Source organism: Aquarana catesbeiana, linkage group LG01 (genome assembly GCF_042186555.1).
Source record: "Aquarana catesbeiana isolate 2022-GZ linkage group LG01, ASM4218655v1, whole genome shotgun sequence".
NCBI lineage: Eukaryota > Metazoa > Chordata > Amphibia > Anura > Ranidae > Aquarana > Aquarana catesbeiana.
Genome location: NC_133324.1, coordinates 23,655,552 through 23,727,640, shown reverse-complemented (window position 1 = coordinate 23,727,640; position 72,089 = coordinate 23,655,552).

The window sequence follows — 72,089 nt, the reverse complement described above, 5'->3', positions numbered from 1 at the left end:
CTGTAATGGGTGCCATAGGATTCTGGTGAGTAGTACGTGTGGCAGGTAATGGTGGTGGAAGAGCTACTCCTTGCTGTTGGCTAAGAATTAAAAGATTCACATGCACATTTTTTGATTATTCACTTTGATTGAACACTTAATTAGATATTTTGTACACGTTATGCATAGTTTTACACTATATGTATATGATTGTGTTTGCTGACATTGGTTGATGCACTTTGAGCACTTGCACTTCATTTTTTGAGAGAGCGGGGTTCTAAATAATTAACTTTTTAATTAATTATTTCTTTTTACCCTGACTGGGTATCTCCATCAAGAAGCTGCTTCCCAAGCTCTGATACAGGAGACCAGTGAATCTGACTATAGTTACCCCAAGAACTAGGCAGCACCAGTTTTGGAGTAAACCAGAAGAAGAACTGTGTATTTTAAAACGTACACAGAACATATTCACCACAGGACGACATCCCCCCTCCTGATCATATTAAACTAACAATACAAACTGCACACAGGAATATAATTACAACAACCGACATATATAATACTATAATACTATAAACACTACATTAATTAACCACCTGGATGACTCAGAGGTCTCATTCCAGGTCAGACTTGCCAACTACCTGTAAATACACATTATTACAGGTATAAACACATCCCTCAATAGGTTGCTAGCAGACAGACAATAGGTGTGTTAATTAGCACAAATAACAATGGGTAAAAGACCCTTAAGAAGCACACTAGACCTACTTGGAATAAACACATTATAGCAGGCAACCCCAGACTGGTGGCTTGCTGATGACATCAACATCTGCTATGAGTCACACAGTGTGGAGCAGTTCTTGGTGGAAATGTGGCATCTAGGCCCTTAACATGGACCTCGGGTCTAGAGTCCCGGAGTCTGTGTGTCTTGAGGAGACATGGACTTGAGTCCAAAGTAACATTACTCCAAGGGTCCCCAGGCATATACCTCACAAGGAGTAGTGTTCCCTTAAAAGCCAGGGCTCATAGTCAGTAGGCATGAGGCTAGCCTACAGACCCCTTTAAAAGCCTCTGTCCCGGGTGAGTCTGTCACATGTCACCCGATGGCACTGCCCCTTCTGCGGTCAAGTGACGTCCCCATCAACATGAGGACAAGGTGCTTTGGGGTGGGGGGTGCAGAGCCCCTCTGTCCCAAAACACCCACCCCCCCATGTTGAGGGCGTGTGGCCTGGTGTGGTTGTGGAAGGGCCTGGTATGGACTGGGGGGGGGGCTCTACGCCATTTGTTTTTAAAATTTTTCTATTGCCGGGCAAGTGCTGGCATTGTTTTTTTTACATTTATCTGTCAGTAGGGAAGCCCACTGACAGATGATAACTCATGGTTGTTAAGGACATGGATGGCCGACATCCCGACCAGCTGCTTACCAAACAGCTATTTCTCCACACAGAATTTGGATTGGTCAATCGTTTTTTCACCGATCCAAATTCTAATCCTTTTGAAAAGTTGGAATTTGTTAGAAAATTAATAAATTAAATGAATTTTAATGAAAAAGAAACCAAACTAAACAAATTCTGAATCCAAACTAAACAAATTCCATAACGGAACTAAATTAGTAACATAACAAATCCATCCGAAACAAAATAAAACAACTTTTTCCATTCTGCACATGTCTAATACTCAGAGCTGACTCAAGAACTGAGTCATATGTGGTCTTTGACCACTCAGTTTTAGTGTAGAGCAGGCATGGGACAGCTTCAGCATTGGATTGATGTTGCAGTCACATAGATGAGTAGGATTCAGGGATATTCCTACAGGGGTCACAATTGAGACCTGGCCCCATGCTCCAGGGGCCCATACGACCCACCTGTACAGGAGAAGCCGGTGGGGTGGCAGCATAAAGAGGAACCAATGCCCTCCATTCTCCTCCTGCAGCTGCTGAAAGTTTTCCTCCCTCACCCTCCCACCCACAGGCATTCAGTGGCTGCTGGAGGAAAATGAAGGGATAGGTTCCTCTATTTGCAGCCAACCCCGCCTCTCCTCCTAACCAGGTCCAGTTGCCTCTAGACCCCTGTGTGCTCTCCTGGCTACCCCCTCAAACAACACTGCCCCCCCACCATGCTGCCAGCTTCCCCCCTCTCCCTCCAGCTTCTGTGGGGGCTGTCTGGATGGAGAGCATGTCATTTACGACCCTTTCTTCTGGGAATAGACAGAGTCAGTGATCAGTACCAATCACTGACTCTGTCCATTCATAACTAAAGCATAGTAAACTGTGTTTACTATGCTTCAGTTTGTGAATGGCCAGGAAGCTCTATACAGAGCTCCCCCTGTCCATTCATTCTATGTAGCTGAAGCTGCAGAGATGGAGGTTGAGGGCTGTATCCTCAGTCACCTTTCTCTGTCTCAAAGGAGGAACCTCAGAGATCTGTTTTGACCCCTGATACCTCACCAAAGCCCCCCAAAGAAGCTCCTAAAAAATTGTAAAAAAAAAAAAAAAATTAAATTGTAAAATAAATAAATAAATAAAATGTATAAATGGTAAAATAAATGGTAAAAAAAAATAAATAAAAAAGTAAAATAATAAAAACAACTAACACCAGTGACAGTTGTTGGGTCCTGGCATTTCGACCACAGCAGGAAGGGGGCCCGCTGCAGAACATGTAAATGAGTCCCGCTGCAGGACAGTAATAAAGGGTCCCATGATAGGAGCAAAAAGGCTCTGAGATCAGCGGGAAGGGCCCCTGCCGGGGGTCAGGGGAGCCCTTCATGGTTTCTTTGCATTGGGGCCCTGAAGGTTCTTGTAATGCCTCTGGTATGATTGTTTATTTTTTTTTTAATCCCACACTTCTCGTTTAACCACTTGTCTACTAGGGTTGCCACTTTTTCTTCAAGCCAAACCCGAACACTTTAGCAGCGCACAGTTAATTTTTTCTGTATACACTATAAGATTGTAACAGACCTAGGACACCTTTGGGTGCTCCAAAGAGAATAGTAATGCGGCACATAGTGCCCCCTCACCCTCCTGTCAAGCCCTGTTCCGAGCCACATTCCTGTCTGAATAATGTGTCCAGATTTCAGGTGGACAGAAACAGGGACACATGATTCAAAACCCAGACTGTCTGGGTGAATCTCAGACAGTTGGCACCCTATTGCCTACTGAGCATTTTTACCCTCTTCCTGACCAGGCCAATTTTCAGCTTTCAGTGCTGTCACACTTTAAATGACAATTGCGCAGTCATGCAACACTGTACCCCCAACAACATTTTTTTTCACAGAAAGAGAGCTTTCTTTTGGTGGTATTTATTGTTTGCTAAATAAAGAAATAAAGACTGAAAATGTTGAAAAAAAATCTATTTTCATAATTTGTTATAAAATTTTGCAAACAGGTAATTTTTCTCCTTCACTGATGTCCACTGATGAGGCTGCACTGATGGACACTGATAGGCAGCACTTATGGGCACCGATGAGGTGGCACTGGTGGGCACAGATGAGGAAGCACTAGTCGGCTCTGATGAGCCTGCATTGATAGGCGGCACTGATAGGTGGCATTTATGGAAACTGATAGGCGGAACTGATAGGCAGCACTGATGGGCACTGAAGGGCGGCACTGTTGGGCACTGGTAGGCAGCACTGATAAGTGACACTGATAACGAGGCACCGATGGGCACTGATTAGAAGCACTGGAGGGCACAGATTGGCAGCACTGGTGGGCACAGATTGTCAGCACTTGTGAGCACTGTTGGAACTGCACTGATAATCAGGACACTTGTAATCAGTGCCCTGATTATCAGTCTAGATGTCCCTTTTAGAGAAGCCGGTTATCGTCTCTCTTCTCCTCTCCTCATGTTGTCAGCATGAGGAAAGGAGTGACAATAACCAGCTTCTATTTACATTGAAATTCAAATGTATCACCACAAGATGGCATTGTGGATACAGATAGGTATAAGTGTGCCAACGCCCTAAATATATTGCAAAATTTATTCAAAAGAAGAAAACATGGACTTAAGAGGCACATCTGTAGTGTTGAAGTATAAAATTAACTTTTATTTATCTTTAAAATTCACATTATTGACATAACATGTTAAAAACAAAACACAGTGTTTGGTCTAAACGACGCTCGCACCACCTAACACAACCAGCTATTACCACAGTGGAACAGATCGATCAATAATAATTCAAATGAGGTGATGTCAAATAGAAGGAGCAGCTGGTTGGTGGAAGAGACGAAGGTAGTGAGGAAAACTCTACATGTTACGCGCCCTTAAGTGCTTCTTTAGGAGCTTGCAGTCTAATATATACATGAAAACAATAGAAATAATTAAAAAACAAAGACAGCCAAATAATATATCAGAACTGAGAATATAACAATCATTTATTAATAGTGTAAACAATAACTAACATGTCAAGGAATCTGCCCCACCCACCCCAACAAAAAAAAACATTGGGAAGCAACCAACCCAGAAGGCATGTGATCATAAGTGGACAAAACCCAATTACAGGAGCGTACAAAACTGTACAAGTGTGATCTCTTAAGGCAGGTAACAGCTAGTATAAAACAGGGAAAAGAAAAATACTAATGCCCCGTACACACGGTCGGATTTTCCGATGGAAAATGTCCGATCGGAGCGTGTTGTCGGAAATTCCGACCGTGTGTGAGCTCCATCGGACATTTTCCATTGGATTTTCCGACACACAAAGTTGGAGAGCAGGAGATAAAATTTTCCGACAACAAAATCTGTTGTCGGAAATTCCGATCGTGTGTACACAAATCCGACGGACAAAGTGCCACGCATGCTCAGAATAAATAAAGAGATGAAAGCTATTGGCCACTGCCCCGTTTATAGTCCTGACGTACGTGTTTTACGTCATCGCGTTTAGAACGATCGGATTTTCCGACAACTTTGTGTGACCGTGTGTATGCAAGACAAGTTTGAGCCAACATCCGTCGGAAAAAATCGTAGGATTTTGTTGTCGGAATGTCCGAACAAAGTCCGACCGTGTGTACGCCCTATTACAGTGCATAATATATGAAACAGTATACGCAGGCAAACCTGGCAGGATCATCCACCAATCAACAGTTTCTCATACCTTAAGCAATAAAAAGCTCTTTAAGGAAGTGCACAAATATGTATATGTCTATACGTATAGAAGAACAAGGCACAAGAGAAGCACCCTATCTGTAAGAAACAGCCAAAGATGGTGTATAGAGTTCAAAAGGTGCTTACAGAAAGATCCCTATAAATTGTGTGGGACTGGGTAATAACCGCATCCTCAATAGGGATGAGCCGAACACCCCCCTGTTCGGTTCACACCAGAACATGCGAACAGGAAAAAAGTTCGTCCGAACACGCGAACACCGTTAAAGTCTATGGGACACGAACATGAATAATCAAAAGTGCTAATTTTAAAGGCTTATATGCAAGTTATTGTAATAAAAAGTGTTTGGGGACCTGGGTCCTGCCCCAGGGGACATGGATCAATGCAAAAAAAGTTTTAAAAATGGCCGTTTTTTTAGGAGCAGTGATTTTAATAATGCTTAAAGTCAAACAATAAAAGTGTAATATCCCTTTAAATTTCGTAGCTGGGGGGTGTCTATAGTATGCCTGTAAAGGGGCGCATGTTTCACGCGTTTAGAACAGTCTGACAGCAAAATGACATTTCGAAGGAAAAAACCCATTTAAAATTACTCGCGGCTATTGCATTGCCGACAACACACATAGAAGTTCATTGATAAAAACGGCATGGGAATTTCCCACAGGGGAACCCCGGCCAAAATTAAAAAAAAAAAAAAATGACGTGGGGTTCCCCCTAAAAAAAAAAAAAATAATGTATGGAACTTAGGGGGAAACCCACGTCATTTTTTTTTAAATTTTGGCCGGGGTTCCCCTTAATATCCATACCAGACCTGAAGGGCCTGGTATGGAATTTAGGGGGACTCCCACGTCATTTTTTTTTTTTTAATTTTGGTTCGGGGTTCCCCTGTGGGAAATTCCCATGCCGTTTTTATCAATGAACTTCTATGTGTGTTGTCGGCAATGCAATAGCCGCGAGTAATTTTAAATGGGTTTTTTCCTTCGAAATGTCATATCAATACCAGACCTGAAGGGCCTGGTATGGAATTTAGGGGGACTCCCACGTCATTTTTTTTTTAAATTTTGGTTCGGGGTTCCCCTTTGGGGAATTCCCATGCCGTTTTTATCAATGAACTTCTATGTGTAATGTCGGCAATGCAATAGCCGCGAGTAGTTTTAAATGGGTTTTTTCCTTCGAAATGTCATTTTGCTGTCAGACTGTTCTAAACACGGGAAACATGCGCCCCTTTACAGGCATACTATAGACACCCCCCAGCTACGAAATTTGAAGGGATATTACACTTTTATTGTTTGACTTTAAGCATTATTAAAATCACTGCTCCTGAAAAAATAGCCGTTTTTAAAACTTTTTTAAAACTTTTTTTTGCATTGATCCATGTCCCCTGGGGCAGGACCCGGGTCCCCAAACAGTTTTTATGACAATAACTTGCATATAAGCCTGTAAAATGTTCGGCGAACTTGCGAACAGCCAATGTTCGAGTCGAACATGAGTTCGACTCGAACTCGAAGCTCATCCCTAATCCTCAACAGCCAAACTAGGGAACTTTGAACCAAGCACTAGTACCATACACATGGAAAGGGGAAGCCCAATATGGCTATCCCTATGTAAAGTCCACTTGAAGTGTAGGGGGCCAGTAGAGCTCCAACAGTGTTGAGGCTAAAAGGAAACAAACAGAGGAGTTTTATCAGTAACTTAATGAGAACTCTCAAGACAGATTAACAAAACCTTGTTTAGAATAAGGAACGCGCCTTGTATCCAAAAGCGTAGATAGGGCATAAGCAGTGCATAACTTACCCAGAGCTGGTAAATGTAATGAAGACCCACCGTCCATATCTCTCCAGACAGAGTGAATCTGTCTCCGTCTGAGAGGTGCTGTGGCCGGAAGTGCGTCATCCCCGAAGCCGGAAGTGACGTCACCCGGAAGTGCGCCATCCTGAACCCGGACGTGACATAACTCGGACCGACCCCACTTATGTCCCAGACTCCCTGCGGATGCAGAAGGGGAGGGGCACTGATACAAAAGCAAATTGGAGCAATTCAGGCAGAACGAGTCCCTCATAAGCCGCAGTGAGGCAGCAACATGTGCTGCCATACATACGGCACTGGGCGGCCCTACATTTGGGAGATAACATCCATCACACTAACCACAGACAGCCAAGCAGACCACCAGAAAAGCAAGTATAGCTTAATGACTTTAATTATTTATATTTATTATAGAGTAAAAGAGCATGCAGCAATTAGACTCTAAGATGTCAATTTGCTTCTATTTCTAAATGATTACAGCTGATCATTTACATCCATGATCAGCTGTGATTGGACACAGCTGATCACATGCTAAAGAGCCACTGATGGGCTCTTCACCTCAGTCTGGGAACAGCAGTATCCTCTAGACACTGTGATCACAGAGTGTGCCGTCCGCGTCCCACAGGGGCGTGCAGCGGGCGTGATCATGGTAGGATGTCATATGATGGCCTCCCAGAACTAACCGTCTATGGTGTAGCTGTCATTTGGCTATAGACGCGGTCAGCAAGTGGTTAAAGTATAGCTAAAGGCAAAACTTTTTTGTTTTGTTTTGGAGTGGAGAGGGATAATACACTTGTCAGTCTTGTATTGCTATCTGTGCCCCTGTTAGGGAGATTCACTCTCTCTATTTGTCATGTTTACCATTATCATTGAAAGTGAACGTAAAAGAAAATCCCAAATTTTGAGTTATCCCCTGAAAAGTAATAAAGATGAAAACTTGCAATGGGGGCACTAGTTTTGGTGATCTGGAGGTCACCAAGAAATCCCCTTAATTTGCAGGGATTTTTCTCTCACTTCCTGTTTGGCTATGGGACAGGAAGTGAAGGTACATTTCCGCAATGGCACACAGATGGCAAAAAAGACAGGGGTTATAACCCTCCCTTGCTCTATCCAAAATAAAAAAAAAAGTTTTGCCTATAGTTTAAATTCCTGCAGTCTCTCCTGGTATGTTTTTTATCTCATACCTTAAACCGTTTCTTATCAATTTATTTTTCTAAATGAGGTCTCTAGAACTGGACACTTTTAATTTAGTATTTTAAATAGGGTATACTGAAAGATCTATATAGAGGAATCATGACCTTATACCTCCTGCTGGTGATCCCTCTAGTGATATAAAGGTCTATATAGAGGAATCAGGACCTCCTTCTTTCTGCTGGTGACCCCTCTAGTGATATAATGATCTATATAGAGGAATCAGGACCTCCTTCCTCCTGCTGGTAATCCCTCTAGGGATATAAGAATCTATATAGGGTAATCAGGACCTCCTTCCTCCTGCTGGTGACCCTTCCAGGTATATAAAGTTCCATACAGAGAAATCAGGACCTCTATCGTTCTGCTGGTGACTCCTCTAGTGATATATAGATCTGCATAGAGGAATCAGGACCTCCATCCTCCTGCTGGTGACCCCTCTAGTGATATAAAGGTCTATATAGAGGAGTCAGGACCTCCTGCACCCCGCTGGTGACCCCTCTAGTGATATAAAGTTCTATATAGAGAAATCAGGACCTCTATCAATCTGCTGGTGACTCTTCTAGCGATAAATAGATCTGTATAGAGGAACCAGGACCTCCTTCCTCCTGCTGGTGACCCCTCTAGGGATATAAAGATTTATATCTAGGAACCAGGACCTCCTTCTCCTGCTGGTGATCCATCCAATGGTAACTAATAATCTGTATAGGGGAATAAGGATGTCTTTCCCCCTGCTGTGGATGCCTCTAGTGATACACCCTAGAATGTATTCACTTTCCCCACTGGCTGGGGACACTGTAAATCTTGTTTCTTATGATTTTGTTTACCTAACTTTTTTATTTTACATTTAGAAACATTGAATTGCCAATTCCACCGCTTTCACCAATCTTCCAGCAACGCCAAATCATGTTCATTGTTAAAGACTAGGGATGAGCCCGATGTTCGAGTCGAACGTAAGTGTACGCAGCAAATTCGAAAGCCGCCGGAACACCGTTAAAGTCTATGAGACACTAAAATTAAAAATCAAAAGTGCTCATTTTAAAGGCTTATATGCAAGTTATTGTCATAAAATGTGTTTGGGGACCCGGGTCCTGCCCCAGGGGACATGTATTGATGCAATTTTTTTTTTAAACAGCTGTTTTTTAATGCTTAAAGTGAAACAATAAAGATTAAATATTCCTTTAAATATCGTGCATTGGGGGTGTTTATAGTATGCCTGTAAAGTGGCACATTTTTCTCGTGTTTAGAACAATACCAAAGATGACATTTCTAAAGGAAAAATTGTCATTAAAAAATTATAGTGGCTGTAATTAATTGTCAGGTCTCGGCAATATAGATAAAACTCATTGAAAAAAAGAGCATGGGTCCCCTTGATCCCAGCCCCCTCTTTATGTGAATGGGTATGGGGTACATTGTACGCCTACCCATTCACCAAAAAAAGTGTAAAAAATTAAAAATCACAATACACAGTTTTTGACAATTCCTGGTGTCAGTCAGTAGAGCAGTAGACAGTGTCAGTAGAGCAGAGGTAGGTGTCAGTAGGACAATGGACGGTCTCAGTAGAGCAGTGAATGATGTCAGTAGAGCAGAGGATGGTGTCAGTAGAGCAGAGGATGATGTCAGTAGAGCAGTGGATGGTGTCAGTAGAGCAGTGGATGGTGTCAGTAGAGCAGAGGATGGTGTCAGTAGAGCAGTGGATGGTGTCAGTAGAGCAGTGGATGGTGTCAGTAGAGCAGTGGATGGTGTCAGTAGAGCAGTGGATGGTGTCAGTAGAGCAGAGGATGGTGTCAGTAGGGCAGAGGACGGTGTCAGTAGAGCAGAGGACGGTCTCAGTAGAGCAGTGAATGATGTCAGTAGAGCAGTGGATGGTGTCAGTAGGGCAGTGGATGGTGTCAGTAGAGCAGAGGATGGTGTCAGTAGAGCAGTGGATGGTGTCAGTAGAGCAGTGGATGGTGTCAGTAGAGCAGTGGATGGTGTCAGTAGAGCAGAGGATGGTGTCAGTAGAGCAGTGGATGGTGTCAGTAGAGCAGTGGATGGTGTCAGTAGAACAGTGGATGGTGTCAGTAGAGCAGAGGATGGTGTCAGTAGGGCAGAGGACGGTGTCAGTAGAGCAGAGGACGGTCTCAGTAGAGCAGTGGATGGTGTCAGTAGAGCAGTGGATGATGTCAGTAGAGCAGAGGATGGTGTCAGTAGAGCAGTGGATGGTGTCAGTAGAGCAGTGGATGGTGCCAGTAGAGCAGTGGATGATGTCAGTAGAGCAGAGGATGGTGTCAGTAGAGCAGTGGATGATGTCAGTAGAGCAGTGGATGGTGCCAGTAGAGCAGTGGGCGGTGATAGTAGAGCAGTGGACGGTGTCAGTAGAGTAGTGGATGGTGTCAGTAGAGCAGTGGATGATGTCAGTAGAATAGTGGATGATGTCAGTAGAATAGTGGATGATGTCAGTAGAGCAGTGGATGGTGTCAGTAGAGTAGTGGATGGTGTCAGTAGAGCAGTGGATGTGTCAGTAGAGCAGAGGTTGGTGTCTGTAGAACAGAGGTTGGTGTTAGTAGAGTAGAGGATGGTGTCAGTAGAGCAGTGGGTGGTGTCAGTAGAGCAGTGGATGGTGCCAGTAGAGCAGTGGGCGGTGATAGTAGAGCAGTGGACGGTGTCAGTAGAGTAGTGGATGATGTCAGTAGAGTAGTGGATGGTGTCAGTAGAGCAGAGGATGGTGTCAGTAGAGCAGAGGATGGTGTCAGTAGGGCAGTGGACGGTGCCAGTAGAGCAGTTGACGGTGACAGTAGAGCAGTGGATGATGTCAGTAGAGCAGTGGATGGTGTCAGTAGGGCAGTGGATGATGTCAGTAGAGTAGTGGATGGTGTCAGTAGAGCAGTGGATGGTGTCAGTAGAACAGAGGTTGGTGTCAGTAGAGTAGTGGATGGTGTCAGTAGAGCAGTGGATGGTGTCAGTAGAGCAGAGGATGGTGTCAGTAGGGCAGTGGACGGTGTCAGTAGGGCAGTGGATGGTGTCAGTAGAGCAGTGGATGATGTCAGTAGAGCAGTGGATGGTGTCAGTAGAGCAGAGGTTGGTGTCTGTAGAACAGAGGTTGGTGTCAGTAGAGTAGTGGATGGTGTCAGTAGAGCAGTGGATGTGTCAGTAGAGTAGTGGATGGTGTCAGTAGAGCAGTGGATGTGTCAGTAGAGCAGAGGTTGGTGTCTGTAGAACAGAGGTTGGTGTCAGTAGAGTAGTGGATGGTGTCAGTAGAGCATTGGATGGTGACAGTAGAGCAGTGGATGATGTCAGTAGAGTAGTGGATGGTGCCAGTAGAGCAGTGGACGGTGATAGTAGAGCAGTGGACACTGTCAGTTGAGCAGTGGATGGTGACAGTAGGGAAATGTCTTTAGGGCAGAGGATGGTGTCAGCAGGGCAGTGGATGGTGTCAGCAGGGCAGAGTTTGGTGTCAATAGAGCAGAGGTTGGTGTCAGTATTGCAGTGGATGTGTCAGTAGAGCAGAGGTTGGTGTCAGTAGAGCAGAGGTTGGTGTCATTAGGGCAGCGGATGGTGTCTGTAGAGCAGTGGACGGTGTCAGTAGAGCAGAGGTTGGTGTCAGTAGCGTAGTGGACGGTGTCAGTAAAGCAGTGGATGGCATCAATAGAAATTTGTATTCTTTTTTAAAATCTTTCTTACACAGCTTAGTAAGTGTACTGTAGTTGTTAGGAGGGGGTGGGAACAGTTTTGGGAGTAGTTAGGGTTAACCCAGAACTCCACCTTAAGAATACGGGGACAGTTTAATGTTCATAGTCATGGGCACAGGTAAACTTCAAGAATTATTTTTGTAAGCACTACATTTTGATCTTTGAATGCTTGACACATCAATCAATGTATCAAAAATAAAATTTTTTATGAAAGTAATTGTGTTTGATGAGACATAACTTGTGTAGAACGTTTCTGTAGTTGAAGATACTTTTCTTGAGTTTCTGTGTGTCTCTCATGTGCTCTTGCCTATGCTGGGAGCCTGTTTAGTGTCCCCCAGGAAGGTATGGATAAAGTTATAATACAATCATTGTATTCTGCTATGAAAACAAACAATCCTATTGCCATTCATTGTAATCAATAATCATCAGTTAGCTGGGAGGGGCCCCTTGAGAGTCTCGGCAGGGAGGGGGTGTGAGTAGGTTAAGCAGCTTTGATCTGTCTTTCTATGAAGGTGACACCTCTATAATTATGTATCCAGGTGACAACGTCCTCTGTGTATTCATACAACTACTACTGTGTACTGATAGAATGATCCCGGTGAGGATGGAGGGAGGGGAAGGATGACGGGAGGGGGAGCGCAGTCTGCCAGCTGCTCATACAATTCTATTCTCTGATCTGATTATACAGATGACAGACATCCCTTTGTGATTTTACATGACAAAGTTTACAGAAAATGACATTTCTAATCAAACTGATATCATTATTATTAACCAGTTCACCTCCGGTGCCATTTTCACATTTCAGCTATAATCCTATTAGCTCAGTAATAAGAATAATAAAATGAAGGAAAATGGCCCTTGTTGCTTACAAGTTAAAGTCATTTTTTTTTGCTAGAAAATTACTTAGAGCACCCAAATATTATAATACATATATATATATTTTTTTTAACAGAGACCCTAGAGAATAAAATGGCAGTCATTGCAATATTTTATGTCACACGGTATTGGAAATCCAATTTTTTTGGAAGAAATACACTTTCATGAATTTAAAAAAAAAAAAAAGAAAAGAAAAGAAAATTTTTTTTATAATGTGAAAGATTCTGTTACACTGAGTAAATAGATAACTAACATGTCATGCTTTAACTGCTTGCCGACCAGCCGCCGCAGTTATACTGCGGCAGGTTGGGCTCGGCTGCGCAAATTGCCGTAGGTGTACGTCAGGGCTCATGCACGGCGATCTGTGGATCAGGGAAGCCAATTAGCGGGTCCGGCAGGCTCAATGTCGCCGCCAGCCCCCGCGATCGTTTCCCGCATTGACAGAATGGGGATTTGCCATAGTAAACAAGGCAGATCTCCGTTCTGACAGGGGATCCTATCTTTCTGCTATGCAGGAAGACGGATCTGTGTGTTGTCCCAGGCAGCCCATCCCCTCACACAGTTAGAAACACAGTGGGGGAACACATTTAACTCCTTGATCGCCCCTGATGTTGGTGTCCAATCTGTCCGCCGCAATGTCACAGTCCCGCTAAAAATCACTGCCATTACTAGTATAAAATAAATAAATAATAAAAATGCCATAAATCTATCCCCTATTTTGTAGACGCTATAACTTTTGTGCAAACCAATCAATATACGCTTATTGTTTTTTTTTTACCAAAAATATGTAGCAGAAAACATATTGGTCTAAATTTATGAAGAAGTTCGATTTTTTAATTTTTTTTTATTGGGAATGTTTTATAGCAGAAAGTAAAAAATATTTTTTTTTTTTCAAAATTGTTGGTCTTTTTTTTGTTTTATAGCGAAAAAAATTAAAATAGCAGAAACGATCAAATATCACCAAAGAAAGCTCTATTTGTGGGGATAAAAAAGGACATCAAGTTTATCTGGGTACAGCGTCGCACAACTGCGGAATTGTCAGTTAAAATAACGCAGTGCCATATCGCAAAAAATGTCCTGGTCATTAAGGGGGTAAAACCTTCCGGGGTTGAAGTGGTTAAAATTGCGCACACTCGTGGAATGACAACAAAGGACACTAGTTCTCCATATGCAACGCTTTAAAAATTTCTACAGGTTAAAAGTTTAGAGTTACAGAGGAGATCTTGTACTACAATAATTACTCTCACTCTAACAATCACGGCGATACCTCATATGTGTGGTGTAAACATACCTCATATGTGTGGTGTTTACATTTGCGGGCGCAACTTACATATGTGTTCGCTTCTGCGCGCGAGGGAGGGGGCGCTTTTTACATTTTTTTTCTTATTTATTTATTTATTTTTTTTACACTGTCCCTTTTCTGATCACTTTTATTGCTGTCACAAGGAATGTAAACATCCCTTGTGACAGTAATATGCAGTGACAGGTACTCTTTATGGAGGGATCTGGGGTCTATAGGACCCCCAAATCACTCCTTTGCACTTAAAAGCATTCAAAACTCCAAGTTTGGTAGTTTTGAATACCGTCATTTTTCAAAATGTGGCGCCTTTAAGGCGAAGCTGATTTTGGCTTCGTTCGGGTCTCCGGTCCAGCCGGTGGACATGCCGGCAGACGTCGCTCGGGCCTCCCGGAGATTTTGCCCTTGATCCCAAATTGCAAGATGTGAAGGAGACCTAAAGATGAGCTTCGGTTCAGGCCAAACTCATTCCAGCCCGAACCCATTGGTAGACTGTCACATGATACTGGGCTGCCAACCCAATCAGTTGCTCATCTCCGAAGCAGCATGTAGCAAAGGGAGCCTGATGCTGGTGACATCACTGACCTAAATGGTCACATGGCCATATTTGGTCAATGATAATAGGCTCCATTTACAGAACCAGATTGCATGCAGTGTTTAGGTGTTTTCTAAAATACTGCATGCGATCCTAAAAAGGTCAATTCACTATTGCTTTATGTGGTATTAACCGCATAAAGCAAAAATATTCGGTAAATGATGCATAAAACAAGAGTGAAAGTCAATTTACAAAGGCATGCAGTAAATAAGTAGTGGTCCTGGCATGCGATATTTAAGGAACTGGCATCCTTAACAACCAGTGAACAACCCGGTTGTTAAGGAGCAGGGGCAGCCACTGCATCCTTCAAAACCAATGAGTCATCAGCTGTCAGTGGTGTCCCCCGCTGACAGCTAAAACGTAAAAGAAACAATTAAAAAATCTAGAAAAAATGGCCTGGGGTCTCCCCCTAAAATCCATACCAGGGCCTTAAGGTCTGCTATGGGTTTTGAAGGGAACCCCTATGCCAAAATGTAAAAAAAAATGGCATGGGCTCCCCCCCCAAATAAGTGAGGGAACAAGCAAGCTTTAAATGGTTCTGCCGTATATACTGTAATATATATATATATACATATATATACATATATATATACATATATATATATATATATATACACAGTATCTCACAAAAGTGAGTATACCCCTCACATTTTTGTAAATATTTTCTTCTATCTTTTCATGTGACAACACTGAAGAAATGACACTTGTCTACAATGTAAAGTAGTGAGTGTACAGCTTGTCTAACAGTGTAAATTTGCTGTCCCCTCAAATTAACTCAACACACAGCCATTAATGTCTAAACCGCTGGCAACAGTGAGTACACCCCTAAATGAAAATGTCCAAATTGGGCCCAAAGTGTCAATATTTTGTGTGGTCACCATTATTTTCCAGCGCTGCCTTAACCCTCTTGGGCATGGAGTTCACCAGAGCTTCACAGGTTGCCACTGGAGTCCTCTTCCCCTCCTCCATGATGATGTCACAGAGCTGGTGGATGTTAAAGACCTTGCGCTCCTCCACCTTCCGTTTGAGGATGCCCCACAGATGCTCAATAGAGTTTAGGTCTGGAGACATGCTTGGCAAATCCATCACCTTTACCCTCAGCTTCTTTAGCAAGGCAGTGGTTGTTTTGGAGGTGTGTTTGGGGTCGTTATCATGTTGGAATACTGCCCTGCGGCCCAGTCTCCGAAGGTAGGGGATCATGCTCTGCTTCAGTATGTCACAGCACATGTTGGCATTCATGGTTCCCTCAATGAACTGTAGCTCCCCAGTGCCAGCAGCATTCATGCAGCCCCAGACCATGACACTCCCACCACCATGCTTGACTGTAGACTAGAGACACTTGTCTTTGTACTCCTCACCTAGTTGCCGCCAGACACACTTGACACCAACTGAACCAAATAAGTTTATCTTGGTCTCAGACCACAGGACATGGTTTCAGTAATCCATGTCCTTAGTCTGCTTGTCTTCAGCAAACTGTTTGCAGGCTTTCTTGTGCATCATCTTTAGAAGAGGCTTCTATCTGGGACAACAGCCATGCAGACCAATTTGATGCAGCGTGCGGCGTATAGTCTGACAGGATGACTCCCCACCCCTTCGACCTCTGCAGCACTGCTGGCAGCACTCATACGTCTATTTCCCAAAGACAATCTCTGGATATGATGCTGAGCACGTGCACTCAACTTCTTTGGTCGACCATGGCAAGGCCTGTTCTAAGTGGAACCTGTCCTGTTAAACCGCTGTATGGTCTTGGCCACTGTGCTGCAGCTCAGTTTTAGGGTTTTGGCAATCTTCTTATAGCCTAGGCCATCTTTATGTAGAGCAACAATTCTTTTTTTTTCAGATCCTCAGAGAGTTCTTTGCCATGAGGTGCCATGTTGAACTTCCAGTGACTAGTATAAGAGAGTGAGAGCGATAACACCAAATTTAACACACCTGCTCCCCATTCACACCTGAGACCTTGTAACACTAATGAGTCACATGACACCGGGGAGGGAAAATGGCTAATTGGGCCCCATTTTCACTTAGGGATGTACCCAATTTTGTTGCCAGCGGTTTAGAAATGAATGGCTGTGTGTTGAGTTATTTTGAGGGGACAGCAAATTTACACTGTTATACAAGCTATACACTCACTACTTTACATTGTAGCAAAGTGTCATTTCTTCAAAAGATATAATAAAATATTTACAAAAATGTGAAGGGGTGTACTCACTTTTGTGAGATACTGTATATATATATATATATATATATATATATATATATATATATATATATATATATATATATGTGACAGACCTAGCCGGGAGAGAGACTTTTGGAGGGGACTGTATGCTAGCCTCTTGCCGATTGATCGTGGGCCCTGGCATTTGGGGGAATGGTGTTCTTTGTGAGCTGTATGCCTGGGGACCCTTGAGGTGGTATTACTGTGGATTCGGGTCCTGGTCCCCCAGGACACACAGACTCTGAGGATTGGATTTGCCATATTGGAATAGTGACTGATTCATACCGTTGGGACTCCTACTGTTAAATGCTAATGTCATCAATTCCAGCTACCTGTCTGTTGTCCGCTAAAATGTGTATTGTAAATAAGTCTCTAGTATGGGATCTAAGAGTCATTAGATCCCCATTGTTGTTTGTGTTTAATTAACTCTGCTATTGTGATAATGTTGATTGGATTTTCTGAACTACAAGACGGCCAGTCTGGCCTAAAGGTCATGTCTGAGTCATCTAGGCTGTCTAAAGGGATTAGTTAATTAGCTCATGTTAATTAGGTTAATTAGGTTACAGGTGTATTGTTAGAGTAATATGTATAAAATAGCCTGTATATTGCAATAAAAAAGATTCCTGTTTGAACTTACATACAGCCTGCCTGGTGTTTGTTCTGAACTATCACAACTGGGTTAGAACAGCACATAGCTGAAGTTCCCAGGCAGAAGCCAGACAGGCTTCTGGGTCTACCCGCACGGCTACAGCAATGCAATCTTCCAGCCCGGAGGGCCGCGAGGTAGAACTCACTAACACATACCTCTAGGCCAGGAGGGCCACGAGGCAAAAGACTCCTAGAAACATGGCGTCTGCCCCATAAATACTCTCTCCCAGAATGCAACCCAGAGGACCACCTCCGCCGAGTTGTCTCCGGGACAGAAGAGCACTCATACACTTCAGCCTGTTGCTTTCCAACACTGACCTATGGTGATAACGACACCCACAGGCCCAATGTGGAACTGCACGCAATACAGCCAAGCTGGAACAGAGTCTAATCTAACATTAGATTGAATCTGAACTATGTACAGAACAGATGACCCACTAAATTTACATACAAGCAGTAGATTGAAAAATCTACCAGTGCTACATATATATCTATACTATATTACCAAAAGTATTGGGACACCTGCCTTTACAAGCCAATGAACTTTAATGGCATCCCAGTCTTAGTCCATAGGGTTCAATATTGAGTTGGCCTACCCTTTGCAGCTATAACAGCTTCAACTCTTCTAGCAAGGCTGTCCACAAGGTTTAGGAGTGTGTCTATGGGAATGTTTGATCATTCTTCCAGAAGTGCGTTTGTGAGGTCAGGCGCTGATGTTGGATGAGAAGGCCTGGCTCACATTCTCTGCTCTAATTCATCCCAAAGGTGTTCTATCGGGTTGAGGTCAGGACTCTGTTCAGGTACTGATGTGGACAAGAAGGCCTGACTCGCATTCTCTGCTCCAATTCATCCAAAAAGTGTTCTATCGTTTTGAGGTCAGGACTCTGTGCAGTCCAGTCAAGTTCCTCTACCCCAAAATCGCTCATTCATGTCTTTATGGACCTAGTTTGTGCACTGCTGCGTAGTCATGTTGGAACAGGTATGGGCCATCACCAAACTGTTGGTGATGAAATTGTCCAAAATGTCTTGGTATGCTGACACCTTAAGCATTCCCTTCACTGAAACTAAGGGGCCAAGCCCAACTCCTGAGAAACAACACCACACCATAATCCTCCATCCACCAAATGATTTGGACCAGTGTGCAAGGTCCATAAAGACATGGAGAGCGAGTTTGGGGTGGAGGAACTGGCCTGAACAGAGTCCTGACCTCAACCCGATAGAACACCTTTGGGATGAATTAGAGCAGAGAATGTGAGCCAGGCCTTCTCATCCAACATCAGCACCTGACCTCACAAATGTGCTTCTGAAAGAATGGTCAAACATTCTCATAGATACACTCATAAACCTTGGACAGCCTTCCTAGAAGAGTTTAAACTGTTTTAACTGCAAAGAGTGGCATAAGAGCACCTAGCTTTCCTACCCATTCATATAAACGTTAATAGGGTGCATTTTAACCGCATGCCGACCGCCGCACGAACATTTACGTCGGCAGAATGGCACGGACAGGCAAATGGGCGTACAGGTACGTCCCTTTAAATTTGCCTGCCGCAAGCTCCGTGAGTTGAACGCGGGTCCCGCGGACTCGATGTCCATGGGGATACCCGCGATCGTCTCACGGAGGGGAAGAACGGGGAAATGTTGATGTAAACAAGCATTTCCCCATTCTGCCTAATGATACTGACACTGATCACCGCTCCCTGTAATCGACAGCGGTGATCAGTGTTGTGTCACACGTAGCCCCTCCCCCCCACAATTAGAATCACTCCCTAGGACACACTTAACCCCTGCAGCGACCCCTCCTGGTTAACCCCTTCACTGCCAGTCATATTTACACAGTAATCAATGCATTTTTAATCGCACTGATCGCTGTATAAATGTGAATGGCCCCAAAATAGCGCCAAAAGTGTCCGATCTGTCCGCCATAATGTCGCAGTCATGATAAAAATGGCTGATCGCCGCCATTACTAGTAAAAAAAATTATTAATAAAAATGCCATAAAACTATCCCCTATTTTGTAGACACTATAACTTTTGCACAAACCAATCAATAAACGCTTATTGCGATTTGTTTTACCAAAATATGTAGAAGAATATGTATTGGCTCAAACTAAGGAAAAAAACATGTTTTTTATATATTTTTTGGGGATATTTATTATAGCAAAAGTAGAAAATAATGCATTTTTTTTTTCAAAATTGACGCTCTTTTTTTGTTTATAGCGCAAAAAATAAAAACCGCCGAGGTGATCAAATACCACCAAAAGAAAGCTCTATTTGTGGGGAAAAAAGGACGTCAATTTTGTTTGGGAGCCACGTTGCGTGTGGCTCCCAAAATGGAGGTCCACCAACGTTTACCATCCAACCTGGCAGAACTGGAGAGTATCTGCAAGGAGGAATAGCAGAGGATAGCCAAATCCAGGTGTGAAAAACTTGTTGCATCTTTCCCAAAAAGACTCATGGCTGTATTAGATCAAAAGGGGCTTCTACTAAATACTGAGCAAAGGGTCTGAATACTTAAGACCATGTGATATTTCAGTTTTTCTTTTTTAATAAATCTGCAAAAATGTCAACAATTCTGTGTTTTTCTGTCAATATGGGGTGCTGTGTGTACATTAATGAGGCAAAAAATTAACTGAAATGATTTTAACAAATGGCTGCAATATAACAGAGTGAAAAATGTAAGTGGGTCTGAATACTTTCCGTCCCTACTGTATATACACTGTATCCTGTGTAGCTAGATCTCAGGCCATTCCTGGTATACGTATTTAAATACACTATTAGGCAGGCAGGCCAGGCAGGTTATTCAGTGATCTGCAGTGCATAAAATATATATAGTGTCTCCTACATATATATCTACTGCATTCTAGTCTAGCCAAGCCTATATCTCACTGCAGGCCATTGCTGGTGTATGTTTTCAAATACACTTTCAGGCAGGCAAGTGATTCAGTGATCTGCAGTGCATTAAATATATATACAGTCTCCAACATATATATATATCCACTGCATTCTAGTCTAGCCAAGCCTGACTGCAGGTGGTTCCTGGTGTATGTTTTTAAATACACTTTCAGGCAGGCAGGTCATTCAGTGATCTGCAGTGCATAAAATATATATACAGTCTCCTACATATATATCCACTGCATTCTAGTCTAGCCAAGCCTATACCTGACTACAGGCCATTCTTGGTGTACGTCTTCAAATAAACTTTCAGGCAGGCAGGCAGGTGAATCTGTGATCTGCAGTGCATAAAATATATATACAGTACCCTACATATATATCCACTGCATTCTAGTCTAGCCAAGCCTATACCTGACTACAGGCCATTCCTGGTGTACATTTACAAATACACTTTCAGGCAGGCAGGCAGGTGATTCAGTGATTTACAGTGCATAAAATATATATACAGTCTCCTACATATATATATATCCACTGCATTCTAGTCTAGCCAAGCCTATATCTGACTGCAGGTAGTTCCTGGTGTACGTTTTCAAATACACTTTCAGGCAGGTGATTCAGTGATCTGCAGTGCATAAAATATATATACGGTCTGCTACATATATATCCACTGCATTCTAGTCTAGCCAAGCCTATACCTGACTACAGGTCATTCCTGTTGTACGTTTTCAAATACACTTTCAGGCAGGCAGGCAGGTGATTTTGTGATCTGCAGTGTATAAAATATATATATACTGTCTCCTACATATATATCGACTGCATTCTAGTCTATCCAAGCCTATACCTGACTGCAGGCCATTCCTGGTGTAATTTTTCTATTAAACTTCAGGCGATGTGTTTGGCAAATCCAATTTTACAGCATGTCTGAAAGGCCACCAAGGAAAGGCAGATGCTCACAGGCCACTAAAAGAGGGCAAGCAGGGCCTGTGTCTACAGCCAGGGCGCTGCTGACTCAGTGCATTTTATCAAAAAGTCTTTGGTGTGGGCCATTTCTGAGACGTGTGCAGCAGATCGCACCATTGCTGTTTGCAACATATGTCTGAAGCGTATCATGCATGGCCAAAACAGCAGCCGCTTGGGCACCACATGCTTTACCAGACATATGTCGAGCTCCCATGCAACAGTACTTAAAAGACCCACACCAAAGAACAAGGCGGACCTCTCCTTGCTCCTCATCAGCTGGGATCTCCAACCCAACTATACCTTCAGTCCTCTCAGAGACCTGCACTGAGAGGAATTAAGGTGTAGAATTAAGTGTCTCAAGCACTTGCGGGCAATCTGCTAGCGGTACACCTAAATCTGATTGTAGCAGGTACACTTCCCTACCCCAGTTGCTAAACTGGCGAAAGAAAATCGGTCCCAGCCATCCACATGCTCAGTGGCTGAATGCTAGTTTGGCTAAATCTCTAGCACTCCAACTGCTGCCTTTTCAGCTGGTAGACTCTGCTCCCTTTCGAGAATTTGTGGAATGTGCGGTACCTCAGTGGTAAGTTCCCAAACGCCATTTTTTTTCTCAGAAGGCCATTCCAGCTCTCTACCGGCATGTGGAAGGCAATGTCTTGGCCTTGTTGGACAGGGCGGTTAGCGGTAAGGTGCATATTATCGCTGACTCATGGTCCAGCAGGCGCACTGGGTAACCCTGCTGGCAGCTGGGAAGGATGCAGGACAGGGTGCAGTAATGTCCAAAATGCTGGTAGTGGTGATTCTGCCACACCTCTCTCCTCCACCCCCTCCTCTTCTTCCTCTATGGCCTCTTCCTGTGCAGATTTGTCCTCGGAACCAGTGGTGTTCCGTAGGCATTCTAGGGGCTCCAAAGCCAAAAAGCAAAAAGATGCCATGCAGTGCTTGAGTTGGTCTGCTTAGGGGACAGGAGCCACACTGGGGCAAAGATTCTGGCAGCTCTAAAGGGGCAGGCTCAGAGGTGGTTGACACCATGCCAGTTTCAGCCAGGAATGGTGGTTTGCGACAATGGCACCAACCTCCTCTCCGCCCTCCGACAGGGACACTTGAACCATGTTCCCTGTTTGGCTCACATCCTTAATTTGGTGGTGCAGTGGTTCTTGTGCAGGTACCCAGGCTTACAAGATCTCCTGAGGCAGGCCAGAAAAGTCTGGGCATTTCTTCCGGCCATATAATGCCAGTGCTCGGCTGGCTGACCTTCAAAAGAAATGCAACCTGCCCAAGAGCCGCCTCATCTGTGACATGCCCACCAGGTGGAACTCAATGTTGGCAATTCTGCAGTGGCTGCACATGCAGCAGAGGGCCATCAATGAGTATCTGTGCGACTATGGCACCAGGACAGGGTCAAGGGAGCTTGACTTTTTTTCGCCAAGCCAGTGGCAAATGATCAAGGATGCATGCACTGTCCTGTCACCATTTGAGGAGACCACAACGATGGTGAGCAGTGACAGTGCATGCATCAGTGATGCTGTCCCTCTTGTCTTCCTGTTGGAGCACACGCTGCGTGGAATAATGGACAGGGCACTTGAGGCAGATCAGAGGGAGGAAGAGGAGGACTTCCTTACCTCTCAAGGCCCCCTTTATCCAAACAGTATTCCTGCAGGCCCACCTATCACACAGGAAGAGGAGGAGGAAGAGGAGGATTGTGTCAGCTTGGAGGACTCCGGACCGAATGCCTCGGCAAACCTATGCTGCATGGCCTCCTGATCCTGCAAAGCCTGCGAAATGACCCTCGGATTTGTGGTATCAAGGAGAGTGATCAGTACTGACTGGCAACCCTTCTTGATCCAGGTTACAAGGGTAAGGTTGCGGAACTTATCCAGCCTTCACAGAGGGAGCAGAGGATGAAACATCTTTAGGAGGCCTTGCAGAAAGGTTTGTGCAATGCGTTTCCAGAGCCTGGGAGGTTACAATTTCCTGGTCTTCCTGGACAACATGTTGCTGAGGCTTCGGTCAGTCACAGAAGGAGCAGTAGAGAAGGTGGCCATCTGACTGATGCGTTCGGACAATTTTTTAGTCTGCAACCATCGCCAGCATCCGATTTACATGGTGTAGAAATACCTTGGGGCAAGATCAGACTTGGAGACCTTTCCAACCGAAAATCCACTGGGTTACTGGGTCTTGAGAAGGGATGAGCCGAACACCCCCCGGTTCGTTTCGCACCAGAACCTACGAACGGACCGAAAATTCGCACGAACGTTAGAACCCCATTGAAGTCTATGGGACTCAAACTTTTGTGTATATATATATATATATATATATATATATATATATATATACACACACAACACCTGGGATGCATATATACACAATACACTGCAACTGACTCGACCTGCCTACTCTATCTAACTTAAATCAAATAACACTGTCTCTCTGTCTATCTATCTCTCTCCACTGCAACACACTACACAGGGCCGACATGCAGGTGGCCTTATATAGTGTGGGGCGTGTAGTAAACCCCCTGAGCCATAATTGCTCAAAGCCTCCCTGGCTTTGGCCAATTACGGCTCTCTGTACACGGCGCTGTGATTGGCCAAGCGTGTGGGTCATAGTGCATGCTTGGCCAATCATCAGCCAGCAATGCACTGTGATGCCGCAGTGAATTATGGGCCGTGACACGCCACTTAAATTTGGCACGAACGGCCCATAACATTCGTAATTTGGCGAACGACCGAACGCACGATGTTCGAGTCGAACATGCGTTCGTTTCGAACACGAAGTTCGTCCCTAGTCTTGAGGATGAATCACTGGTCAGAGCTTGCACAGTATGCAGTTGAGCTACTGGCTTGTCCTGCATCCAGCATTCTATCTGAATGCACATTCAGTGCTGCTGGAGCTTTGTAACCGATCACAGAGTGTGCCTGTCCACAGACTCGGTTGATTGGCTCACCTTCATTAAAATGAATCAGTCTTGGATCTCCAGCTACCAAGCACCTGATGCTGATGTAACTGATTCATTTTTTTATGATTGTGAGATCCCTTGAAGACTGCCTATGCTGATGCTGAGTAGGGATGAGCCGAACACCCCCCTGTTCGGTTCGCACCAGAACATGCGAACAGGAAAAATGTTTGTTCGAACACGCGAACACCGTTAAAGTCTATGGGACACGAACATGAATAATCAAAAGTGCTAATCTTAAAGGCTTATATGCAAGTTATTGTCATAAAAATGTTTGGGGACCCAGGTCCTGCCCCAGGGGACATGGATCAGTGCAAAAAAAAGTTTCAAAAACGGCCATTTTTGTGGGAGCAGTGATTTTAATAATGCTTAAAGTCAAACAATAAAAGTGTAATATCCCTTTAAATTTTGTACCTGGGGGATGTCTATAGTATGCCTGTAAAGGGGCACATGTTTCCCGTGTTTAGAACAGTCTGATAGCAAAATGACATTTCAAAGGAAAAAAAGTCATTTAAAACTACTCGCGGCTATTGCATTGCCGGTCCGACAATACACATAGAAGTTCATTGATAAAAACGGCATGGGAATTCCCCACAGGGGAGCCCCGAACCAAAATTAAAAAAAAAAAAATGAGGTAGGGGGCCCCCCTAAATTCCATACCAGGTCCTTCAGGTCTGGTATGGATATTAAGGGGAACCCTGGCCAAAATTAAAAAGAAAAAAACGGCGTCCCTCCAAAAATCCATACCAGACCCTTATCAGAGCACGCAACCTGGTAGGCTGCAGGAAAAGAGGGGGGGACGAGAGAGTGCTCCCCCTCCTGAACTGTACCAGGCCACGTGCCCTCAACATTGGGAGGGTGCTTTGGGGTAGCCCCCAAAACACCTTGTCCCCATGTTGATGAGGACAAGGGCCTCATCCCCACAACCCTGGCCGGTGGTTGTGGGGGTCTGCAGGAGGGGGGCTTATCAGAATCTGGAAGCCCCCTTTAACAAGGGGACCCCCAGATCCCGGCCCCCCCTGTGAAATGGTACCCTACCATTTCACTAAAAAACTGTCAAAAATGTTAAAAATGACAAGAGACAGTTTTTGACAATTCATTTATTTAAATGCTTCTTCTTTCTTCTTTCTTCTATCTTCGTTCATCTTCTTCTTCTTCTGGTTCTTCTGGTTCTTTTGGTTTTTCCTCCAGTATTCTCATACAGCATCTCCTCCGCGGCGTCTTCTTCCCTTCTTTTCCTCGGGCCGCTCCGCATTAATGATGGCATGGAGGGAGTCTCCCTCTCTTCTCTTCATCTTCTTCTCTTCTTAATCTTCTTTTCTTCTTCTCTTCTTCATCTTCTTCTCTTCTTCATCTTCTTCTCCGGTCACGGGGAATGCCACAGGGAAGTCCCGTCATGTCCCATGCATCAGAGGGAGCGGGGTCACTGGGTGGCCCTGCCCCCTGTTATTTAAGAACCTTCAGAAGAGGAGACGCGTCACACAGAGGGAGCCTCCCACCATGCCAGCATGGATGCGGAGCGGCCCGGAGAAGAAAATGAAGAGAGAAGAAGATGAAGAAGAGAAGAAAATGAAGAGAAGAGCGGGAGCCTCCGCCCATGCCATGGGTGCGGAGCGGCCCGAGGAGAAGAAGATAGAAGACGCCGCGGAGGAGAAGCTGGACAAGAACACCGGAGGAAGAACCAGAAGAGCCAGAAGAATAAGAAGAATATGAAGGAAGATAGAAGAAAGAAGAAGCATTTAAATAAAGGAATTGTCAAAAACTGTCTCTTGTCATTTTTAACATTTTTGACAGTTTTTTTAGTGAAATGGTAGGAGTACTTTTGTACCCCCTTACCATTTCACACAGGGGGGATGGCTGGGATCTGGGGGTCCCCTTGCTAAAGGGGGCTTCCAGATTCCGATAAGCCCCCCGCCCGCAGACCCCCACAACCACCGGCCAGGGTTGTGGGGATGAGGCCCTTGTCCTCATCAACATGGGGGCAAGGTGTTTTGGGGGGCTACCCCAAAGCACCCTCCCAATGTTGAGGGCATGTGGCCTGGTACGGTTCAGGAGGGGGGCCACTCTCTCGTCCCCCCCTCCTTTCCTGCGGCCTTCCAGGCTGCGTGCTCGGATAAGGGTCTGATATGGATTTTTGGGGGGACCCCACGCCGTTCTTTTTTAAATTTTGGCGCGGGGTTCCCCTTAATATCCATACCAGACCTGTAGGGTCTGGTATGAAATTTAGGGGGACCCCCCACGTCATTTTTTTAAAAAAATTTTGCCGGGGTTCCCCTTAATATCCATACCAGACCTGAAGGGCCTGGTATGGAATTCAGGGGGAACCCCTACGTCTTTTTTTTTTTTTTTTTTAATTTTGGCCGGGGTTCCCCTTAATATCCATACCAGACCTGAAGGGCCTGGTATGGAATTTAGGGGGACCCCCACGTCATTTTTTTTTTAAATTTTGGTTCGGGGTTCCCCTGTGGGGAATTCCCATGCCGTTTTTATCAATAAACTTCTATGTGTATTGTCAGACCGGCAATGCAATAGCCGTGAGTAGTTTTTTCTTTGAAATGTCATTTTGCTGTCAGACTGTTCTAAACACGGGAAACATGCGCCCCTTTACAGGCATACTATAGACACCCCCCAGCTACGAAATTTAAAGGGATATTACACTTTTATTGTTTGACTTTAAGCATTATTAAAATCACTGCTCCCACAAAAACGGCCGTTTTTGAAACTTTTTTTTGCATTGATCCATGTCCCCTGGGGCAGGACCCGGGTCCCCAAACACTTTTTATGACAATAACTTGCATATAAGCCTTTAAGATTAGCACTTTTGATTATTCATGTTCGTGTCCCATAGACTTTAACGGTGTTCGCGTGTTCGAACAAACTTTTTTCCTGTTCGCATGTTCTGGTGCTTTTGATTTCTCCCATAGACTTTTAAAGGGTGTTCCGTGGCATTCGAATTTTCCACAAACACCCCAAATTGTTCGCTGTTCGGCGAACAGCCAAAGTTCGAGTCGAACATGAGTTCGACTCGAACTCGAAGCTCATCCCTAATGCTGAGTGACTATCCTGTTATGCTGAGTGACTATCCTATTCCTCCTCAATGTTCATGTTGAGAGCTTCTAAGAACATTTTTGGTTATGGGCACCAGCACCAGTGCCTAAAGCCCAATTTTTCTTCCCCTGTTTAACAGGGTCATGTAATTACAATTTTTGCTGTAATATTTTGCAGCAGGGCTCGTTCCTGCACTCAACTAGAGTATCTGTGAGGGGTTGCAGTGTTATGGCACTAGCACCAGTGCCGAAGGCCCAATTTTTCTGCCCCTGTTTAACAGGGGCGTGTAAACACAATTTGTGCTGTAATATTTTGCAGCAGGGCCCGTTCCTGCACTCAACAAGAGTATCTGTGAGGCTTTACAGTGTTGTGTCATCACCACCACCACCGCCGCCTAAGGCCCAATTTTTCTGCCCCTGTTTAACAGGGGCGCGTAATTACAATTTTTGATTTAATATTTCACAGCAGGTCTTGTTCCTGCACTGAACAACAAAATCTGTGAGGGCTTACAGTGTTGTGGCACCACCACCACTGCCTAAGACCCAATTTTTCTGCCCCTGTTTGACAGGGGCGTGTAATTACAATTTTTTATCTAATATTTCATAGCAGGGCCAGTTGCTGCGCCCACCAAGAGTAACTGTGAGGGCTTACAGTGTTGTGGCAACACCACCACACCACCACCAAAGGCCAAATTTTTCTGACCCTGTTCAACAGGGGCATGTAATTACAATTCTTGATATAATATTTCACAGCAGGGCCCGTTCCAGCGCCCACCAAGAGTAACTGTGAGGGCTTACAGTGTTGTGGTACCACAAACACCTAAGGCCCAAATTTCTGCAGAGTATATAGGGTAGGCCGTATAGTATATACAGGTGGTCCCCTATTTTCAAACATCCGACTTACAAATGACTACAGAGGGAGACAACAGGAAGTGAGAGCAAATCTACCCCTAGGAAGGGAAATTCTCTCCTGTAAGAGTTAATATGGGAAAAATGTGTCTCCACTGATCACCAATCCTGGTTTCCCTAAAAACCCCAAATTTTCTAAATCCAATTGTCATTAGGACAGAAAGTGAGGTGAAATCTTCTGAACAGGGGCACAGACAGCAAAACAAATGTTACAGGGGTAATGATAACCCTTCCCTATGTTATCCAAAAAGCTTAAAAATAGTTTTTTTGGCTGGAGCTACACTTAAAAAATGTACCTGTTCCAAATTACAAACAGATGCAACTTAAGAACAAACCTACAGTCCCTATCTTGTTTGTAACCTGGGGACCGCCTGTATACTGCTGTTCAGAGTATATAGGGCCTGGGGGCCCCATGCCTTTTCTTTTTTTAATTTGGGTGCGGGGTTCCCCTTTGCTGGCAAATGTAGATTATCTAGGGATATTTTTAGACCCTCGATAAGTCTGCATAAGATGTACCTTACAATCCCCACAGGCCTGTGAGATTAGCCCATTGAGACAATGATAAAAAACTGCAAAAGTCTCGCTGAGCAAATCTAATCTTTATTCTTTGGTGTGAATATTTAAAGGGGGCTTTCAGAAACTATGGCCCCTTGACCGCGTCATACAAATTATCCAATAAAATACAGAAACAATTTATGACAAAAGTGAAACTAATTATTTTTAAGATATCACGTGCTTTACAGGAAACGAAACACAAAAGATAACGGGGATGTGAGAAACGAAACTAGATTACATTACACTCCTAGTAATATGTGAAATAGAGTACAGGGAAAAACACAAAATGGAAACTAAATTATAAAATGGATGTGGTTAAGCTAAATATCCCTTCAATCCCCTCTTAGATCATATAAGATGATCTCTACATTCTATCTAGTGTTCTAGTACTTCTTTGGGATTGTGGCATAGATTGCCTGACGATTCTTCATGTATGTCATGTATTATAGAACCTTATTATCAGGAGATTGAATGTGTGTAATTATGCAGGTACAACACTTAAAACAGAGGTAAAGAATCAGAGCAAGGATAAATATCATAACAATGACAAGGACAATGTCTTTTAACCATGAAAATATACTCACAAGCCCAAATCCTGCATTGTCAAATGGACTCCATGTTTTGGCAATGTCCCTAGCTTCAAGCTGGAGCTGGCCTACTTCTTTTCGGTGTTGTGCAATAATATCATAGTAGTCAGGCACCTTAGCACTTGTGGCACAGATCCAAGTACAGCATTCGTAGTCCTTTGTCTTTTCACATAAACCTGTGAGAGCTGCACTCATGCTTTCTATAGCTAACTCATGTAGTTCTAGCTGTTTTCTAATTGCTCTAGTTTCTAAGTTTAACATAGCAGCAATGTCATCTGAATTCCTCTCCATTATCTCATCCAATATACTTGAATACTTGTTCAACTTTTTCATCATGTCTATACCCCATCCTGTCCAAGAAGGAAACCATGCCCAGGCCATATCTTGTTTATAGAACAATTCCCTTTTGTCGCAGTGTTTGAGGGGGTATCTGGGGCGTATACTGGCCTCTAGATTCGCACATGGAAATGTTAAATATTGACCTACTACAAATGGAGGAGTTAGTCTGTGTCTCATTCCCTAAATTAAAACACCAATCGGGGAATGACTTTTACCTGCTATTGGAAAGGTAACAGTGTTATTTATGTACAGAGTGGATATGTTAGTTAAGAAGACAGGAGGAGTCTCGTTGAGGAAGGAGGAGATATTTAAAGGTACAGCCAAAAGGGAATTCGGGCAGTACTAGGATGTAATTTGCTACATATCCAACATTCTTCATACCCAGATTTTTTTGAGCATAAGCATACTTACATTTTAGCAAAAGCATCTTATCAGTAAAACTATCTCCAATCTCTCTCTTTGTTCTAGCTTGTGTCACTGTAATGTTCTTGTGTGTGTGTGTGTTCCCACAGATACTTTTAATTGCACCCAAATCTTCAGGGTGGTAGATACAGTTAGTGATGATCCAGGTGGGCAGGAACACTATCAGAGAGATCAGGATCAGGAGGCAAAATGCCTTGCCAGAAGTCTGTGGTGAAATAAGCGAGGTCATCTTCTCTGGCCGGACCTGCTTTCCCAGGGACTCCTCCTTCATCTGCTTGGACTTCTGCTTGAGGGCCTCCTTTATCCAAGGTCTCCTTCCTGCTCCTGGGACTTTGGGCAACCTTTTTTACTTGGCTGGCATGGATCCAGGACTGGCAGTTTTCCACTAGGATGGCTGTTCTGGTCACTGCAACCACTGTGGTAGGAGGTCCAAAGGGATACCCTTGCTTCTTATTTCTGTTCAGCTGTTGGGCCACCATGGTGTCTCCCACCCTGAAGGGGTGAGTACCTAGAAAAAGGAGAGGTGCGAGCAACATTTCTTTTGACTGCATCCAATGTTTCAACCAGTTTTCTTACATATTCTTCCTGTATTAAGTCTAAATCTCCCTTTTCTACCATTAAAGGTGATCTGGCCCATGGGGTGGGGAAAGGTCTACCCATCAAAAATTCAAAAGGTGAATACCCTGTTGTTTTGGAAGGGGTCATTCTTATTTCTGCCAGGACTGCTGGGAGGACCTTTTTCCGGTTGGCAAAGGTTCCTCCTGTGGCCTTTCTTGTCTTTTATTGTTCTGTTCATTCTTTCTACTATCTCTGAGCTTTGAGGTTGGTAGGGAATGTGGAACTTCCATTCTATCTTGAGAGTTTTTACCACATCCTGGCAGACCCTGGCCATGAAAGCTGGACCATTGTCTGAGTTTATTTGAAGTGGGCATCCCCATCAAGGAATGATTTCCTGAGTGAGGATCCTCACTACTGTTTGTGCATCTTCTTTTGTGGTCACAAAAAGTTTGACTCATCTTGAGAATATAAAAATCTCTACTCAAAAGATCAGCAGATCCGCCGTGACCTGTATACCTGTGTGGCCTATTCTGTGGTACTGTGAGATGAAGAGTGATGCACTTGCCGCTGGTATACATGGTTTCCCCTCTTTGCAGAGAAGTCCAGTTTTTGGATCTTTCTGCACACCCTTTTTATCCCAGTCCCCTAACTCATAATTTGAGGCATAATCCTGGAGATCTGCGAGTGACTGTTTAAATGGGGATAGGTCAGGTATCAGCATAGCCATTTGGATGTCTGCTGTCTGTGAGATAGCAGCTTGTTTAGCAGCAAAGTCAGCCAGAGAGTTTTCTCTGGCTATCTCTGTCTGTTGGCCTGTATGTGCTCTGCAATGTACTATAGCCAGTGTTTTAGGTAGGTGGATAGCTTTTAGCAATAACATTACCAAAGAAGAATGTGAAATGTTCTTTCCATCTGCTGCCACAAAGCCACGCCTACTTCATATCACACTGAAGTCGTGTACCACGCCGTACCCATACTTCGAGTCAGTGTAAATGTTTACATCCTGACCTTCAAAGAGCTGGCATGCTCTAGTGAGTGCAATTCAGCCTCAAGTATAACATCTGGAAGCTGCACAACTGTATACTCTGCATGGTATGTGTAATCATTTGGCCTAGAGCAAGAACCATTCACAAAAACATTCTGTGTATCTGGTAGTGCTGTGGAAGATAAATCAGACCTGGGTGATGTGTCTTGGTGAATGAGGTTTATGCAGTCATGTTGTGGCACGACCTCATCCTGTTCTCCTTTTAATCCTAAAAGGGCGTTTAAAATTGGCGCTGGGCCTGCAGTGGGAGAAGCATATTTGATGTGCAATTTTGGATTGGACAGCAAAATCACCTCATATCTGCTCAACCTCTGAGCAGACATGTGCTGTGTATGTACATTTTTCAACAGGATTGACACATTGTGGGTGGTGTGAAGTGTGGTGTCGTGTCCCAGAGTGAAAGAAGTGGCCATCTCAACCACCATTACACAGAACGCTAGAGTTCCGAGACATGCGGACATGCCTTGAACCTGCACCGAGACCATCTTTGAGAGAAAAAATAAAAACTACAGGGCGCAGTCTCCCACCATGTTCCTGGGCCAGTAATCCCGCCATGGTTCTGCAATTTTCCCTGGCAAACAAGTTATACATTTTGCCTTTTTTAAGGGAGGCCGAGGCTCGGGCTGGTAACCATTGCACATTTCAACATGACAAAAACATTTGACATTTCATCAGACCATTTTACGGTATCAGACATTTCAGAGAGGGTTGCTTGTCTCAATATATTGTCATAGAAAGAACAGTCAGGTATTCATTGGCGGCAGCAACCAATCATTCCAAGAAAGGTAAGCATGTCTTTCTTGGCAAGTGGGCGGGGCAAACCCACAAGAGCGACAGCTCTTTTTTTTGACTGACTCCTAACTCCCGGAGACAGCACAAACCCTAGGTACTCAACCTCCTGTTTACACCATTGTAACTTTTTCTTAGACACTTTGTGACCACATACATGTAACCATTTCAATAAGGATAGGCCATCAGCTCGGCAGTCCTCCTCTGAAGAACTACAAATCAAAAGATCATTAACATACTGCAACAGTACAGAACCATGAGGGGCAGTCCAAGTCCCGAGGGTGGTTTGGAGTACTATAGAATAGACCACAGGTGAGTCTATGTAATGCTGCGGCATTCTACACCAGATAAACTGATGACTGTGTTGGTCAATCGACACAGTAAAAACAAAGAGTGGCCGTGTCTCCTTGTCTACAGGGATGGAGAAAAAGAAAATTCTGTAAATCAATCAAAGCAAAATACTCGGCATCGTATGGTATGGCGGTAAGTATTGATGGCACATCAGGCGCTATTGGGGCAATCAGTACCACTAGGCTATTGATGGCCCTTAGGTCTTGTACAAACCTATAGTCACCATTTGCCTTCTTTACCAGGTTAATGGGAGTATTGTAGGGTGAGACAAATTCCCTTAAGATTCCTTTCTTTAAGAAATCCTCTTTTTCTCTGTATGTAACTCCCTTTCTGTCCTTGCCCCCTCCCTCTTTGTATAAAAGTTTCCCCTTTTGATTTCCTGAGAAATCATTTTGATAATGTGTCTGCACTGGTGTTTGTTTAGGAATGTCAAAACATCCTGCAGCATCCTTCTCTGTCAGCTTCTGATATTTGCTGTCTTATTATAAGTGCATGTTTAAGGCCAAGGTTGCTGAGGTATGTCTGTATTAAGAGACTGTGCATGTTATACGGAACAAATCCTGCCTCTTGTGTCCAAACGTCTATAAATTTTTTTCTCCAGAATTCTAACACGGATTCTGCTAACTTTTGCTTGCAAGCTGTTAAGAAAAAAAAAAATGTTGCTGTGTGTCTTTAGGTGATGAGGTCTTTATCTGGTTGTAAAATGTAAGGGGGAGGAGGCGGGGAACACAGTACAAGCATAGAGAAGGTTGATTTAACCCTTAAATTGACCATCCTATGACTCTGCTAAACCCATCGTGAACAATGTTTGGGCTAGGATGCTATAGGGATCTCCACAGCATGCATTTTTATTTTCATCTTTATTTTTCTTTCTAAACATTCTAAATTCTTGTAGATACAAAGTCTCTGTATGTTATTAATTTTCCTATGTTTATAACCAAATAATTTGTATTTACATTTCAAATTTTTGGCAGAGTGCCAACAGGTTCAAACAGTGCCTTCAATTGCGGTAGCACTAATGCCGCAAACAATTACCCACTATCTATTACAGTCAGTGAGATATTAGCACTTGAACCCTGTTGGCAAAAAGCCAAATGTCCAAATTTTGCACCTGACTTTCCCTTCGCAAAAAATGTCAGTAGCAAAAAAAATTATATAAATAACATGTTTTAATTAAAAGTTAGCCTCACCAATTTGTGTATTACCTTAATAAAGTGTTATTAACACTCTACCCATATTTTAATTGGTAAAAACGTCCCTTAATGTCACAATACTTCAAAGACCTGGGACAGACTTGATAAGTCTCCCCTGCTCTTCGAATAAGTGACATTACTCCCTTCACTGTCAACCCTTCTTAAAACACAAATTTGTTATGTAAATTAAACCTTAAAACTTGAACCCTTGGCTTACCTTCTCTAAATAAGGGTCCCTTACCTAGTTTAGAATAACCTCCTGGGACACTGGCTACAAGATATGTCCGAGGACCAGTATAACAGAATAACAAACCAATAATACAATCAAAACACTTTAGAAACATCTGTTAGTACATAAGAAGAACAATTAACCTGGATACTCACCAATCCAGGGTTCCTTATAAACTCTAAAATTCTTATTCAACTCTATACAGATACATCAGCAGAAACTAAACACCAATAAACCTTAAAACAATAATTCCGGTATAAGACTTAGTTCTGTCAGACCACCCAATATTTGAGTTCTCTTTTTAGTTCTTTCTCTAAAATGACACTGAACGTCTGATTACTGCAAGGAAAAGAAAATATTTTTACTCACTGAAACAATGCCAGAATCATTCTGCCGATTTACAGTACGGTACAGGTTATATCTTAAACGTTAGAGTCAAAGCATTCATATATAAATCATTAAAAATAAACAGTGCAGTGGAAAAGGTGTCATCTTACCTTACGACACCCGACAAATTCTACACAGACAAACATTACACAGATTACAAATCATCTTATGACAGCGACGCAACAGGAAGATAAAGCGAAAAGATCGGGTTTTGTCCGGCACACCTTATCAGACTTTTTCTTATAATTACAGTACTGTATAACTCATTAAGCTCTACCGGGGCTTATCTCACTGTTTACCCAAAACAATGGCTGCAGTCTTTTTCTATGGACTTCTCTTTAAAGTCCTCTAAAACCCACCCAGGGTTTTTTTATTCCTTCTCAGAGCAATTTTCTGCCCACCCAGGGCTTATCTTATTGTTTCTCAGAACAGTTTCTTAAAGCCCACCCAGGGCTTATCTATCGAGGTCTAAAAAAACTAATTACAGGTCCCTTAAAAGGAATCGATCTCTAAATAAATCACGGCAAGAGAAAAATAAATATAAATCAAAATCACCAGACGTATTATGATCAATCCGGGATGAGCCGCCATATGCTGGCAAATGTAGATTGTCTAGGGATATTTTTAGACCCTCTATAAGTCTGCATAAGATGTACCTTACAATCCCCACAGGCCTGTGAGATTAGCCCATTGAGACAATGATAAAAAACTGCAAAAGTCTCGCTGAGCAAATCTAATCTTTATTCTTTGGTGTGAATATTTAAAGGGGGCTTTCAGAAACTATGGCCCCTTGACCGCGTCATACAAATTATCCAATAAAATACAGAAACAATTTATGACAAAAGTGAAACTAATTATTTTTAAGATATCACGTGCTTTACAGGAAACGAAACACAAAAGATAACAGGGATGTGAGAAACGAAACTAGATTACATTACACTCCTAGTAATATGTGAAATAGAGTACAGGGAAAAACACAAAATGGAAACTAAATTATAAAATGGATGTGGTTAAGCTATATATCCCTTCACCCTTAATATCCATACAAGACCCAAAGGGCCTGGCAATGGGCTGCGGGGTTACCCATGCCGTTTTTCTCAATAATTTTCATCCATATTGCCAGGACCCCGCATTACATTACAGCCGCAAGCAGTTGTAAATGACTTTTATTCCTTTAGAAATGTCATTTTGTGCAGGAACTGTTCTAAACACAGGAAATATGCGTCACTTTCAGGCATACTATAGACACCCCCCAGGTATGATATTTAAAGGAATATTTCACTTTTATTTTTTCACTTTACGCATCATTAAAATCACTGCTCCTGGAAAAATGGACGTTTTTAAAACCTTCTTTTGCATTGATACATGTCTCCTGGGCCAGGACCCGGATCCCCAAACCCTTTTTTGGACAATAACTTGCATATTAACCCTTAAAATTTTGATTTCTCATGTTCGAGTCCCATAGACTTTAACGTAACAGTGTTCAAATGTTCGCGCAAACTTTCAGTCCATTTGCATGTTCTGGATGCAAACCAAACCAGGGGGTGTTCGGCTCATCCCTAATTATGACTATTAGAGTCATTATCCAGATCATGGACTCAATTATCTTAAGGGTTTGAAGACCTATATATTTTAGGACTGGTCAACTATTCTAGTAGCTTTCCACTAATGTAATTATATTCCTGGCATAAATCCATTTGAACCTTTTTTAATATTTCCCAGGTCATTAACCTTAAGGGAAAAGAACACCTTACCATTCACCTTTTTAATCCTGGTAGGAATTGGGTATAATTACTGAACCCATTAGAGTCAGTATTTTCTGTGTGGAGGTGAATATTAAGAACATTACCTTCCAAGCAAACCTCTCAACCTTTTTCAGGGGACATATGTATGGTATTATCCTCCTGCCCAACTCTTCTAGGGAAATTGTTGGAGTCGCCTATAAAAGGAGCCATCTAGAATTTAATTATTCCATGAGATGGATCTTCCAACTATATTCCAGTCTTGAACCAATTGTGTTAGGACTGGGAAGGTTCATTTTCAATGGGCTTTTCACTTGAGACCATATAACCTTTTTAATAAAATCACAATGGGATTTAATCTTTTAAGGAGATCAATGCCAATAATTAATTGATTGTAGGGCACATTAACTCTAAATGCGGGAATGTAAATTACTTTATTCCCTACATTGAAGTTCAATTAGGCCTTTCCTATGACTTCAGGACAGTGCCTAAAATATTTATAAGGTCAGCTTTAAAAAAATTCAGCTGAAACTTTTTTTTAGAAAATAATTCCTATATTTGTTGGCAACACTCTCCTCTTCTGAATCACATTGCATTTGTCTATTCTCTCCCATTTCTCTAAGAATTACTGTCATCTACCGGCCCCCTGGACCAGTATCAGCCTTCCTTGATGACTTCTCTGCCTGGTTATCCTACTTTCTCTCTTCTGAGATCCCCACAATTATTTTCGGTGACTTCAACATCCCTGTTAACATTAACACTACTATTACTTCTAAAATTCTCAGTCTTACCTCATCTATTGACCTGAAGCAATGGATACAGGCTCCTACTCACTCCAACGGCAACACACTTGACCTTGTCTTCTCCAATCTGTGCACTCCGTGCAACCTTTCCAACAATCCTCTCCCACTCTCTGATCACCACCTTATTAGTTTTGCTCTCTCCCTGTCTTCCACCTCCTCTCCCTCCAACCACCTAACAATTACACGTAGAAACCTTCGCCACCTTAACCCTTCTCTTCTCTACTCTGCTACTGATCACCTCTATGACAAAATCTCACCCCTTTTCTTCCCCAACCTAGCAACTTTCATCTACAACAGCTCTCTGTTTTCCTCCCTAGACAAGCTTGCCCCCTCACTACACGCAGAATTAGGCCCCGACTGCTAAAACCCTGGCAAACAGACAACACCAAAAGTCTCAGAAGACGTAGCCACGCTCTTGAGCATTTATGGCATAAGACTAGGTTCCAGGAAGATTTCACACAATATAAATCTGCCCTCCTAAAATACTATTCCTGCCTCCACACTGCCAAACAGACCTACTTTATCACACTCATTAACATCTTCTCACCCAGTCCATCAACTCTTCTCTACCTTCAACACTGTACTCTGTTCTCCACTGCCTCCGCCCTCTAACTCACTCACTGCCCAGGAGATCGCCAATCACTTCAAAAATAAGATACAATTCATGAGGAGATCTCCAACGTGCAGAAACCTCCCCCACGCAACACCCCATGTCCACAGATACAATCATTACTTCCCTCATTCAACCCTGCTAGTATTAATGAGGTTGCTAAACTTTTATCTAACACTCATCTAACTACCTGCCCCTGGATCCTCCTCCCTCGCAAATGTTACGATCACCCTCTGACTTGATTCTACACTCTCTAACTCACATTTTCAACCTCTCCCTCTCTTGTGGCATCTTCCCAAACTCTCTAAAACATGCACTAGTCACCACCATACTTAAAAAACCCTCACTGGACCCCACCAATCTTAACAACCTACGTCCCATCTCCTTACTCGCCTTCTCCTCCAAACTTCTTGAAAGACTTATCTACAACCGACTGAGCGACCATCTGACCATGAACAAACTTCTTCATCCCCTTCAGTCCGAATTTCGCCCTCAACACTCCACAGAAACTACTCTCCTTAAACTCTCAAATGACGTACTAACGGCTAAAACCAGCAGACGCTATTCTGTACTACTTCTCCTGGATCTCTCTGCTGTCTTTGACACAGTGGACCCCCCCTCCTCCTCAATAAACTCCACTCCTTTGGTCTCCATGACTGTACTCTTCATTGGTTCTTATCCTACCTATCCCTTCGCTCCTTCAGTGTCACTTACAACTCTACTTCCTCCTCTCCTCTTCCTTTCTCCGTTGGGGTGCCCCAAGGTTCTGTTCTTGGACCTCTCCTTTTCTCAGTCTACACCACCTCCTTGAGTCAGTTGATTGCCTCCCATGGCTTTCAATATCATCTCTACGCTGATGACACCCAAATCTATCTCTCCACCCCCCAGCTCTCTCCATCTCTCTCTTCACACATCACCAACTTTCTAGCAGACATATCAGCCTGGATGTCACATCACTTCCTCAAACTCAACCTATCAAAAACCGAGCTCATGATATTTCCTCCCTCAGGTGCCACTTCCCCTGATTTCTCTGTCAATATCAATGGCTCAACTATCAACTTATCCCCCCACGCCAAGGTCCTAGGTGTAATCCTGGACTCTGAACTAACCTTTCAGCCCCACATTCTATCGCTATCCAAAATTTGCCGCCTCAACCTCCGCAACATCTCCAAAATACACCCCTTCCTAACAAATGTCACCACAAAGCTTCTAATCCACTCCCTGGTCATCTCCCGCCTCGACTACTGAAACTCCCTCCTCATTGGCTTACCTCTAAATAGGCTATCCCCACTTCAGTCCATTATGAATGCTGCTGCCAGGCTCATCCACCTCACAAACCGCTCTGCGTCTGCTATACCCCTCTGCCAATCCTTCCATTGGCTGCCACTCAGACAAAAAAAATAAATTCAAGATACTAACTATAACTTACAAAACCATCCACAACCTGGCCCCCAGCTACATTATTAACCTAATCTTAAAATACCAACCTAATCGTTCTCTTCGCTCCTCCCAAGACCTCCTGCTCTCAAACTCCCTTGTCACCTCATCCCATGCTCGCCTTCAGGACTTCTCCAGAGCCTCTCCTATCCTCTGGAATGCTCTACCCCAATCTGTCCGATTTTTTCCTATTTTATCCACTTTCAGACAATCCCTGAAAACCCATCTCTTCAGAGAAGCCTATCTGGCCCCCACCTAAAAACTGTACATTTATCTTCTCCATCAGCACATCCCCACAGTTATTACTTATTGTATCTCTTGACCTTCCCTTTTAGATTGTAAGCTCTAAGGAGCAGGGCCCTACTGTATTAAAGTGTATTGTATTTGTACTGTCTACCCTCAAGTTGTAAATCGCTGCGTAAACTGTTGGTGCTATATAAATCCTGTATAATAACAATAATAATAATAATAATATTTCTGAGACAAAATAGTCGCTTAGATATTTATCCAATAACTTCATTATGGTATCCTGCTTTTATGACATACCTGTAAGGAACAAAAATATTTGGAATGACATGTAGCATTTGTCTCTTTACCTGCTGCTCGTAACTTACTCACACACGCAGGAAGTTGACCCCCACTCTTTTGTTGCACAGGCACTTTCCAAAGACTGTCAGATTCTGCACAGGCTGCAAGATCAAATCACAGACACCCCCCCCCCTCCCCTCTTACCCTTTTGTAAAGGAGGGGTAGAATTCATTTTAGAAAGAAAGAAAATATATAAGTATATAAACATTAGAGTTGCTTTGCTCATATGTTTTTTTTTTCTTTTTTACTGGCCAATTAAAGACATTCAAATATTTGAGCTAATTTACTCATTTTTGCTGACTGGTAAAAAGCAGACATTTACATGATTTGACACCTCAGCTAGCTTTTCACTTTTTGGTTTTAGACAGGGTTCTGGAACCACTTTTTGGAGCCTCAATTTGTCCCTGCTATTTTTTAAACTGAGCCTCAGTTATTATCTGAGCGGGCTTTTTAAATTTATCTTGAGGCCTACCACTGTTCTTTAGAACAGTAAAAAGGGAGGTACTTTCTATTAGCCAATCCAGCCCATTTTTGGGATGGTAATATCGGGCCATAACAATTTTTAGGTTATTTGGTAATGCATCATAAAACAGTTGGATAAATTCTTGGCTCTCAAAATCTGGGTTTTTCTCAGCCAAGCTATAGGCCTTCTTGAGAATTTTTAAACATCTTCTGGGACTTTGATTCAGCCTACATTTCAAAGTATACATGGTCCTTCTGGCAGCAATAGCTGACTTAAAGCGGGGGTCCACCTATCTATCGTTTTTTTTTTTTGGAGTTCATTCACAAACTTTTCTTCTCATGATTATCTACTCACATGTTCTGTGTAATAAGTCCGCCTGTGTCTGATTTCGTTGTAAAGAATAACTTATAAAATTCACTGAAGGCGGTTTCCATCTTCATTGTGGGCATTTGAAGCCCACAAGCATGTATTTCCTGGATGCGGTGAATGCTGTGCTCCCAGCATTCACCGAGATTTTGTGATGACGCTGTTGCACAATGCATGCTGGGAAGCCTGAGACTAGCTCCCAGGGGACTGTGGGAGGTCTGGGAGAGGCTAGAAACACGCCTACTCCCATGGGAGGAAAACCAGGAAGGGCTAAGAAGATTAGAAAAAAAAGGTAATTACGGCGATTTAAATTTTTTTACACAGCATGTCAGGATCTAGGCAAGGAAGAGAATGCATAGAGATAATGTTCAAAATTTGGGTGGAACCCTGCTTTAAAGAGACCAAGTTCTGGCTTTTTTTCCCATTCTTCTTTAAGATATCACCTGTTTTTCTGTGATGCAGAACAATTTTATTTTCTGCATCAGCAGGGCCGGCTACCCTAGAAATAACTTTAATGTCTGTCATTTTTCAATATTGCAATTGGCAATATAAAAAAAAGTTTTTGTTTTTTTTTTCAAAAAAAAAAATAACAATAATATATATATAATTTGCACAAATATGTCACTTGTTTCAAACTTTGACAGATCTAGGTGGGACCTCCAAATATGTCAGAATGTTTATACTGAAATATTAAAACAGTATCCGTTGGCATGGATTGAAAACTGGCTACAAGGGCGAGTTCAGAGGGTGGTGATAAATGGGGAGTACTCGGAATGGTCAGGGGTGGGTAGTGAGGTTCCCCAGGGTTCTGTGCTGGGACCAATCCTATTTAATTTGTTTATAAATGACCTGGAGGATGGGATAAACAGTTCAATCTCTGTATTTGCAGACGATACTATGCTAAGCAGGGCAATAACTTCTCCGCAGGATGTGGAAACCTTGCAAAAAGATCTGAACAAATTAATGGGGTGGGCAACTACGTGGCAGATGAGGTTCAATGTAGAAAAATGTAAAATAATGCATTTGGGTGGCAAAAATATGAATGCAATCTATACACTGGGGGGAGAACCTCTGGGGGAATCTAGGATGGAAAAGGACCTGGGGGTCCTAGTAGATGATAGGCTCAGCAATGGCATGCAATGCCAAGCTGCTGCTAACAAAGCAAACAGAATATTGACATGCATTAAAAAGGGATCAATTCCAGAGATAAAACGATAATTCTCCCACTCTACAAGACTCTGGTCCGGCCGCACCTGGAGTATGCTGTCCAGTTCTGGGCACCAGTCCTCAGGAAGGATGTACTGGAAATGGAGCGAGTACAAAGAAGGGCAACAAAGCTAGTAAAGGGTCTGGAGGATCTTAGTTATGAGGAAAGGTTGCAAACACTGAACTTATTCTCTCTGGAGAAGAGACCCTTGAGAGGGGATATGATTTCAATATACAAATACCGTACTGGTGACCCTACAATAGAAATAAAACTTTTTCGCAGAACAGAGTTTAACAAGACTCGTGGCCACTCATTAAAATGAGAAGAAAAGAGGTTTAACCTTAAACTACGTAGAGGGTTCTTTACTGTAAGAGCGGCAAGGATGTGGAATTCCCTTCCACAGGCGGTGGTCCCAGCGGGGAGCATCCATAGTTTCAAGAAACTATTAGATAAGCACCTAAATGAACGCAACATACAGGGATATACAATGTAATACTGACACATATTCACACATAGGTTAGACTTGATGGAGTTGTGTCTTTTTCAACCTCGCCTACTATGTAACTATGTAACTATGTATCATATTTATGGAATTATGCAAATATCTGTGTTTTTAGGGAGATTTTCCATTTTTTTCAAATACAACCAATTAATTCAAGTTTGTTTATCTGTGCTATTTTGAAGACAAGAGATAACAACAATGTGCTAAAAATATATATATTTATTAACTAAAAATTCAGTGCAAAATAATATCAGATATTGGTGATGATACAAAAATGTATATACTTTCAAATATTAAATATATATGGTTATACAGATGATAATCATATTTTTACCACAAGCTCTTATTACAAAATACCATATTTCAATACTTGAATGATAACTTGGTAAATTTAGACTTGGTAACTCTTATGCCGTGTACACACGGGTGGACTTTTCGACCGGACTGGTCCGACGGGACGAATCCGTCGTACAATCCGACCTTGTGTGGGCTTCATTGGACCTGCAGCGGACTTTTTCGTTCGAAAATCAGACGGACTTTAGATTTGGAACATGTTTCAATTCTTTCTGCCGGAACTCCGCCGGACCCAGTTTCTATCGAGAAATCGGCTTGTCTGTATGCCAATCCGACGGACAAAAAATGACTCATGCTCTGAAGCAAATATGACACGGAAGCTCTCGATCTGGTAAAACTAGTGTTCGTATTTGAGCTAGCACATTCCTCACGCTGCAAATTCTGTGATAGTTTAATGCAGCGCATTATTGTCTTCTTTATAATGCTAGAAGAACAAAGTTGTTTTGCTGCTCATATTCACACAAACCGATTTCTGGATTATTTCTCATGATCTCATGAATGATATTGTATTTTTTAAAAGCCCAATCTCCATAATAATATTTACAAATTTATTTTTTGAGTCATCTTTTATTATTTTTTATTTCATCAAGATCTTTTTTTATGATTATTTATAACTTATTTTCTAGTGATCTCCATATTTATTTATTTTTTTTGTGTTAAGTTACCACAATAACATTAATAATGTTTTTTTTTGTGTGTCAAGTTAACACAATAACATTATTAATGTTTTATTTTTTTTGTGATAGTTAACACAATAACATTATATTTTAGTTTTTTTGGAACCTCAAGGAGGTTGTTGTCCCTTGTTAATTTGACATTGTCTTTTAGAAATGTATTTGAATAAAAACACATAGGCAAGTATTTTCAGAAAATAAAATGTCCATTTATTCTGGTTAACAAAATAAAGATGAAGGCAACGCTGGAGAAACTTTTGGAATTTGTGAAGCCTTTTGGCCCCAGGGCACACATCAAGTCTTTTGAAAAGAAAATTGGGATCTTGAGGAGTCCATATAATAGGGAGCACAATCTTGTCCAGGACTCCCAGAGATCAAGACCAGCAGCAGATGACATATATGTCCCCAGGCTGTGGTACTACACCAGCCTGCATCTTCTGTCAGACCAGACTGAACCCAGGTCATCACGTTCTTCTCTTCACTGCAGCCTTTCCTCCACACTGCCCTGCAGCCTTCCCTGCACCCTTCCCTGCAGCCTTCCTTGGAGGCTGTGGCTCTGGTGGTGGACTTGGGGCAGGAGGAGTAGGAGGAGGAGGAGAAGGAGGAGGATGGGTGAGATCATATATTTTGCTGTTGGCAGTTAACTTGCCCTTTAGCCCCTTGTGAAGGGCATCACTAATAATTTGTTCACAGAGGAGGTGTTGGCCCCTCTCACATTCAAACAACCTGGTCACTATATAGCATCCATAGGCCTCTTCAGCATCGAGTGGGCTCCTCAGGACCTCTGTAGCTTCTCTAATGAGGCGCAGTGATGCCTCCTGTGTCACCGTCCCCTTTCTGCGCTTTTTTGTTTGCATGTGGAGGGAAGGCACCTGCGATTTGGTGAGGCTCCTACTGGGCCTGGCCACCTCCTGGCTGACACTGGGCCCGGCCTCCTCCTGCCTACCACTTTCCAGAACTTCCTCCTGGCTGAGCTCATCCTGTGTATAGAGAAGGGACATAGTTTTAGTTTTTGGTTCATCAATCACACACTATTTTCAGCTCATGATTTGCAAATTCTTTTTTTTTTATCATTAAAAGATGTTTATTGATTTTCAGTAAATTATATTATTCATTTTTTCTGTAAGACAATACACAAGACAAAAACACTAATGTTAGCTTAACCACTTCCCGCCCGCCCTATAGCGGATTGACGTCCGGGAAGTGGTTGTGTTATCCTGACTGGACGTCATATGGGGGCGCGCATCGCGGCGATCGGTGGAGCGGTGTGTCAGTCTGACACACCGCTACACTGATCTTGGTAAAAAGCCTCCGGCGGAGGCTCTTTACCACGTGATCAGCCGTGTCCAATCACGGCTGATCACGCTGTCAATAGGAAGAGCCGTTGATCAGCTCTTCCTCACTCGCGTCTGACAGACGCAAGTAGAGGAGAGCCGATCGGCAGCTCTCCTGGCAGGGGAGGTCTGCGCTGATTGTTTATCAGCGCAGCCCCCCCCGCAGATCACCCCACTGGACTACCAGGGATGCCACTAGGACCACCAGGGAAGGGGCAACGTGGATAGCCAGGTATGTACCCCATGGCCATCCACATGTGCCCAATCTGTGCCAATCAGTGCCCACAAATGGGCACTGATTGGCACTATTATGCCAAAGATCTGCCCAGCAATGACCAGATCTGCCCAGCAATGCTATATCAGTGCCACCTGTCATTGCCCATCTGTGCCACCTGTCATTGCCCATCGGTGCCACCTGTCAGTGCCCATTGGTGCCACCTGTCAGTGCCCATCTGTGCCCATCAGTGCCCACCTATCAGTGCCCATCAGTGCCACACATCAGTGCCACACATAAGTACCCATCAGTGCCACCCATATATGCCAATCAATGCCACCTACGAGTGCCCATCAGTGCCGCCTATGTGTGCCCATCGGTGCCACCTATGAGTGCCCATCAGTGCCGCATACCAGTGCCACCTATCAGTGCCCATCAGTGCCACCTATCAGTGCCCATCAGTGTCGCCTATCAGTGCCCATCATCAGTGCCCGTTAGTGCCACCTCATCAGTGCCACCTCATTGGTGCCACCTCATCGGTGCCCATCAGTGCCACCGTATCAGTGCCCATCAGTGCAGCTATATCAGTGCCCATTATTGAAGGAGAAAGCGTACTTATTTACAAAAAAATTTAACAGAAACAAAGAAAAACTTGTTTTTTTTCGAAATTTTCGGTCTTTTTTTATTTGTTGCGCAAAAAATAAAAACCGCAGAGGTGATCAAATACCACCAAAAGAAAGCTCTATTTGTGGGAACAAAATGATAAAAAAATTGTTTGGGTACAGTGTAGCATGGCCGCACAATTGTCATTCAAATTGCAACAGCGCTGAAAGGTGAAAATTGGGCTGGGCGGGAAGATGTCTAAGTGCCTGGTATTGAAGTGGTTAAACTCTCATAATCTTATCCCAATATAAGCCTCAATGTATAAGCAGTATAGGCCACTGATGTACGAAAATTTATATAAAAATTATCTTTCTTTTCGGTAGCTCGCAACTTCCGTTTCTATTTCCTCCGCACACATATGGCACCCATATGGCACTTGCGTGTCAGCTTTATATACAGTACAATGCGTGAAAATTTGCCTGCGTCGCCCGCCCCTGATGTTCTTTTATACGAATATTCACCGCCCCTTCTCTACGCACAGAACGTACGTATGTATGGCAATTGCGTTTTAGCTTTATATACAGTACGCATGCGTGAAACTCCGCCTGCGTCGCCCGCCCCTGACGTTCTTTTACATGAATATTCACTGCCCCTTCTCTACGCACAGAACGGTTCACCACAGACTGGTTATTCCCTGGGGACGATTGTCCTGGATCCAGTCCCTGATCTGGGATGATTGGAGGTTGCTTGTAAAATTGGACTTAATGAGCAGCATCTTTAGGATTTGTCCTCCTGACCACAAGTTTTGCTATGGATAATACAGAAAATATCAATGGAAATGTTTATGCTTGAGCCTGTGGTTGGTGTGCGTTCCCTGTACTTGCTGTATATTTTGACGCTGAATACTGAGAAGTGACGCCGCTGGTCTGGCGCCTGGATGTCCGGTTTCCATACAGGCTTATCAAGCTTGCCTTCTGGTAAGCGCAACATTTATGGGGTGGTGGATCACAACAAGTGGTGGTTACTCATCCATTATTTTCCACACAACCTTCACTGTGATTGAATGAGGGATTTGTCCTTTTGTGTTCGGACTTTTCTGTCTCTATTGAACATTTTTATTCACATAATTTCATTCACTTTATTGTTTTCAATTTATTTATTCATTTTTCTCACCAGGTTGTTTTTCAATATATCTATTAGCGCAGTTTTTTCCTTTTTCATGGTGTTTTTTTGTGCATATCTCACATTTTAGCTGCTGCTGTTAGCGATTTGGTAGCACGGTATTTTTTCTATTTCCAACAGTCGAAAGGACAGCATTTTGGAGAAGGTCATCAACGTTTTCCAGAGTGATTTTTCGGTGGAACGATCAAAGGACCAAATCAGAAAACGATGGTCTGATCTCAAACACCGTGAGCAAGACCATATGGAGTACATACATCAGATCTTAAAAAAAGTAAGCAATATTTTATATCTAACCAATATGTATATGTGTAAATTAGCTGTCTGTATATGTTATTTCTCAAAGTAGCTCTTGAGAATTATATATAAGGTTATCTAAAATCTTTGTATGACTTATCATTCCAAAAGATAAAGGTAAATATAAAGCAGATATGAACATTCTTATTTGGTCATGTTTTTGGACATTTCTTTATTTTTAATTTTTAAATCTTCTTTCAACAGGGAGGAACCCAAAAAGGAGGCACCAGCCAAGTCACCACACCGCATGAAGGGAGGCTACCCTCGCTCGGGCCCCAACAGGGGAGGCAACAAGGGCATCTTCCCTCCAAAAATGTAAGTGACAACTTCAAAACACTCATTTAGCCACCGACAGGGGTGCTTATAGGTGGGCCAAAGGTCATGAGCTTAGGCCAGAACTTAAGGGTAAAGAACACTTTCTGGTTTCTGCCTCATCAGTGCCCATTAATGCAGCCTTGTCAGTGTAGACATGGGTAGAGGAGAGGCTCACAGTCACACCTGGTAGGATGATCATCATATATCTCCTTTCCCATAGGAGACAAGAGGGGTGGGGGGCAACTGCTGGACTTTTTAAATGTTGGCACTTGTCCAGTGTTTGCCCTCTGTAAAATGACGTCACCATCCCTTTTCTATGCATTTTTCACAGGAAAACAACCAGAGTGCAGCATGGTGGAGTCATCAAGTCAGGAGCAAACATTGACATCAGACCAAGTGCAAGGTTGGTCAACTAATGTAACAAAATGGATGCTAGAAACGAAAAAAGGTGGGACTTGGGGTGGCTTAATGAATGGTGTATTGTTTCTTTTTAGAGGAAAGAGAGTGTGGTGAGCTCACCCAGAATGTTGTTTTGGAGGCATGGGATCTGACTCCTGGACCCAGCACAGATGTCAAATACCCTGACACGAGTCACACTGAGGGCCAAAGCGACCCAGAAGAGGAAGAAGAGGAAGAAAGTATTCAGGAGCCTCTTGTTTGTGCAAGTAAGTATTGTTGGACTCTTGTTTGGACCTCGAAACACTCGACATGTATACACATTGGAAGCCAAACACCCACTCCACACATTAGCAAAGTATGTAGTGCAATAACATTAGCATGGAGAAGGAAGAGGTGGAAGGAGTTGGCAGTGTTGCTAGGTACCCAAGTTTTGGAGACCCAGGCACCAGGGCCAAGATTAAAGAGTAGTTGCAGTGTGTACATTCTTAGTAGTGCAAGTGTCTGAAGGGCAAGCAGTTTGCAAGCAACAATAGACTGGGTAGATAAGTATTTACTGAATTTGACCATAACTCACTATGTAGGGCCTCAGTCACTTGACTATCGTTACATTAATACTTTTTTCCTCATTCTAAAAACGACTGTGCGAATTACTAACAGTGAAAATGACAACATCACCTGTGACAAATTCTACAAGTATAGAAAACATGACCTGGGTTTGCATCTTGAGGAGGAGAGTTGGGAAACACTGCCCTAAATAATGTGAATTGTCATTTTTCATTGTTTTTAAGAATATAAAATCCCAAATTGTGCCTTAACATTCCTATTTTCCTCATGATCCCATGCCTAAAATGTATGTATTTCCATACATCTAGTTTGCCAACAGCCAAAAAACACACAGTGTATCAACATGTGCTATCTACCATCACTGGGTATCAATGGACACGTCTTGGGGGTGCAACCCCTTTCTCATAATTAAAGAAGCTCAGAGAAAGGGGTTGCACCCCCGCAACATGTCCATTGATACCCCGTGATGGGAGATAGCACATGTTGACACACTGTGTGTTTTGTGGGTTTAGTAAAAAAGATGTTTGTAACTACACACATATGGGATCATAAGGGTAATTTAATTGTTATGCCTCCACGTGTATGCGGCTTCAAATTTTGGCTTTTAAAGGGGTGAGCTCACCCCATATGAGTAACGCAACATTCACACAGTCTTGGGATACTAATGTCTCATTTGGCCTTCACGTTACCAAAATCGGACTTTGTAAGTTCCTGAGTTTGGGATGTGTATCTAATGTTTTTGAACATGCCTGTTTAGCCCCAAAAAAGGGAAAATAGTGCAAAACATACATGTCATACACCAAGATGTTGGTTTGTTTTAAAACCTTAAAATGTGAATATGCTTTGAGTAAATTTGTTTTTTACTAAACAATGCATGGCTTATTATTTCAAAGCTCAATACCAGTGTATTTGTTATGTTGTTGTAGTTACAGTGACAATGAGCTCTTAAATGTGGCCAACTCCTGCAATTTTTAGTCCTCAAAAAAATTATGAGTTGAAAAGGCATAATGTTTTTGAACTTCATGCATTAGATCCTTTAAGAACAAAAACATTGTGTGTGTGTAGCAAACCCACAACACAGCATAATAGCTGAAGAAGATATTGTCACCTCATGTAGCAAATAAGGTACATTTGCTCAATTGGAGCAAGTGGCCAAAATAAAGCACATTTGTGAACATATTAGACAGATAAGAAACACAGACAAAAGTAGTTCAAATGGAACATGAGTTTATGATCTCAAAATTATATTAGGTATAATCAGCTACAATTTGCTGCCAAGTCACTGCTCCTCTACCCACAAAATCATCTAAGTATTTCTGCCGTAAATCTCTGGCAATTTGTGAGGGCAATCCAGCATAGGCATTTTCAATAGCCGTCAGCACGCCCACAGACAGCCAAGCTGCAGCCTCTTCAGCTGGGCCTGCCACTGCAGGGTCCACGTCACTTGGCAGTGAGGAAAGGTAGCTAGTCACATTCCTCCTTAAAAAATGTTGCAAAATACAACAGCACAGGACCACGTGTTGATCTTGTAGAGTACAAGGTTGATTGGAGTCAAAGACAGCCAGAAACGAATTGATAGGATTCCAAAGGCATTTTCAACCACTTCTTTTATCCCTTCTGACACGAGAGAGCCTGTAATTGAATATTCTCTGCTCTGGGGTGAGTTTCCTTATAGGAAACGGCTTTATCAGATGCTCCCCCAAAGCAAAGGCCTCATCTACAACAAAAACAAAATCGAGGCCCTCAACATTCTCCTCAGCAGGTGGCAAGTTTAAGGTGCCATTCTGGAGCCGCTTGTAGAACTCTGTCTGCATAATAACTCCTCCATCAGAGTTGCGGCCATTCTTCCCAACATCCAGATACAAAAACTCGTACAGCTAGCATGACAAAAGCCCTTATAATTAAAATAATATGAGCCAGAGTTGGGTGGTGGGACAATCCGGACATGCTTGCCATCAATAGCACCACCACAGTTGGGAAAATCCCCCCCAGTGATGGTGGAAATGGGCTGCAACAAATGCCTGCCATTGCTGTGGGTTGGAAGGAAACTGTGGATTAAAAAAAGAAAAAAGAAATTACTACTTCTGCACATAACATTGCAAGCAGATTTGACACAAACATGCTTAGCCAACATAAGGAGAAAACCTAAATGAGTATTTAAAGACAAAAGGGTAAGGTCAACTTATCTAATTCATCTCCCTTTCTGGTGGCCCATTAGCAACATTTTAGGGTGGGGGAGGAAATGGGTAGATGTTTTGGACAGGTAACTCTCTCCACTTCCATGAGAGCTGTTTGCATAAATAATCTGGGATACTTTAGCCAGCCTCTCCTTACTTACACTATTGGCAGCCCAGTGGACAGGTAAGAAGTGTCATAATCTAAAAATATGGATCCACACTGTCCACATTGCAGCACATTTTGACATTCTGAAAATACCTATCAATATAATAGGAGACAAAAATTGTCTACGTTACAATTTGTAGGTAATCAGGCAGGCCCTTGCACTACATGGTTTGGTGAATTTATACAAACATTTAAACACAAAAGAGGAATAGTGTGTATGGGATTGGCAAAGTCAGCAGACAGAGTATTTGTATCTGTTGACTTGGCATTTTTTGGGGGGAGGGAGGGTTCCAAATGAGTTTGTGCACCAAAAAATGGTCTTTTGCACTCTGCCTGAATTTGAGGATAACAATAACATTTGTACACATTTTATGGGTTATTTAGGGTAAACCCCAAAATGTAGCTGACAAAAAACATTGTGAAGTTACTAGGCTAGGTGTGTATGGGCCCAGGATAGCATGCTGGGGAGGTTAGTTATGGAAAATATGCATGTAGGCCAACAAAGGAGCAGGAAAAGCTTACAGCATGCATGAGGACAAAGAGGACATTCACAGCATATTACAATATTGATAAGTATGTAATCCACAAATAATACAAACAGTATAGCCCCGGAAGGATTTACCCCCTTCCTGACCAGAGCACTTTTTACAATTTGGCACTGCATCGCTTTAACTGCTAATTGCGCGGTCATGCAATGCTGTACCCAAATGAAATTTGCGTCCTTTTCTTCCCACAAATAGAGCTTTCTTTTGATGGTATTTGATCACCTCTGCGGTTTTTATTTTTTGCGCTATAAACGGAAAAATACTGAAAATTTTGAAAAAAAATTATATTTTCTACTTTTTGTTATTAAAAAAATCAAATAAACTCAATTTTAGTCATACTTTTAGGCCAAAATGTATTCGGCCACATGTCTTTGGTAAAAAAAATGTCAACAAGCGTATATTTATTGGTTTGCGTAAAAGTTATAGCGTCTACAAACTAGGGTACATTTTCTGGAATTTACACAGCTTTTAGTTTATGACTGCCTATGTCATTTCTTGAGGTACTAAAATGGCAGGGCAGTACAACCCCCCCCCCCAAATGACCCCATTTTGGAAAGTAGGCACCCCAAGGAAATTGCTGAGAGGCATGTTGAGCCCATTGAATATTTTTTTTTTTTTGTCCCAAGTGATTGTATAATGACAAAAAAAAATTACAAAAAGTTGTCACTAAATGATATATTGCTCACACAGGCCATGGGCATATGTGGAATTGCACCCCAAAATACATTCAGCTGCTTCTCCTGAGTACAGGGATGCCATGTGTGGGACTTTTTGGGAGCCTAGCGGGGTACGGGGCCCCGAAAACCAATCACTGCCTTCAGGATTTCTAAGGGCGTAAATTTTTGATTTCACTCCTCACTACCTATCACAGTTTTGAAGGCCATAAAATGCCCAGATGGCACAAAACCCCCCCAAATGACCCCATTTTGGAAAGGAGACACCCCAAGCTATTTGCAGAGAGGCATGTTGAGTCCATGGAATATTTTATTTTTTGACACAAGTTGCGGGAAAGTGACAATTTTTTTTTTTTTGCACAAAGTTGTCACTAAATGATATATTGCTCACACAGGCCATGGGCATATGTGGAATTGCACCTCAAAATACATTTAGCTGCTTCTCCTGAGTATGGGGATACCACATGTGTGGGACTTTTTGGGAGCCTAGCCGCGTACGGGGCCCCGAAAACCAAGCACCCTCTTCAGGATTTCTAAGGGCATACATTTTTGATTTCACTCCTCACTACCTATCACAGTTTTGAAGGCCATAAAATGCCAAGATGGCACAACCCCCCCAAATGACCCCATTTTGGAAAGTAGACACCCCAAGCTATTTGCTGAATGGCATGTTAAGTCCATGGAATATTTTATATTTTGACACAAGTTGCGGGAAAGTGACATTTTTTATTTTTTTTTGCACAAAGTTGTCACTAAATGATATATTGCTCAAACATGCCATAGGCATATGTGGAATTACACCCAAAATACATTCTGCTGCTTCTCCTGAGTACGGGGATACCACATGTTTAGGACTTTTTGGGAGCCCAGCCGCGTACGGGGCCCAGAAAACCAAGCACCGCCTTCAGGCTTTCTAAGGGCGTAAATTTTTTATTTCACTCCTCACTACCTATCACAGTTTTGAAGGCCATAAAATGCCAAGATGGCACAAACCCCCCCAAATTACCCCATTTTGGAAGGTAGACACCCCAAGCTATTTGATGAGAGGCATGTTGAGTCCATGGAATATTTTATATTTTGACACAAGTTGCGGGAAAGTGACAATTTTTTTTTTTTTGCACAAAGTTGTCACTAAATGATATATTGCTCAAACATGCCATGGGCATATGTGGAATTACACCCCAAAATACATTCTGCTGCTTCTCCTGAGTACGGGGATACCACATGTTTAGTACTTTTTGGGAGCCTAGCCGCGTACAGGGCCCCGAAAACCAAGCACCGCCTTCAGGCTTTCCAGGGGCGTAAATTTTTTATTTCACTCCTCACTACCTATCACAGTTTTGAGGCCATAAAATGCCCAGATGGCACAACCCCCCCCCCCAAATGACCCCATTTTGGAAAGTAGATACCCCAAGCTATTTGCTGAGAGGCATGTTAAGTCCATGGAATATTTTATATTTTGACACAAGTTGCGGGAAAGTGACAATTTTTTTTTTTTTTTTGCACAAAGTTGTCACTAAATGATATATTGCTCAAACATGCCATGGGCATTTTTACAATTACACCCCAAAATACATTCTGCTGCTTCTCCTGAGTACGGGGATACCACATGTATGGCACTTTTTGGGAGCCTAGCTTCATACGGGGCCACGAAATCCAATCACCGCCTTCAGGATTTCTAAGGGCGTAAATTTTTGATTTCACTCCTCACTACCAATCACAGTTTCGAAGGCCATAAAATGCCAAGATAGCATAAAACCCCCCAAAATGACCCCATTTTGGAAAGTAGACACCCCAAGCTATTTGCTGAGAGGCATGGTGAGTATTTTGCAGCTCTCATTTGTTTTTGAAAATGAAGAAAGACAAGAAAAATGTATTTTTTTTTTCTTTTTTCAATTTTCAAAAGTTTGTGACAAAAAGTGAGGTCTGCAAAATACTCACTATACCTCTCAGCAAATAGCTTTGGGTGTCTATTTTCCAAAATGGGGTCATTTGGGGGGGTTTGTGCCATCTGGGCATTCCCTGGCCTCCGAAACTGTGATAGGCAGTGAAGAGTGAAATCAAAAATTTACTCCCTTAGAAAGCCTGAAGGCGGTGCTTGGTTTTTGGGTTCCCATACACGGCTAGGCTCCCAAAAAGTCTCACACATGTGGTATCCCCGTACTCAGGAGAAGCAACAGAATTTATTTTGGGGTGTAATTTCACATATTCCCATGGCATGTTTGAGCAATATATCATTTAGTGACAACTTTGTGCAAAAAAAAAAAAAATTTTGTTTTTTTCCCGCAACTTGTGTCACAATATAAAATATTCCATGGATTGACATGCCTCTCAGCAAATAGCTTGGGGTGTCTACTTTCCAAAATGGGGTCATTTGGGGGGGGTTTGAACTGTCCTGGCATTTTATGCACAACATTTAGAAGCTTATGTCACACATCACCCACTCTTCTAACCACTTGAAGACAAAGCCCTTTCTGACACTTTTTGTTTACATGAAAAAATTATTTTTTTTGCAATAAAATTACTTTGAACCCCCAAACATTATATATTTTTTTTAAAACAAATGCCCTACAGATTAAAATGGTGGGTGTTTCATTTTTTTTTTTCACACAGTATTTACACAGTGATTTTTCAAACGCATTTTTTGGGGAAAAAACACACTTTTTAAAATTTTAATGCACTAAAACACACTATATTGCCCAAATATTTGATGAAATAAATAAGATGATCTTAGGCCGAGTACATGGATACCAAACATGACATGCTTTAAAATTGCGCACAAACATGCAGTGGCGACAAACTAAATACATTTTTAAAAGCCTTTAAAAGCCTTCACAGGTTACCACTTTAGATTTACAGAGGAGGTCCACTGCTAAAATTACTGCCCTTGATCTGACCTTCACGGTGATACCTCACATGCATGGTGCAATTGCTGTTTACATTTGACGCCAGACCGATGCTTGCGTTCACCTTTGCGCAAGAGCAGGGGGGGCAGGGGTGCTTTTTTTTTTTTTTTTTAATTATTTTTTTGATTTTTTATTTAATTTTTAAACTGTTCCTTTCATTTTTATTTTATTTAATCATTTTAATTGTTATCTCAGGGAATGTAAATATCCCCTATGATAGCAATAGGTAGTGACAGGTACTCTTTTTTGAAAAAATTGGGGTCTATTAGACCCTAGATCTCTCCTCTGCCCTCAAAGCATCTGACCACACCAAGATCGGTGTGATAAAATACTTTCCCAATTTCCCAATAGCGCTGTATACATCCGGCGAAATCTAAGTCATGAAATGCTCGTAGCTTCCGATTTCTTAGGCCATAGAGATGTTTGAAACCATTCTGGTCTCTGATCAGCTCTAAGGTCAGCTGGCCGAATCACCGGCTGCATTCTCAGGTTCCCTGTTGGAACAGGAGAGCCAGAGAAAAACATGGAAGACGGTGGGGGGGGCATTCCCTCCCACTGCTTGTAAAAGCAGTCTAGAGGCTAATTAGCCTCTTGGATTGCTTTTACATGAAAGCCGACCGCTGGCTGAAAAGAATGATACCAAGATGATACCTAAACCTGCAGGCATCATTCTGGTATAACCACTCAATGTCCAGCAACATACCAGTACGTTGCTGGTCCTTGTTGGGCATATATTGTAAACTTTTTTTTCATGCAGCCTATGGGCTGCATGAAAAAAAGATATTGATCGGTGGGTATGCCCACCATTAGAATACCCCCCTTCATCCACCCACTTCTAATGATAGGCATACATGCACCGTATATATATGCCGAAGCATGGGGGCATCCTCCCGCAAAAGGCAGGAGCGAATCGCTCCTCCACCCACTGCTGCCCCCACGCTTTGGCATATATACTGAAGTATGTAACCGTGGTGGTGAAATCACCTCCGACAGCGCTGGAGTCACGGCTTCATGTATCGTGGGAGCAAACGCTGTTGCTGTCAAAATAAATAAATCCGCTCTGCAGCTGAATGCGTACCTGAAAACAAAAAAGTGGTTAACAATAAAAAAACAAAGTATAAAAAAATTGCATACCTATAAAGCAAACATGATAAAAACATAGCAATAAAACATTGCAGTATAGAATGCAGAACAATAAAGAGAGAATAGAGAGAGAACTAGGGATGAGCCGAACACCCCCCTGTTCGGTTCGCACCAGAAAATGCGAACAGGAAAAAAGTTTGTTCGAACATGCGAACACCGTTAACGTCTATGGGACACGAACATGAATAATCAAAAGTGATAATTTTAAAGGCTAATATGCAAGTTATTGTCATAAAAAGTGTTTGGGGACCTGGGTCCTGCCCCAGGGGACATGGATCAATGCAAAAAAAAGTTTTAAAAACGGCCCTTTTTTCAGGAGCAGTGATTTTAATAATGCTTAAAGTCAAACAATAAAAGTGTAATATCCCTTTAAATTTCGTACCTGGGGGGTGTCTATAGTATGCCTGTAAAGGGGCGCATGTTTCCCGTGTTTAGAACAGTCCGAGAGTAAAATGACATTTTGAAGGAAAAAACTCATTTAAAACTACCCGCGGCTATTGCATTGCCGACAATACACATAGAAGTTCATTGATAAAAATGGCATGGGAATTCCCCAAAGGGGAACCCCGAACCAAAATTTAAAAAAAAAAATGACGTGGGAGTCCTCCTAAATTCCATACCAGGCCCTTCAGGTCTGGTATGGATATTAAGGGGAACCCCGGCCAAAATTTAAAAAAAAAAATGACGTGGGGTTCCCCCTAAATTCCATACCAGACCCTTCAGGTCTGGTATGGATTTTAAGGGGAACCCCGCGCCAAAAAAAAAAAAAAAAAAACACGGCGTGGGGTCCCCCCAAAAATCCATACCAGACCCTTATCCGAGCACGCAACCTGACAGGCCGCAGGAAAAGAGGGGGGATGAGAGTGCGGCCCCCCTCCCTCCTGAACCGTACCAGGCCACATGCCCTCAACATTGGGAGGGTGCTTTGGGGTAGCCCCCCAAAACACCTTGTCCCCATGTTGATGAGGACAAGGGCCTCATCCCCACAACCCTGGCCAGTGGTTGTGGGGGTCTGCAGGCGGGGGGCTTATCGGAATCTGGAAGCCCCCTTTAACAAGGTGACCCCCAGATCCCGCCCCCCCCCTGTGTGAAATGGTAAGGGGGTGCATAAGTACCCCTACCATTTCACGAAAAAAGTGTCAAAAATGTTAAAAATGACAAGAGACAGTTTTTGACAATTCCTTTATTTAAATGCTTCTTCTTTCTTCTATCTTCCTTCATCTTCTGGTTCTTCTGGTTCTTCTGGCTCTTCTGGTTCTTCCTTCGGCGTTCTCGTCCAGCATCTCGTCCGCGGCGTCTTCTATCTTCTTCTCCTCGGGCCGCTCCGCGAGCGCCGTCACACAGCGGGAGCCTCCCTCCATGCCAGCATGGGTTGTGGAGCGGCCCGGAGAAGAAAATGAAGAAGAGAAGAAGATGAAGAAGATGAAGAGAAGAGCGGGAGCCTCCCCCCCATGCCATGGGTGCGGAGCGGCCCGAGGAGAAGAAGATAGAAGACGCCGCGGACGAGATGCTGGACGAGAACGCCGGAGGAAGAACCAGAAGAGCCAGAAGAACCAGAAGAACCAGAAGATGAAGGAAGATAGAAGAAAGAAGAAGCATTTAAATAAAGGAATTGTCAAAAACTGTCTCTTGTCATTTTTAACATTTTTGACACTTTTTTCGTGAAATGGTAGGGGTAAGAACCCCCTTACCATTTCACACAGGGGGGGACCGGGATCTGGGGGTCCCCTTGTTAAAGGGGGCTTCCAGATTCCGATAAGCCCCCCGCCCGCAGACCCCCACAACCACCGGCCAGGGTTGTGGGGATGAGGCCCTTATCCTCATCAACATGGGGACAAGGTGTTTTGGGGGGCTACCCCAAAGCACCCTCCCAATGTTGAGGACATGTGGCCTGGTACGGTTCAGGAGGGGGGGGGCCGCACTCTCGCCCCCCCTCTTTTCCTGCGGCCTGCCAGGTTGCGTGCTCGGATAAGGGTCTGGTATGGATTTTTGGGGGGACCCCACGCCGTTTTTTTTTTTTTTTTTTTGGCGCGGGGTTCCCCTTAAAATCCATACCAGACCTGAAGGGTCTGGTATGGAATTTAGGGGGAACCCCACGTCATTTTTTTTTAAATTTTGGCCGGGGTTCCCCTTAATATCCATATCAGACCTGAAGGGCCTGGTATGGAATTTAGGGGGACTCCCACGTCATTTTTTTTTTTTTAATTTTGGTTCGGGGTTCCCCTTTGGGGAATTCCCATGCCGTTTTTATCAATGAACTTCTATGTGTATTGTCGGCAATGCAATAGCCGCGGGTAGTTTTAAATGAGTTTTTTCCTTCAAAATGTCATTTTGCTGTCAGACTGTTCTAAACACAGGAAACATGCGCCCCTTTACAGGCATACTATAGACACCCCACAGGTACGAAATTTAAAGGGATATTACACTTTTATTGATTGACTTTAAGCATTATTAAAATCACTGCTCCTGAAAAAACGGCCGTTTTTAAAACTTTTTTTTGCATTGATTCATGTCCCCTGGGGCAGGACCCAGGTCCCCAAACACTTTTTATGACAATAACTTGCATATTAGCCTTTAAAATTAGCACTTTTGATTTCTCCCATAGACTTTTAAAGGGTGTTCCGCGGCATTCGAATTTGTCGCGAACACCCCAAATTGTTCGCTGTTCGGCGAACTTGCGAACAGCCAATGTTCGAGTCGAACATGAGTTCGGCTCAAACTCGAAGCTCATCCCTAGAGAGAACAATAAAACGACAACTATTTTTGTTTTTTTTTATTTTATATATTTTTTTGTGTTTTTTTCTTTTTTTTACTTTTTTTTTTTTTTTTTACACTTTTTTTTGTAACTTTAACTTTTTTAACTGGTACCAGGTTTGGGTCTCTCAAAATGCGATGGCATCTTGGGAGACCCTGTGAAAGTGTGTCCTAGTCTGCGCAGTGCTGTACCCTACGCTAATACTCAACTAGTGTATGGTAGCGTTCAAAGCATTCACCCATGCAAAGACCAGGATTGCCAGGACAGGAGGGACAATAAGACCGGGTGTCACGCCTAAATCCGCGCTTGCTGCAGACACGACATCTTTTTTGGGGGGCTCGTTGGGTAGGGGTACTAGGGAGGACATATTGAAAATGCCTCTCATGCAGCCGGCTTACTGCATTTAGTTGGGGATGGTGAGGTGGAGCACCCTCTGGAAACAGAAGGGCTCTGACGATCTCTTCCTGGAATTTAAGGAAGGATCCAGTCCGTCCTGAAGCTCTGTATAGCACATAAGCATTCAGCAAAGCCAATTGAAATAAATAAACAGACACTTTTTTGTACCAGCGTCTGGCCTTACGGGCAACTAGGTACGGCGCCAACAACTGGTCGTTGAGGTCCACCCCTCCCATATTAAGGTTATATTCGTGGACACAGAGGGGTTTCTCCACAACACCAGTCGCCATAGGAATTTGGACCGTCGTGTCTGCATGAAGGGAGGTAAGAACGAAAACATTCTTATTGTCCCTCCACTTCATAGTGAGCAAGTTATTACACTTCAAGCAGGCTCTCTCCCCCAGCCTAAGACGGGAATCTACAAGCCGCTGGGGAAAGCCCCGGCGATTAGGTCGCACGGTGCCACATGCTCCAATCTGATGATCAAAAAGGTGGCTAAAAAGTGGCACGCTCGTGTAATAATTGTCCACGTACAAGTGGTACCCCTTTCCGAATAAGGGTGACACCAAGTCCCACACTATCTTGCCATGTAGTCAGGGCAGTTTGTCGGCTCTACGTGACTATGTTTGCCCTCGTAAACCATAAAAATACATGTATAGCCTGTGGCCCTGTCACAGAGCTTATACATCTTGACCCCGTATCTGGCACGCTTGCTGGGAAGGTACTGTTTGAATGACAAGCGGCCAGAAAATGTAATCAGGGACTCATCAACGTAGACAACTTGATGGGGGGTAAACAAGTCTGCAAAATGTTGGCTGAAGTGGTTTACGAGGGGCCGAATTTTGTAGAGCTGATCGTATTCAGGGTCTCCATGAGGATGACAGAGTTCATTGTCGATGAAGTGCATGAACCGCAAAATCTGTTCGTATCGTGCCCTGGCCATGGAGGCAGAGAACACGGGCATATGGTAAATTGGGTCAGTGGACCAATATGACCGCAACTCACTCTTTTTATTTATGCCCATGTTGATGGAAAGGCCCAGAAAGAGCTTAAATTCAGAAACCGTAATTGGCTTCCAATCTCTGGCAAGGGAGCACTGGGGAATAGTGGCGATGTGTTGACCAGCGTATAAATTGCTTTGGTCCACAATAGATCTAAAGAGATCTTCGGTGAAAAACAGCGAATAAAAATCCAGTGGCGTAAAATCAACTGTTTCCACCTGAATTCCGGGTTGGCCAGTGAATGGGGGAAGTACGGGTGCTGCAGAAGTGGTGGGTACCCAATTCGGATTGGCGAATGCAGCAGGAAGGGCACTATGGGCACGACGGGCCTGTGTTCGTCTTCTATAGCACTAAGGGAGGTGTATGCTGCGTGCGTGGGTTTTAGCTGTGCTGCCGCTAACCTGACACTGCCTGGGGCAATGCAGACCTTATCTGATCCTAAAAACGTAACTTATATCACCGCCGGGCAATTAGGGGGTTAAACCTTTGTTACCTTTGTAAGGTAATAAACGGCAGGTGCCCTAAAACTATAATAAACTATAATAAACTATAAAAAACAAACTAACTAACCAGCGTCACCCGTAACACTTATACGGTGATCGCTGGTGAAAGGGTTAACTAGGGGGCAATCAGGGGGTTAAAACCTTTAGTAGGTAGTATATGGGGGTCCCTGTCGCTATAAAACACTGACAGCGAACCTATATACTTACCTCCCTAACTAGCGTCACCTGTGTCACTAATACAGCGATCAGAAAAATGATCGCTTAGCGACACTGCCGATGGGGGGGTGATCAAGGGGTTAACCTTTATTAGGGGGGGTTAGGGGGGTACCCTAGACCTAAAGGGGGGTACCCCAGACCTAAAGGGTTCTAACCTAACTGCCCTAACACTTATAACTGTCACAAACTGACACCCATGCAAAAAAAAAAAAAAACTGCTATTGGTGTCAGTGTGACAGGGGGTGCAGGGGGGTGATCGGAGGGTGAAGGGGGGTGAAAAGTGTGCCTAGTGTGATCTACTGAATGTGTAGTGTTGGTGCACTTACTTGATGTCTTCTCTCCTCGGCGCCGGAACGAAAAGACCGGCTCGAGGAGGGATGACATCACTTCCTCTCCCTCTGTTTACATTACAGAGGGAGAGGAAGGATTTTCATTCGCCGGGAGCGATCGGGAGGGGGTGACTAAAGATTCACAGTGTGGCGCTATTGAGTGAATACAGTATATAGAAAAACTGTACATTGAATACCATCAAATAATGAAAATCTCACGTGAACACTTGTGACAGTGACTAGTGAAAAAAATATCACATATATGTGTTTAAAAACATCAAAGGACAAAATCAAATATAAAGTCCATAACACCAAGAGAAAAGAGTCTGTGATAACAGTGTGTAAATAATATGCAGTTGCTTTTCTTGTACGTGCAGGAAGATCAATTAAACCCGGTAGCCTGGTAGATGAATGGACCATAAACGACCAGAGGTGCACAGAAATTTGAAAACGGTGGCAAGACCCTCACCAGAAGATATGGAGGCTTACCAAAAGTAATGGCCTGAGATAGCGTATGCCAAAACAGGTCAAAAAGGCTTGATGACCAATTGGTCTAGATGTATTATCTGGTCAGATGTCATCACTGCACCAACGGAGGGAAGGGGGGGAAGTAATCAGCACGACTTCCTCAATGATGATCACACCACCATAAGCCAAGCGAAAGATTCGTATAACATGTGAGAGATGAAAAACACTCACATAGTGTAATAACGTATTAACTTGGATTTATTAAAAATAACAATAAAAAACAGACTCACATTTTTTGCAGATCAAACAAGCATATAATATCGTGTAGCGGTAGTTGTGAGGGGTCCACCCTTTTTTTTTTTTTTTGACATGTTTCAACTCAAAAAGGTCGTCTTCTGGGGTGTGGAACCCTCTCACCCCACCGCTCTATTTATAGACAAAAATTACCCCCTGCTGGAAGTGTCCGAAAACCGGAAGTGATTAGGATGACCCCATTTCCGGTCAAGGGGGGCATATACAAAAGTTCTAAAAGCCACACATCTATAGATTAGATATCAAAATCATATAAGCTAGTGTGAGATCCGAACCACAAGGCTAATGTGTGTTATTATATAAATAGGCTTTGGTCCGGATGGTTAGATCCGCAACCAAGCCTCATTTTCAATCACTCTATCCAATCGGTAGGAGCGCCTTATTACAGCTGCGCTCCACACTCAGTGTTGAGCCGCGTTAGAGCACAGAAGCATGATGACATCACGCCCATAGTTAGCATCCGTGCGCTCCAATGGAAATATCCAAGCCTCGTTTTTGATCAGCCGTCGAGTGACGCGATGACGTCACGCGCATGATCGGATAGCGATGGCGGTGCGTTCCAGGCCTTTAACCAAGCCTCATTCTCACCAGGATTAACTACATCCAGCACAATGACCAAAACATAGGAAGTGGATCCCAACCTACTATTAAACGGGCGGAAGGGACAAAAAAATGTCAGCAAAGGTGGGTATAGTGCTGAAATTAGGAAAACTTATGGGCACCTTAAATCTTATTCAGAAAATGTTCTAAAAAAATCAATCAAGTTAAAATCTGTTGTTCAAAATATAATCATAGAACAACGATGATTTGACTTATAATCTAAATAATAAGTTCACATAAAAAACCTACCGGACACTGCCAATAGGGGGCATCAGATCAATATTATGTACAACAAAAAAAGTAAAATGGCATGTACAGTACATTAGCATGAAAGCAATAAAAAAGTCCAAAAGTACCATAACGCTACACAAAAGTACCGAAGTCATCTCATATCAAATAAGCATACATATTGAAAATAATAAAATTAAAAGAAAAATAAAAAAATATTTAAAAATTTTTTTTAAAAATTTTTTAAAGAAATAGAGAGATCGAATTTAATTCACGCCTGATTAATAAAGGAATTAATGTCCCATTCAGCATTAATACCCTCCGGAAAATGAGACCCCAATTCATAAATCCAGTACGTCTCTAGACGGGAGACACCCCTAAGAGTCGACCCCCCCCGCCATGGGGCCGTGTATCTATCTATGACAAGGAACTGAGTGCCGGCAGGGTTTCTATCATGACACTCCCTATAATGCCTCGGGACGGTGTGTTTGGTGCTACCTGCCTTGATAAGGTTAATATGCTCTGAGACACGTACAGTAAAAGATCTAATAGTACGGCCCACATATTGTTTACCACAAGGACAGGTTAGCAAGTAAACGATCCCGGTGGTAGCACATGTGCAAAATTGCTTGATTGCATATGTACGACCAGTTACAGTAGAAGTAAAATCATGGCTCGCCCTTCTACCACAGGTATTATATTGACAGACCAAACATTTCTTGCAAGGAAAATAACCAGTCAGATTGTGAAAAAAAGATGGCCTCTTTGGTGGGTCAATAACATTGGGTGCCAACTTATTCCTAAGGGATGGAGCACCTCTAAATACCACCTTAGGAGTGTCGGGTAACAATGGTCCCAAAATTTTGTCTGTTTTTAAGACACTCCAATGGTGTTCAAAGACCTTTTTTATGTCTTTATATTGCATAGAAAAAGATGTCAAAAATGACCACTTGAATTCATCACTGGGTTGTTTAGGTTTATCCTGTAATAGTAGCTGGCGATCTACGTTGCTGGCATTCATAATCTCTCTATCGAGGTCAGACGGGTTGTAGCCTTTCTCAACAAACCTATCTTTAAGTAGCCCGGCCTGAACCATATAGGTATCTTGGTCAGTACAGTTCCTGCGCATCCTTAAAAATTGACTCCTGGGGACTGATTTAATCCAAGAGCCATGGTGACAACTATCAGTCGATATGTAGCCATTTCTGTCAGTGGACTTAAAATACGTACTGAAGCTGAATCTACCCTCTTTTCTATCAATGACCAGGTCCAAGAAATGGATTGAGGTATTACTGGCCTCGAATGTCAGGGCAATGCCCCTATCATTAGTGTTCAAGATAGTCATAAAATCCAACAGATCAGCATGGCTACCCGTCCATAGGAGGAGGACGTCGTCTATGTACCGAGCCCACAGCAAAAGATGTGGGTTATTCATGGCATAGACGACATCCTCCTCCCACTTGGCCATGAATAAGTTAGCCAAGCTGGGAGCAAACTTTGCTCCCATGGCCACCCCCCTATGTTGGCGATAGTATTTGCCATTAAACCAGAAATAATTCCGTTGTGTCGCAAACTCAATTAAATCCACAATAAAATTAATCTGGGGTGTGGCCAGAGAGATATCCCTATTCAAAAAGCATTTCACCGCATCCACACCTTCACGGTGCGGAATGCAGGTGTATAGGGACGCTACGTCCGCGGTGGCCATGATGAGATCACCAGAGTAGGGAACGTCTGTTAATAATCTGATCACATCCTTCGTATCCTTTAGATAGGATGGCATCTTGCGTACAGAAGGCTGGAGGAAAAAATCTATGTACTTCCCGATTCTGGAAGTGACTGAGTCGATGCCACTAATTATGGGTCGACCTGGAGGGTGAAGGGGGTCCTTATGAACTTTGGGCAAATAATACATAACTGGAATACGTGGGGCAAGGGGAACTAAAAATGATCTCTCTTTTTTGTTTAAAATGTAAGAGTCATAACCTTTGGTTATCAGGTTCTTCAACTCTTTCTTATACTTATGCGTTGGATTGCTTGGTAGCTCGGTATAGGTCTCTCGATCTCCTAAAATGCGATGCATTTCCTCTAGGTAATCTGTTTTGTTTAATAAGACTATGCCTCCGCCTTTATCGGCGGGGCGGATGACCAAGTTTTTATTTTCACACAGGGTTTTGAGGCCCACTGTGGGTAGAGGATTGTGAAATTTGCGTTTAAGTGGAATCTTCGCTAGATCTCGTATCACTAATTCCTTAAATAGGTTAATGGTGGGTAAAAGTTGCGTTGGGGGGCTGAAGAGAGAGGGATTGGATAAATCGGAATGTACCGTGCCTGACGTTGCCGCCCTGGCTACATTCCTGGTGGGGTTCGAGATAATATATCTTTGTGGACCCCTCACAACTACCGCTACACGATATTATATGCTTGTTTGATCTGCAAAAAATGTGAGTCTGTTTTTTATTGTTATTTTTAATAAATCCAAGTTAATACGTTATTACACTATGTGAGTGTTTTTCATCTCTCACATGTTATACGAATCTTTCGCTTGGCTTATGGTGGTGTGATCATCATTGAGGAAGTCGTGCTGATTACTTCCCCCCCTTCCCTCCGTTGGTGCAGTGATGACATCTGACCAGATAATACATCTAGACCAATTGGTCATCAAGCCTTTTTGACCTGTTTTGGCATACGCTATCTCAGGCCATTACTTTTGGTAAGCCTCCATATCTTCTGGTGAGGGTCTTGGCACCGTTTTCAAATTTCTGTGCACCTCTGGTCGTTTATGGTCCATTCATCTACCAGGCTACCGGGTTTAATTGATCTTCCTGCACGTACAAGAAAAGCAACTGCATATTATTTACACACTGTTATCACAGACTCTTTTCTCTTGGTGTTATGGACTTTATATTTGATTTTGTCCTTTGATGTTTTTAAACACATATATGTGATATTTTTTTCACTAGTCACTGTCACAAGTGTTCACGTGAGATTTTCATTATTTGATGGTATTCAATGTTCAGTTTTTCTATATACTGTATTCACTCAATAGCGCCACACTGTGAATCTTTAGTTGCCTTTTTTCCCTAAGTCTACGGGTGTGTTGGCTGCTTCCTTAGTTAGTTTTTTTAGCGCAGCGCTGTATTATTCCTTTTTTAAAGATCGGGAGGGGGTGACCAACAATGGATGGCCTCCCCCTCACTCTCATCGCCCGCGAACTAAAGCCGACCGCCTCTGGCACCGGGGGTGGTCCAATCGGACCCCCCTGCCTGCGGGAAGGCAATCACATACCAGGTACGTGATTTTGCCTGCCCGTGCCATTCTGCCGCAGTATATCTGCGTGAGGCGGTCGGCAAGTGGTTAATACATAGAATGTGATCTTAAAGGGAAAAACTTACCCGAATATAGTCCTTCTGCAGTACTTGATGGCTGAGCAGGTGTCTGGAATAATGAGTCCCAGAGCCTGGGGGGAGATTCAAGTGGTAAATTTGAGGTCCTGGAGACTTCTCCCCATTGTCAAGTAACGCAAGGTGGCTATGAGCCTTCGCTCTGCAGTGATGGCAAGCCTCATGTATGTGTCTTGCTTCTTAATATAGGAGGTCACCAATGCCAAAAGTTGTGTTTGTTGGCCGACAATTGTGTAGCGTTTGTATGCAAGACAAGTTCCTGGCACACACCCTTAGGACAAAAGTCTGACGCTCTGTTGGCCAACAATCGGATCGTGTGTATGAGGATTTAGCCTTCAAAATGGCTACTTTTGATTTTTCCTCTTCGACTCCCATAGACTTCAATCGGGTTCGCTATTTGGGTTATAACATTTTGCCAGTTCGGGAGTTCTGCTGTGAACCGAACAGGATGTTCAGCCCATCCCTGCTGGTGAAAATATGTAAAAAAAAAATATATATATATATATATATATATTTTTTATGTCTGGGAAAAAATATTTTTTTTTTACATTTTTTTTTTTCTATTTTCTTTCTTTGGGTTTGATTTCTTTTTCTGATGTAACCCATTAGAGACACCCCTCTCTTTACTCTCACCTAGGTGATATTCCTTGTAGCCATCACCTCTGCCAAGCAAGTATCAAAATTTTTTTTACCACATTGTTTACCTTCTGGCTCTTGTTTCAGGAGTGTGGTATTTTGGTGTGTTATTTCTTTTCAGGTATATTGATTATTATTTGGTGATGATAGGGCCTCTCTTTTATGTTGAACTGATTTTTTGCAGCAGGACTTCTCTCTCTCTTTTTTTTTGTGTGACTGACTGCATTTGTCTATGTGGATCTGAGTTTCCCGTCTGATTTCTTATATACAACAAGCACTCTATGACCAATTTATTCATTGAAGAGGTCAGACTTATAAGGTGAGTGGATGAAGGATTGGGGGGTTCATGAAGGGATTGTTTGAAAAACACAAAGGAGCTTCTTTCATATCACTAAGGAGGGGATTTATTGCACTTATTATTGTGGGCGACTTGATTATCACATATGTTGCACGTGATTTAGGGGAATTTGTTCATTTTACACATTCTTTGGCACTTTTATTCTGGGATGAGTTTTTGTATGTTAAATTATTGGAGATCTATGTATCCATCTTACACTGTTTGGCATTTTATTATATTTAATATTTAATATGTTTTGTGTAAGAATGATTATATTTGTTTGAGGAATAATGATTTACAATATATAATATTTTTTGGGATTTATTTATATAAGTTACAAAGCCATCCACAACTCTGCCCCCAGGTACATCACTAGCCTAGTCTCAAAATACCAACCTAATCGCCTTCTTCTTTCCTCCCAAGACCTCCTGCTCTCTAGCTCCCTCATTACCTCCTCCTATATGCACATCCAGGACTTCTCCCGAGCCTCGCCCATCCTCTGGAATTCCCTACCCCAATCTGTCAGACTGTCTCCAAATTTATCCACTTTTAGGTGATCCCTGAAAACTTTCCTCTTCAGAGAATCCTATCCTGCCTCCATCTAACAACTGCACTATTTTCTCCATTAGCTCATCCCCCACAGCTATTACCCTTTTGTATCACTTGACCCTCCCTCCTAGATTGTAAGCTCTAACGAGCAGGGTTCTCTGATTCCTCCTGTATTGAATTGTATTGTTATTGTACTGTCTGCCCTAATGTTGTAAAACGCTGCGTAAACTGTCGGCGCTATATAAATCCTGTATAATAATAATAATAATAATATATATATTTTTTATTTTTATGCAGTATTTTTCTTAGTGTGTATGATTAGAATACTTATAGGAAGGGATTGGAGGGATTGTTACTTCTTAATACCCTACTATGGGGCCCTTATGAGTAAGAACATTCATTTAAAAACATATTACTCCAACATAATTCTAATGTTTAATGTCTTAGGAGTGTTGTCTCTGCAGCATTGTATGGGGAAGCCAGGCAAACACTCCCTTGTTGGCATCAGTTTACAAATAAATATATACAAGGAGAAGGATTTTTTTATTAGGTCCTATAAAGAAAATCTCTATTCAAATGAACTCAACTTATCACTTAAAATATGAACTTCCTGAGAACACGTTCTAATCAACTTTAATTAATATTAAAATAGATTTTTGAATATACCAACAACATGTATTTATTATTATAGACATAATCATCTACATACAATATAATTAAAGTGGCCCTGACACTAAAAATATATTACAAGCAGCTTATAAAAGAAAATTTTTAATATTTATCTTTATGGAAGGTGATGAGTGAACTTTTTCCTCTCTGGAAGAGTGATTTTGTGTCTCTGGTATCTGACACTTTAGGATGATTTGGATACTTTGTCCCCCTTTGGTCACTGTGGTTCCTCCTCACTAAGTCACTACATTGTTCTGTAGTGTTGGAACGGCTGGTGAGAGGAACCACTGCACCCAGCAGGGGACAAGGTTTCCAACAAACCCAAAGTGTTCAATACCAATGGTGTCCAGAGCAAAAATTAAACTCACCATCCAAAGGAGAGGTAAGCATCAAATGTTTAAATTTAACAGTGTTTATTCTCAATAACAAAATGCTAACATTCGTGCCCTGCACACACGGTCGGATTTTCCGACGGAAAACGTGCGATCGGATTGTGTTGTCGGACATTCCGATCATGTGTGGGCTCCATCTGACTTTTTCCGTCGGAATTTCTGACACACAAAGTTTGAGAGCAGGCTATAAAATTTTACATTTACAAAATCCGATCAGTTTAATTCCGATCGTGTGTACACAAATCCGACGCACAAAGTGCCACACATGCTTAGAATAAATTAAGAGACGAAAGCTATTGGCTACTGCCCCGTTTATAGACCCGACCTACGTGTTTTACGTCACTGCGTTCACAACGATCGTATTTTCCGACAACTTTATGCGACCATGTGTATGCAAGACAAGTTTGAGCCAACATCCGTCTGAAAAAATTGATGGATTTTGTTGTCGGAATGTCTGATCAATGTCCGATCATGTGTACAGGGCATAACAATAATAGAGATAACTTTATAACTACTGGTAACCCAGTGTTGCTCCATAAATATTAGTGGATAAATGTTTTTGTATTCAGGTCAGGTCTGAACATAATTATGTAACATTTTTGGAAAAATATACAGCTAAGCAGTCCAGAACTTGATGTCATTATAGCAAAAACCTCCACAGCCACCATGTATTTCCCTCTGGTGCTCAGATAGGCCGGGATCATGGCAATCCAGACACTGCAGAACACCAGCATGCTGAAGGTGATGTACTGGGCCTCATTAAAACTGTCTGGTAATGTCCTGGCTAAAAAAGCGATAATGAAGCTCACAGCTGCCAGAAGCCCCATATATCCCAGGACAGAGTAGAAGCCGATAACTGAACCCTCATTACACTGAATGATGATCTTCCCCTGATAAGAGTGAGTGTCCCGATCCTGGAAGGGAGGAGAAATAGATAACCAAGTGACACAGATTATGACTTGAACCAGTGAGAAGACACAAATGATAAAATTGGGCAGTTTGGCTCCCATCAATTTCCTCCAGAGACTCCCAGGTTTGGTGGCTTTAAAAGCAATACACACCATGATACTTTTGGCAAGTAGAGAAGAGACAGCAACTGAGAAGATGACACCAAAAGAGGTTACACGCAGCATGCAGGTTACATCTACTGGATGGCCGAGGAACAAGAAGACACAAAGGAAGCTCAGCATGATGGAGACCAGGAGAAGATAGCTCAGGTTACGGTTATTAGCTTTAACAATGGGGGTGTCCTGGTAATGTATAAATATCCCCAATATTAAACCAGTCAGAAGACAACAGAGGATGGAGACAGCTGCAAATACTGCAACAATGGTATCATCACTGTAGGAGAGAAATTCCACCAATTTTGGAACACACCGATCCTTATTCTCATTTGGCCATTCATGATCAGGGCATTTCATGCAGTTTTCACTGTCTGCAGAGAGAACAATACAACACAATGAACATTGGGGTTAGATCTTCTGAGAAAATGAATTGTCTCATGTTGTCTCACAGCTAGCAATTTAATTTCCATTAATGCATTGTGGGAGAGGTAAATAAAATATAAAAAATCAGGGGGGGGCTTGGCCGGCAGCCAGATATGATAGCCTCTTCTGACTCAGTGGGGAGAGACCAGGACTTACTAGTGATCCTGCTCCACTCAAGTTGCAGCAACACAGGGAGATGTTGAGGAAGTAGTAGGGGAAGCATGTCACAGTGTGGAAGGGATTGAGGAGAAGGATGGCATACCAGAATCCTGGGGGGAGGGGGGTTCACAGGCCTCCTCTCCCACTACCAGCCCACCCAAGTCTAGACCCAGAATGGCACCTCCAGAGCCTGCACCTACTGAGGTGAAGCCATATGCCTGTACTTCTGGGGATTCTAGTGCCACTCATTCCTCTATGACTGCATATCCCATGCTTCACCAATAAGTGTTTTTACACAGCTCTATTTTAGTAGATCTCACTTCTTTGGTCCACCAATTTAAAGGGGAACTACATGATATAGGCAACAGGATTAGACACAATAAAAATCGCATGGGGGACTTTGCTGCCACGTTCAATGAGCTAGTTGATACTAACGCTGAAAGAGAGGAGGATGTGGAGTTGATCAAGGCAAAATTGTCAAACCTGGAGGAACGCTCTAGGTGTAACAATATTAATATCTGTGGCATTCCAGAAACCGTTTAGCCAGCAGAATTGAGAAACTATTATACTAAGTTACTTTCCAATTTTCTTCCCAATACCTCCCCAGCTGAGTTGATTTTAGACCAAATACACAGATTCTTGAACCTGGCACACCTGCCAGACAAGCTACCCAGAGATATGGTGGCAAGAATACATTTCTATCATATTAACCCTTTTGCTGCCAGGCCCCGAACTCCACTTTTAGACTCAGGTGACCAGATCATGTTTGCAATTTTTCCATTGCTTTTTTATTTTTCCCTTACAGCTTTCAGAGTTTGTGTAATACCCCCAAAAAATACATTTTATGAAAGCAGAGGACCACTAGAATAAAAGGCAGGTGCTACTGATTTGTTTAGGCGCTGCAATATTGCGGAAATGTTTATCAATCAACTTTTTTGCTAAAAATCATTATATAAGTGGATACATACATGTCAACATTTACAATATTCCTGCTAAATTCCTACTAAATATAAAAGTTAAAACTGTATTGAGTTAATAAATAACAAATATTTGTACATTTTTAAATTGCGCCTTTTTTGTAAAGTGGTAAAAACTGAAGGTGCGCAAAACAGTAAATAAAAAACATTTACCTTAAAAATCTGAGGTTACCATTTTTCAATTATAGCTTTAAGAATTTGTAAAAGACCCCTCAACCATATATTTTATGAAAGCATATGACCTATAGAATAAATAAAAGTACTACTGATTTTTTAGGCAATATTTACGCAAATGTTTATCAAATCGCTATTTTCACAAAAAATACACTAACATTATTATTAGTGGATATATACATGGCACAATTTACAAAATTCTTGCTAAATTCCTACTAAATATAAAATCTAAAACTGTATTGAGTTAGTACATAACAAATACTTGTACATTTTAAATTGCACATTTTAAATTGCACCTTTTTGTGAAATGGTGAAAACTGAAAGTGTGCAAAACTGTAAATAAAAAACATTTACTCCAAAAATCTTGAGGTTACCATTTTTCACTTACAGCTTTCAGAGTTTGTAAAAGACCCCCCAAACCATATATTTTCTGAAAGCACATGACCTATTGAATAAAAAAAAGTGCTACTGATCTTCTAGGCCCCACAATAGTTGCGCAAATGTTCATCAAACTTCTATTTTCACTAAAAGTACACAAAAATCATTATTAGTACACACAAACACAACATAAATTGGTGAAAACATCAGAGGTCTAAACAGACCCCTGATGTCTCTTCTTTGAAACAGAGAAAGGGCCCAAAGACAGTCCC